The sequence below is a fragment of the Oncorhynchus kisutch genome, unplaced genomic scaffold (genome assembly GCF_002021735.2).
Source record: "Oncorhynchus kisutch isolate 150728-3 unplaced genomic scaffold, Okis_V2 scaffold1233, whole genome shotgun sequence".
Taxonomy (NCBI): domain Eukaryota; kingdom Metazoa; phylum Chordata; class Actinopteri; order Salmoniformes; family Salmonidae; genus Oncorhynchus; species Oncorhynchus kisutch.
The window spans coordinates 1-69474 of NW_022263178.1; the positions used below are offsets into that span (position 1 = coordinate 1).

Genomic DNA, 69474 nt, shown 5'->3' on the forward strand with positions numbered 1-69474 from the left:
AAATGGACAACTAATTCTATGTACTTGTGAAGATCTGAGAGGATATGATTGGTATAAGAAACACGCACTAAACTTCAACCTCCGGAGGGGTCAAGAAAATTCAACTTCGTTGTCGGCAGGATTCGAACCTGCGCAGGAAGATCCTAATGGATTTCTAGTCCATCGCCTTAACCACTCGGCCACGACAACAGTCTTGTCAGCAGTGAATGGGCCACCAGGCATAGCCTACAGAAAGTGATAATTTTACAACTGAAAGACAATGCAGTACTCATTAACTCATTATAATGCAATAAAGTGAATTGTTCCCCTCATTCATTATTAAGTACAGATGTTTTCTAATTTCCTTGATCTTTGGTCAGCTCCAGAAGTTTTCATTTGAGAGTGTTTATTATAAATTGTTATTTCATCATCTTATTATTACTGCTAAGCAGCATGACTTCTGAGAGGCACTAAAAAACTGTCAGAAGTGGGATTTGAACCCACGCCTCCATGGGAGACTGCGACCTGAACGCAGCGCCTTAGGACCGCTTCGGCCATCCTGACTACAGCACAGTACCTGGGTATCGGGTTAAAGAGTATGGGGTAAAAGTAGAAATAGGCACAGCAACACAATCACCACAGAGACCAGTAAATTTAAGCACGATACCGACTTGCACTTTCAATTGTCATTTGTTTTTATCAATGAAAAACTCCAGTCATTGATTTAACCTCAATATGGCCTTCAATGGAAAAGAGTAGTAAAATCGTCATTGAATGAACGCTAAACTGGCCTTAGAATATGGCCATTCTGATATAAATGATAAAATTCCTCAGATATGACCGAAAAAGGTGTCTGTAAATATCAGCAATCATCAGGGTAAGAGTGACAACAGGTCCACATGGGGAAATCTTAACAAATGGCTTAATGGGTATTTTCAACGCAATCGTGTTATTATTTATTTTTAGGGTTTAACAAGGCAGCTCAGCTGTGACCTGTGGCTTGACTTTAGATGTGGCCAGTTCGATTACCCTGCAGACTTTAAGAGTGTCTTCAGAATATGGCCATTTTGACATGAATTTAAAAATGCCTCAGATAGGACCAAAAAAGTGTCTGGAGCTATCCGTCAGGGTAAGAGTGACAACAGGTTTCCACATGTCAAAATGGGGGAAATCTTAGAAAATGGCTTAATGGTTATTCATGAGAATCGTGTTGTTGTATTGTTGAGTGTATCATGGGATCTCACCTGAAATCTGTGGCTTGACTACAAACCTGTAACCTATGCTACTGTGGCCTATAGAGCTAGAAGGATGGATAACCAGGTGTGTAAAGGTGTGAGGTGGGATCCTATCCAAAATGGACAACTAATCCCTATGTACTTGTGGAGATCTGAGAGGATATGATTGGTATAAGAAACACGACTAAACTTCAACCTCCGGAGGGGTCAAGAAAATTCAATTTCGTTGTCGGCAGGATTCGAACCTGCGCAGGAAGATCCTAACGGATTTCTAGTCCATCGCCTTAACCACTATGCCACGACAACAGTCTTGTCAGCAGTGAATGGGCCACCAGGCATAGCCTACAGAAAGTGATAATTTTACAACTGAAAGACAATGCAGTAACTCATTAACTCATTATAATTCAATAAAATGAATTGTTCCCCTCATTCATTATTAAGTACAGATGTTTTCTAATTTCCTTGATCTTTGGTCAGCTCCAGAAGGTTTTCATTTGAGAGTGTTTATTATAAATTGTTATTTCATCATCTTATTATTACTGCTAAGCAGCATGACTCCTGAGAGCACTAAACAACTGTCAGAAGTGGGATTTGAACCCACGCCTCCATGGGAGACTGCGACCTGAACGCAGCGCCTTAGACCGCTCGGCCATCCTGACTACAGCACAGTATCTGGGTATCGGGTTAAGAGTATGGGGTAAAAGTAGAAATAGGCACAGCAACGCAATCACCACAGAGACCAGTAAATTTATGCACGATACCGACTTGCACTTTCAATAGTCATTTGTTTTTATCAATGAAAAACTCCAGTCATTGATTTAACCTCAATATGGCCTTCAATGGAAAAGAGTAGTAAATCGTCATTGAATGAACGCTAAACTGGCCTTAGAATATGGCCATTCTGATATAAATGATAAAATTCCTCAGATAAGACCGAAAAAGTGTCTGTAAATATCAGCAATCATCAGGGTAAGAGTGACAACAGGTCCACATGGGGGAAATCTTAACAAATGGCTTAATGGGTATTTTCAACGCAATCGTGTTATTATTTATTTTTAGGGTTTAACAAGGCAGCTCACCTGTGACCTGTGGCTTGACTTTAGATGTGGCCAGTTCGATTACCCTGCAGACTTTAAGAGTGTCTTCAGAATATGGCCATTTTGACATGAATTTAAAAATGCCTCAGATAGGACCAAAAAAGTGTCTGGAGCTATCCGTCAGGGTAAGAGTGACAACAGGTTTCCACATGTCAAAATGGGGGAAATCTTAGAAAATGGCTTAATGGTTATTCATGAGAATCGTGTTGTTGTATTGTTGAGTGTATCATGGGATCTCACCTGAAATCTGTGGCTTGACTACAAACCTGTAACCTATGCTACTGTGGCCTATAGAGCTAGAAGGATGGATAACCAGGTGTGTAAAGGTGTGATGTGGGATCCTATCCCAAATGGACAACTAATCCCTATGTACTTGTGGAGATCTGAGAGGATATGATTGGTATAAGAAACACGACTAAACTTCAACCTCCGGAGGGGTCAAGAAAATTCAATTTCGTTGTCGGCAGGATTCGAACCTGCGCAGGAAGATCCTAATGGATTTCTAGTCCATCGCCTTAACCACTCGGCCACGACAACAGTCTTGTCAGCAGTGAATGGGCCACCAGGCATAGCCTACAGAAAGTGATAATTTTACAACTGAAAGACAATGCACTAACTCATTAACTCATTATAATGCAATATAACGAATTGTTCCCCTCATTCATTATTAAGTACAGCTGTTTTCTAATTTCCTTGATCTTTGGTCAGCTCCAGAAGGTTTTCATTTGAGAGTGTTTATTATAAATTGTTATTTCATCATCTTATTATTACTGCTAAGCAGCATGACTCCTGAGAGGCGCTAAACAACTGTCAGAAGTGGGATTTGAACCCACACCTCCATGGGAGACTGCGACCTGAACGCAGCGCCTCAGACCGCTCGGCCATCCTGACTACAGCACAGTACCTGGGTATCGGGTTAAAGAGTATGGGGTAAAAGTAGAAATAGGCACAGCAACGCAATCACCACAGAGACCAGTAAATTTATGCACGATACCGACTTGCACTTTCAATAGTCATTTGTTTTTATCAATGAAAAACTCCAGTCATTGATTTAACCTCAATATGGCCTTCAATGGAAAAGAGTAGTAAATCGTCATTGAATGAACGCTAAACTGGCCTCAGAATATGGCCATTCTGATATAAATGATAAAATTCCTCAGATAAGACTGAAAAAGTGTCTGTAAATATCAGCAATCATCAGGGTAAGAGTGACAACAGGTCCACATGGGGGAAATCTTAACAAATGGCTTAATGGGTATTTTCAACGCAATCGTGTTATTATTTATTTTTAGGGTTTAACAAGGCAGCTCACCTGTGACCTGTGGCTTGACTTTAGATGTGGCCAGTTCGATTACCCTGCAGACTTTAAGAGTGTCTTCAGAATATGGCCATTTTGACATGAATTTAAAAATGCCTCAGATAGGACCAAAAAAGTGTCTGGAGCTATCCGTCAGGGTAAGAGTGACAACAGGTTTCCACATGTCAAAATGGGGGAAATCTTAGAAAATGGCTTAATGGTTATTCATGAGAATCGTGTTGTTGTATTGTTGAGTGTATCATGGGATCTCACCTGAAATCTGTGGCTTGACTACAAACCTGTAACCTATGCTACTGTGGCCTATAGAGCTAGAAGGATGGATAACCAGGTGTGTAAAGGTGTGATGTGGGATCCTATCCCAAATGGACAACTAATCCCTATGTACTTGTGGAGATCTGAGAGGATATGATTGGTATAAGAAACACGACTAAACTTCAACCTCCGGAGGGGTCAAGAAAATTCAATTTCGTTGTCGGCAGGATTCGAACCTGCGCAGGAAGATCCTAATGGATTTCTAGTCCATCGCCTTAACCACTCGGCCACGACAACAGTCTTGTCAGCAGTGAATGGGCCACCAGGCATAGCCTACAGAAAGTGATAATTTTACAACTGAAAGACAATCAGTAACTCATTAACTCATTATAATGCAATAAAATGAATTGTTCCCCTCATTCATTATTAAGTACAGATGTTTTCTAATTTCCTTGATCTTTGGTCAGCTCCAGAAGGTTTTCATTTGAGAGTGTTTATTATAAATTGTTATTTCATCATGTTATTATTACTGCTAAGCAGCATGACTCCTGAGAGGAGCTAAACAACTGTCAGAAGTGGGATTTGAACCCACGCCTCCATGGGAGACTGCGACCTGAACGCAGCGCCTCAGACCGCTCGGCCATCCTGACTACAGCACAGTACCTGGGTATCGGGTTAAAGAGTATGGGGTAAAAGTAGAAATAGGCACAGCAACGCAATCACCACAGAGACCAGTAAATTTATGCACGATACCGACTTGCACTTTCAATAGTCATTTGTTTTTATCAATGAAAAACTCCAGTCATTGATTTAACCTCAATATGGCCTTCAATGGAAAAGAGTAGTAAATCGTCATTGAATGAACGCTAAACTGGCCTTAGAATATGGCCATTCTGATATAAATGATAAAATTCCTCAGATAAGACCGAAAAAGTGTCTGTAAATATCAGCAATCATCAGGGTAAGAGTGACAACAGGTCCACATGGGGGAAATCTTAACAAATGGCTTAATGGGTATTTTCAACGCAATCGTGTTATTATTTATTTTTAGGGTTTAACAAGGCAGCTCACCTGTGACCTGTGGCTTGACTTTAGATGTGGCCAGTTCGATTACCCTGCAGACTTTAAGAGTGTCTTCAGAATATGGCCATTTTGACATGAATTTAAAAATGCCTCAGATAGGACCAAAAAAGTGTCTGGAGCTATCCCTCAGGGTAAGAATGACAACAGGTTTCCACATGTCAAAATGGGGGAAATCTTAGAAAATGGCTTAATGGTTATTCATGAGAATCGTGTTGTTTTTTTGTAGAGTGTATCATGGGATCTCACCTGAAATCTGTGGCTTGACTACAAACCTGTAACCTATGCTACTGTGGCCTATAGAGCTAGAAGGATGGATAACCAGGTGTGTAAAGGTGTGAGGTGGGATCCTATCCAAAATGGACAACTAATCCCTATGTACTTGTGGAGATCTGAGAGGATATGATTGGTATAAGAAACACGACTAAACTTCAACCTCCGGAGGGGTCAAGAAAATTCAATTTCGTTGTCGGCAGGATTCGAACCTGCGCAGGAAGATCCTAATGGATTTCTAGTCCATCGCCTTAACCACTCGGCCACGACAACATTCTTGTCAGCAGTGAATGGGCCACCAGGCATAGCCTACAGAAAGTGATAATTTTACAACTGAAAGACAATGCAGTAACTCATTAACTCATAATAATGCAATAAAATGAATTGTTCCCCTCATTCATTATTAAGTACAGATGTTTTCAAATTTCCTTGATCTTTGGTCAGCTCCAGAAGGTTTTCATTTGAGAGTGTTTATTATAAATTGTTATTTCATCATCTTATTATTACTGCTAAGCAGCATGACTCCTGAGAGGAACTAAACAACTGTCAGAAGTGGGATTTGAACCCACGCCTCCATGGGAGACTGCGACCTGAACGCAGCGCCTTAGACCGCTCGGCCATCCTGACTACAGCACAATACCTGGGTATCGGGTTAAAGAGTATGGGGTAAAAGTAGAAATAGGCACAGCAACGCAATCACCACAGAGACCAGTAAATTTATGCACGATACCGACTTGCACTTTCAATAGTCATTTGTTTTTATCAATGAAAAACTCCAGTCATTGATTTAACCTCAATATGGCCTTCAATGGAAAAGAGTAGTAAATCGTCATTGAATGAACGCTAAACTGGCCTTAGAATATGGCCATTCTGATATAAATGATAAAATTCCTCAGATAAGACCGAAAAAGTGTCTGTAAATATCAGCAATCATCAGGGTAAGAGTGACAACAGGTCCACATGGGGGAAATCTTAACAAATGGCTTAATGGGTATTTTCAACGCAATCGTGTTATTATTTATTTTTAGGGTTTAACAAGGCAGCTCACCTGTGACCTGTGGCTTGACTTTAGATGTGGCCAGTTCGATTACCCTGCAGACTTTAAGAGTGTCTTCAGAATATGGCCATTTTGACATGAATTTAAAAATGCCTCAGATAGGACCAAAAAAGTGTCTGGAGCTATCCCTCAGGGTAAGAATGACAACAGGTTTCCACATGTCAAAATGGGGGAAATCTTAGAAAATGGCTTAATGGTTATTCATGAGAATCGTGTTGTTTTTTTGTAGAGTGTATCATGGGATCTCACCTGAAATCTGTGGCTTGACTACAAACCTGTAACCTATGCTACTGTGGCCTATAGAGCTAGAAGGATGGATAACCAGGTGTGTAAAGGTGTGAGGTGGGATCCTATCCAAAATGGACAACTAATCCCTATGTACTTGTGGAGATCTGAGAGGATATGATTGGTATAAGAAACACGACTAAACTTCAACCTCCGGAGGGGTCAAGAAAATTCAATTTCGTTGTCGGCAGGATTCGAACCTGCGCAGGAAGATCCTAATGGATTTCTAGTCCATCGCCTTAACCACTCGGCCACGACAACATTCTTGTCAGCAGTGAATGGGCCACCAGGCATAGCCTACAGAAAGTGATAATTTTACAACTGAAAGACAATGCAGTAACTCATTAACTCATAATAATGCAATAAAATGAATTGTTCCCCTCATTCATTATTAAGTACAGATGTTTTCTAATTTCCTTGATCTTTGGTCAGCTCCAGAAGGTTTTCATTTGAGAGTGTTTATTATAAATTGTTATTTCATCATCTTATTATTACTGCTAAGCAGCATGACTCCTGAGAGGAACTAAACAACTGTCAGAAGTGGGATTTGAACCCACGCCTCCATGGGAGACTGCGACCTGAACGCAGCGCCTTAGACCGCTCGGCCATCCTGACTACAGCACAATACCTGGGTATCGGGTTAAAGAGTATGGGGTAAAAGTAGAAATAGGCACAGCAACGCAATCACCACAGAGACCAGTAAATTTATGCACGATACCGACTTGCACTTTCAATAGTCATTTGTTTTTATCAATGAAAAACTCCAGTCATTGATTTAACCTCAATATGGCCTTCAATGGAAAAGAGTAGTAAATCGTCATTGAATGAACGCTAAACTGGCCTTAGAATATGGCCATTCTGATATAAATGATAAAATTCCTCAGATAAGACCGAAAAAGTGTCTGTAAATATCAGCAATCATCAGGGTAAGAGTGACAACAGGTCCACATGGGGGAAATCTTAACAAATGGCTTAATGGGTATTTTCAACGCAATCGTGTTATTATTTATTTTTAGGGTTTAACAAGGCAGCTCACCTGTGACCTGTGGCTTGACTTTAGATGTGGCCAGTTCGATTACCCTGCAGACTTTAAGAGTGTCTTCAGAATATGGCCATTTTGACATGAATTTAAAAATGTCTCAGATAGGACCAAAAAAGTGTCTGGAGCTATCCCTCAGGGTAAGAGTGACAACAGGTTTCCACATGTCAAAATGGGGGAAATCTTAGAAAATGGCTTAATGGTTATTCATGAGAATCGTGTTGTTTTTTTGTAGAGTGTATCATGGGATCTCACCTGAAATCTGTGGCTTGACTACAAACCTGTAACCTATGCTACTGTGGCCTATAGAGCTAGAAGGATGGATAACCAGGTGTGTAAAGGTGTGAGGTGGGATCCTATCCAAAATGGACAACCAATCCCTATGTACTTGTGGAGATCTGAGAGGATATGATTGGTATAAGAAACACGACTAAACTTCAACCTCCGGAGGGGTCAAGAAAATTCAATTTCGTTGTCGGCAGGATTCGAACCTGCGCAGGAAGATCCTAATGGATTTCTAGTCCATCGCCTTAACCACTCGGCCACGACAACATTCTTGTCAGCAGTGAATGGGCCACCAGGCATAGCCTACAGAAAGTGATAATTTTACAACAGAAAGACAATGCAGTAACTCATTAACTCATAATAATGCAATAAAATGAATTGTTCCCCTCATTCATTATTAAGTACAGATGTTTTCTAATTTCCTTGATCTTTGGTCAGCTCCAGAAGGTTTTCATTTGAGAGTGTTTATTATAAATTGTTATTTCATCATCTTATTATTACTGCTAAGCAGCATGACTCCTGAGATGCACTAAACAACTGTCAGAAGTGGGATTTGAACCCACGCCTCCATGGGAGACTGCTACCTGAACGCAGCGCCTTAGACCGCTCGGCCATCCTGACTACAGCACAGTACCTGGGTATCGGGTTAAAGAGTATGGGGTAAAAATAGAAATAGGCACAGCAACGCAATCACCACAGAGACCGACTTGCACTTTCAATAGTCATTTGTTTTTATCAATGAAAAACTCCAGTCATTGATTTAACCTCAATATGGCCTTCAATGGAAAAGAGTAGTAAATCGTCATTGAATGAACGCTAAACTGGCCTTAGAATATGGCCATTCTGATATAAATGATAAAATTCCTCAGATAAGACCGAAAAAGTGTCTGTAAATATCAGCAATCATCAGGGTAAGAGTGACAACAGGTCCACATGGGGGAAATCTTAACAAATGGCTTAATGGGTATTTTCAACGCAATCGTGTTATTATTTATTTTTAGGGTTTAACAAGGCAGCTCACCTGTGACCTGTGGCTTGACTTTAGATGTGGCCAGTTCGATTACCCTGCAGACTTTAAGAGTGTCTTCAGAATATGGCCATTTTGACATGAATTTAAAAATGCCTCAGATAGGACCAAAAAAGTGTCTGGAGCTATCCCTCAGGGTAAGAATGACAACAGGTTTCCACATGTCAAAATGGGGGAAATCTTAGAAAATGGCTTAATGGTTATTCATGAGAATCGTGTTGTTTTTTTGTAGAGTGTATCATGGGATCTCACCTGAAATCTGTGGCTTGACTACAAACCTGTAACCTATGCTACTGTGGCCTATAGAGCTAGAAGGATGGATAACCAGGTGTGTAAAGGTGTGAGGTGGGATCCTATCCAAAATGGACAACTAATCCCTATGTACTTGTGGAGATCTGAGAGGATATGATTGGTATAAGAAACACGACTAAACTTCAACCTCCGGAGGGGTCAAGAAAATTCAATTTCGTTGTCGGCAGGATTCGAACCTGCGCAGGAAGATCCTAATGGATTTCTAGTCCATCGCCTTAACCACTCGGCCATGACAACATTCTTGTCAGCAGTGAATGGGCCACCAGGCATAGCCTACAGAAAGTGATAATTTTACAACTGAAAGACAATGCAGTAACTCATTAACTCATAATAATGCAATAAAATGAATTGTTCCCCTCATTCATTATTAAGTACAGATGTTTTCTAATTTCCTTGATCTTTGGTCAGCTCCAGAAGGTTTTCATTTGAGAGTGTTTATTATAAATTGTTATTTCATCATCTTATTATTACTGCTAAGCAGCATGACTCCTGAGAGGAACTAAACAACTGTCAGAAGTGGGATTTGAACCCACGCCTCCATGGGAGACTGCGACCTGAACGCAGCGCCTTAGACCGCTCGGCCATCCTGACTACAGCACAGTACCTGGGTATCGGGTTAAAGAGTATGGGGTAAAAGTAGAAATAGGCACAGCAACGCAATCACCACAGAGACCAGTAAATTTATGCACGATACCGACTTGCACTTTCAATAGTCATTTGTTTTTATCAATGAAAAACTCCAGTCATTGATTTAACCTCAATATGGCCTTCAATGGAAAAGAGTAGTAAATCGTCATTGAATGAACGCTAAACTGGCCTTAGAATATGGCCATTCTGATATAAATGATAAAATTCCTCAGATAAGACCGAAAAAGTGTCTGTAAATATCAGCAATCATCAGGGTAAGAGTGACAACAGGTCCACATGGGGGAAATCTTAACAAATGGCTTAATGGGTATTTTCAACGCAATCGTGTTATTATTTATTTTTAGGGTTTAACAAGGCAGCTCACCTGTGACCTGTGGCTTGACTTTAGATGTGGCCAGTTCGATTACCCTGCAGACTTTAAGAGTGTCTTCAGAATATGGCCATTTTGACATGAATTTAAAAATGCCTCAGATAGGACCAAAAAAGTGTCTGGAGCTATCCCTCAGGGTAAGAATGACAACAGGTTTCCACATGTCAAAATGGGGGAAATCTTAGAAAATGGCTTAATGGTTATTCATGAGAATCGTGTTGTTTTTTTGTAGAGTGTATCATGGGATCTCACCTGAAATCTGTGGCTTGACTACAAACCTGTAACCTATGCTACTGTGGCCTATAGAGCTAGAAGGATGGATAACCAGGTGTGTAAAGGTGTGAGGTGGGATCCTATCCAAAATGGACAACTAATCCCTATGTACTTGTGGAGATCTGAGAGGATATGATTGGTATAAGAAACACGACTAAACTTCAACCTCCGGAGGGGTCAAGAAAATTCAATTTCGTTGTCGGCAGGATTCGAACCTGCGCAGGAAGATCCTAATGGATTTCTAGTCCATCGCCTTAACCACTCGGCCACGACAACATTCTTGTCAGCAGTGAATGGGCCACCAGGCATAGCCTACAGAAAGTGATAATTTTACAACTGAAAGACAATGCAGTAACTCATTAACTCATAATAATGCAATAAAATGAATTGTTCCCCTCATTCATTATTAAGTACAGATGTTTTCTAATTTCCTTGATCTTTGGTCAGCTCCAGAAGGTTTTCATTTGAGAGTGTTTATTATAAATTGTTATTTCATCATCTTATTATTACTGCTAAGCAGCATGACTCCTGAGAGGAACTAAACAACTGTCAGAAGTGGGATTTGAACCCACGCCTCCATGGGAGACTGCGACCTGAACGCAGCGCCTTAGACCGCTCGGCCATCCTGACTACAGCACAGTACCTGGGTATCGGGTTAAAGAGTATGGGGTAAAAGTAGAAATAGGCACAGCAACGCAATCACCACAGAGACCAGTAAATTTATGCACGATACCGACTTGCACTTTCAATAGTCATTTGTTTTTATCAATGAAAAACTCCAGTCATTGATTTAACCTCAATATGGCCTTCAATGGAAAAGAGTAGTAAATCGTCATTGAATGAACGCTAAACTGGCCTTAGAATATGGCCATTCTGATATAAATGATAAAATTCCTCAGATAAGACCGAAAAAGTGTCTGTAAATATCAGCAATCATCAGGGTAAGAGTGACAACAGGTCCACATGGGGGAAATCTTAACAAATGGCTTAATGGGTATTTTCAACGCAATCGTGTTATTATTTATTTTTAGGGTTTAACAAGGCAGCTCACCTGTGACCTGTGGCTTGACTTTAGATGTGGCCAGTTCGATTACCCTGCAGACTTTAAGAGTGTCTTCAGAATATGGCCATTTTGACATGAATTTAAAAATGCCTCAGATAGGACCAAAAAAGTGTCTGGAGCTATCCCTCAGGGTAAGAATGACAACAGGTTTCCACATGTCAAAATGGGGGAAATCTTAGAAAATGGCTTAATGGTTATTCATGAGAATCGTGTTGTTTTTTTGTAGAGTGTATCATGGGATCTCACCTGAAATCTGTGGCTTGACTACAAACCTGTAACCTATGCTACTGTGGCCTATAGAGCTAGAAGGATGGATAACCAGGTGTGTAAAGGTGTGAGGTGGGATCCTATCCAAAATGGACAACTAATCCCTATGTACTTGTGGAGATCTGAGAGGATATGATTGGTATAAGAAACACGACTAAACTTCAACCTCCGGAGGGGTCAAGAAAATTCAATTTCGTTGTCGGCAGGATTCGAACCTGCGCAGGAAGATCCTAATGGATTTCTAGTCCATCGCCTTAACCACTCGGCCATGACAACATTCTTGTCAGCAGTGAATGGGCCACCAGGCATAGCCTACAGAAAGTGATAATTTTACAACTGAAAGACAATGCAGTAACTCATTAACTCATAATAATGCAATAAAATGAATTGTTCCCCTCATTCATTATTAAGTACAGATGTTTTCTAATTTCCTTGATCTTTGGTCAGCTCCAGAAGGTTTTCATTTGAGAGTGTTTATTATAAATTGTTATTTCATCATCTTATTATTACTGCTAAGCAGCATGACTCCTGAGAGGAACTAAACAACTGTCAGAAGTGGGATTTGAACCCACGCCTCCATGGGAGACTGCGACCTGAACGCAGCGCCTTAGACCGCTCGGCCATCCTGACTACAGCACAGTACCTGGGTATCGGGTTAAAGAGTATGGGGTAAAAGTAGAAATAGGCACAGCAACGCAATCACCACAGAGACCAGTAAATTTATGCACGATACCGACTTGCACTTTCAATAGTCATTTGTTTTTATCAATGAAAAACTCCAGTCATTGATTTAACCTCAATATGGCCTTCAATGGAAAAGAGTAGTAAATCGTCATTGAATGAACGCTAAACTGGCCTTAGAATATGGCCATTCTGATATAAATGATAAAATTCCTCAGATAAGACCGAAAAAGTGTCTGTAAATATCAGCAATCATCAGGGTAAGAGTGACAACAGGTCCACATGGGGGAAATCTTAACAAATGGCTTAATGGGTATTTTCAACGCAATCGTGTTATTATTTATTTTTAGGGTTTAACAAGGCAGCTCACCTGTGACCTGTGGCTTGACTTTAGATGTGGCCAGTTCGATTACCCTGCAGACTTTAAGAGTGTCTTCAGAATATGGCCATTTTGACATGAATTTAAAAATGCCTCAGATAGGACCAAAAAAGTGTCTGGAGCTATCCCTCAGGGTAAGAGTGACAACAGGTTTCCACATGTCAAAATGGGGGAAATCTTAGAAAATGGCTTAATGGTTATTCATGAGAATCGTGTTGTTTTTTTGTAGAGTGTATCATGGGATCTCACCTGAAATCTGTGGCTTGACTACAAACCTGTAACCTATGCTACTGTGGCCTATAGAGCTAGAAGGATGGATAACCAGGTGTGTAAAGGTGTGAGGTGGGATCCTATCCAAAATGGACAACTAATCCCTATGTACTTGTGGAGATCTGAGAGGATATGATTGGTATAAGAAACACGACTAAACTTCAACCTCCGGAGGGGTCAAGAAAATTCAATTTCGTTGTCGGCAGGATTCGAACCTGCGCAGGAAGATCCTAATGGATTTCTAGTCCATCGCCTTAACCACTCGGCCACGACAACATTCTTGTCAGCAGTGAATGGGCCACCAGGCATAGCCTACAGAAAGTGATAATTTTACAACTGAAAGACAATGCAGTAACTCATTAACTCATTATAATGCAATAAAATGAATTGTTCCCCTCATTCATTATTAAGTACAGATGTTTTCTAATTTCCTTGATCTTTGGTCAGCTCCAAAAGGTTTTTATTTGAGAGTGTTTATTATAAATTGTTATTTCATCATCTTATTATTACTGCTAAGCAGCATGACTCCTGAGATGCACTAAACAACTGTCAGAAGTGGGATTTGAACCCACGCCTCCATGGGAGACTGCGACCTGAACGCAGTGCCTTAGAACGCTCGGCCATCCTGACTACAGCACAGTACCTGGGTATCGGGTTAAAGAGTATGGGGTAAAAATAGAAATAGGCACAGCAACGCAATCACCACAGAGACCGACTTGCACTTTCAATAGTCATTTGTTTTTATCAATGAAAAACTCCAGTCATTGATTTAACCTCAATATGGCCTTCAATGGAAAAGAGTAGTAAATCGTCATTGAATGAACGCTAAACTGGCCTTAGAATATGGCCATTCTGATATAAATGATAAAATTCCTCAGATAAGACCGAAAAAGTGTCTGTAAATATCAGCAATCATCAGGGTAAGAGTGACAACAGGTCCACATGGGGGAAATCTTAACAAATGGCTTAATGGGTATTTTCAACGCAATCGTGTTATTATTTATTTTTAGGGTTTAACAAGGTAGCTCACCTGTGACCTGTGGCTTGACTTTAGATGTGGCCAGTTCGATTACCCTGCAGACTTTAAGAGTGTCTTCAGAATATGGCCATTTTGACATGAATTTAAAAATGCCTCAGATAGGACCAAAAAAGTGTCTGGAGCTGTCCGTCGGGGTAAGAGTGACAACAGGTTTCCACATGTCAAAATGGGGGAAATCTTAGAAAATGGCTTAATGGTTATTCATGAGAATCGTGAGAATCGTGAGTGTATCATGGGATCTCACCTGAAATCTGTGGCTTGACTACAAACCTGTAACCTATGCTACTGTGGCCTATAGAGCTAGAAGGATGGATAACCAGGTGTGTAAAGGTGTGAGGTGAGATCCTATCCCAAATGGACAACTAATCCCTATGTACTTGTGGAGATCTGAGAGGATATGATTGGTATAAGAAACACAACTAAACTTCAACCTGGAGGGGTCAAGAAAATTCAACTTCGTTGTCGGCAGGATTCGAACCTGCACAGGAAGATCCTAATGGATTTCTAGTCCATCGCCTTAACCACTCGGCCATGACAACATTCTTGTCAGCAGTGAATGGGCCACCAGGCATAGCCTACAGAAAGTGATAATTTTACAACTGAAAGACAATGCAGTAACTCATTAACTCATTATAATGCAATAAAATGAATTGTTCCACTCATTCATTATTAAGTACAGATGTTTTCTAATTTCCTTGATCTTTGGTCAGCTCCAGAAGGTTTTCATTTGAGAGTGTTTATTATAAATTGTTATTTCATCATCTTATTATTACTGCTAAGCAGCATGACTCCTGAGATGCACTAAACAACTGTCAGAAGTGGGATTTGAACCCACGCCTCCATGGGAGACTGCGACCTGAACGCAGTGCCTTAGAACGCTCGGCCATCCTGACTACAGCACAGTACCTGGGTATCGGGTTAAAGAGTATGGGGTAAAAATAGAAATAGGCACAGCAACGCAATCACCACAGAGACCGACTTGCACTTTCAATAGTCATTTGTTTTTATCAATGAAAAACTCCAGTCATTGATTTAACCTCAATATGGCCTTCAATGGAAAAGAGTAGTAAATCGTCATTGAATGAACGCTAAACTGGCCTTAGAATATGGCCATTCTGATATAAATGATAAAATTCCTCAGATAAGACCGAAAAAGTGTCTGTAAATATCAGCAATCATCAGGGTAAGAGTGACAACAGGTCCACATGGGGGAAATCTTAACAAATGGCTTAATGGGTATTTTCAACGCAATCGTGTTATTATTTATTTTTAGGGTTTAACAAGGTAGCTCACCTGTGACCTGTGGCTTGACTTTAGATGTGGCCAGTTCGATTACCCTGCAGACTTTAAGAGTGTCTTCAGAATATGGCCATTTTGACATGAATTTAAAAATGCCTCAGATAGGACCAAAAAAGTGTCTGGAGCTGTCCGTCGGGGTAAGAGTGACAACAGGTTTCCACATGTCAAAATGGGGGAAATCTTAGAAAATGGCTTAATGGTTATTCATGAGAATCGTGAGAATCGTGAGTGTATCATGGGATCTCACCTGAAATCTGTGGCTTGACTACAAACCTGTAACCTATGCTACTGTGGCCTATAGAGCTAGAAGGATGGATAACCAGGTGTGTAAAGGTGTGAGGTGAGATCCTATCCCAAATGGACAACTAATCCCTATGTACTTGTGGAGATCTGAGAGGATATGATTGGTATAAGAAACACAACTAAACTTCAACCTGGAGGGGTCAAGAAAATTCAACTTCGTTGTCGGCAGGATTCGAACCTGCACAGGAAGATCCTAATGGATTTCTAGTCCATCGCCTTAACCACTCGGCCACGACAACAGTCTTGTCAGCAGTGAATGGGCCACCAGGCATTTCCTACAGAAAGTGATAATTTTACAACTGAAAGACAATGCAGTAACTCATTAACTCATTATAATGCAATAAAATGAATTGTTCCACTCATTCATTATTAAGTACAGATGTTTTCTAATTTCCTTGATCTTTGGTCAGCTCCAGAAGGTTTTCATTTGAGTGTTTATTATAAATTGTTATTTCATCATCTTATTATTACTGCTAAGCAGCATGACTCCTGAGATGCACTAAACAACTGTCAAAAGTGGGATTTGAACGCACGCCTCCATGGGAGACTGCGACCTGAACGCAGCGCCTTAGACCGCTCGGCCATCCTGACTACAGCACAGTACCTGGGTATCGGGTTAAAGAGTATGGGGTAAAAATAGAAATAGGCACAGCAACGCAATCACCACAGAGACCGACTTGCACTTTCAATAGTCATTTGTTTTTATCAATGAAAAACTCCAGTCATTGATTTAACCTCAATATGGCCTTCAATGGAAAAGAGTAGTAAATCGTCATTGAATGAACGCTAAACTGGCCTTAGAATATGGCCATTCTGATATAAATGATAAAATTCCTCAGATAAGACCGAAAAAGTGTCTGTAAATATCAGCAATCATCAGGGTAAGAGTGACAACAGGTCCACATGGGGGAAATCTTAACAAATTGCTTAATGGGTATTTTCAACGCAATCGTGTTATTATTTATTTTTAGGGTTTAACAAGGCAGCTCACCTGTGACCTGTGGCTTGACTTTAGATGTGGCCAGTTCGATTACCCTGCAGACTTTAAGAGTGTCTTCAGAATATGGCCATTTTGACATGAATTAAAAAATGCCTCAGATAGGACCAAAAAAGTGTCTGGAGCTATCCGTCAGGGTAAGAGTGACAACAGGTTTCCACATGTCAAAATGGGGGAAATCTTAGAAAATGGCTTAATGGTTATTCATGAGAATCGTGTTGTTGTATTGTTGAGTGTATCATGGGATCTCACCTGAAATCTGTGGCTTGACTACAAACCTGTAACCTATGCTACTGTGGCCTATAGAGCTAGAAGGATGGATAACCAGGTGTGTAAAGGTGTGAGGTGGGATCCTATCCCAAATGGACAACTAATCCCTATGTACTTGTGGAGATCTGAGAGGATATGATTGGTATAAGAAACACGACTAAACTTCAACCTGGAGGGGTCAAGAAAATTCAACTTCGTTGTCGGCAGGATTCGAACCTGCGCAGGAAGATCCTAATGGATTTCTAGTCCATCGCCTTAACCACTCGGCCACGACAACAGTCTTGTCAGCAGTGAATGGGCCACCAGGCATAGCCTACAGAAAGTGATAATTTTACAACTGAAAGACAATGCAGTAACTCATTAACATGCAATAAAATGGATTGTTCCCCTCATTCATTATTAAGTACAGATGTTTTCTAATTTCCTTGATCTTCGGTCAGCTCCAGAAGGTTTTCATTTGAGAGTGTTTATTATTAATTGTTATTTCATCATCTTATTATTACTGCTAAGCAGCATGACTCCTGAGAGGCACAAAACAACTGTCAGAAGTGGGATTTGAACCCACGCCTCCATGGGAGACTGCGACCTGAACGCAGCGCCTTAGACCGCTCGGACATCCTGACTACAGCACAGTACCTGGGTATCGGGTTAAAGAGTATGGGGTAAAAGTAGAAATAGGCACAGCAACGCAATCACCACAGAGACCAGTAAATTTATGCACGATACCGACTTGCACTTTCAATAGTCATTTGTTTTTATCAATGAAAAACTCCAGTCATTGATTTAACCTCAATATGGCCTTCAATGGAAAAGAGTAGTAAATCGTCATTGAATGAACGCTAAACTGGCCTTAGAATATGGCCATTCTGATATAAATGATAAAATTCCTCAGATAAGACCGAAAAAGTGTCTGTAAATATCAGCAATCATCAGGGTAAGAGTGACAACAGGTCCACATGGGGGAAATCTTAACAAATGGCTTAATGGGTATTTTCAACGCAATCGTGTTATTATTTATTTTTAGGGTTTAACAAGGCAGCTCACCTGTGACCTGTGGCTTGACTTTAGATGTGGCCAGTTCGATTACCCTGCAGACTTTAAGAGTGTCTTCAGAATATGGCCATTTTGACATGAATTTAAAAATGCCTCAGATAGGACCAAAAAAGTGTCTGGAGCTATCCCTCAGGGTAAGAGTGACAACAGGTTTCCACATGTCAAAATGGGGGAAATCTTAGAAAATGGCTTAATGGTTATTTTTATTTATTTTTTTATTTTACCTTTATTTAACCAGGTAGGCAAGTTGAGAACAAGTTCTCATTTACAATTGCGACCTGGCCAAGATAAAGCAAAGCAGTTCGACAGATAAAACGACACAGAGTTACACATGGAGTAAAAACAAACATACAGTCAATAATGCAGTATAAACAAGTCTATATACAATGTGAGCAAATGAGGTGAGAAGGGAGGTAAAGGCAAAAAAAGGCCATGATGGCAAAGTAAATACAATATAGCAAGTAAAATACTGGAATGGTAGTTTTGCAATGGAAGAATGTGCAAAGTAGAAATAAAAAAATAATGGGGTGCAAAGGAGCAAAATAAATAAATAAATAAAAATTAAATACAGTTGGGAAAGAGGTAGTTGTTTGGGCTAAATTTTAGGTGGGCTATGTACAGGTGCAGTAATCTGTGAGCTGCTCTGACAGTTGGTGCTTAAAGCTAGTGAGGGAGATAAGTGTTTCCAGTTTCAGAGATTTTTGTAGTTCGTTCCAGTCATTGGCAGCAGAGAACTGGAAGGAGAGGCGGCCAAAGAAAGAATTGGTCTTGGGGGTGACTAGAGAGATATACCTGCTGGAGCGTGTGCTACAGGTGGGAGATGCTATGGTGACCAGCGAGCTGAGATAAGGGGGGACTTTACCTAGCAGGGTCTTGTAGATGACATGGAGCCAGTGGGTTTGGCGACGAGTATGAAGCGAGGGCCAGCCAACGAGAGCGTACAGGTCGCAATGGTGGGTAGTATATGGGGCTTTGGTGATAAAACGGATTGCACTGTGATAGACTGCATCCAATTTGTTGAGTAGGGTATTGGAGGCTATTTTGTAAATGACATCGCCAAAGTCGAGGATTGGTAGGATGGTCAGTTTTACAAGGGTATGTTTGGCAGCATGAGTGAAGGATGCTTTGTTGCGAAATAGGAAGCCAATTCTAGATTTAACTTTGGATTGGAGATGTTTGATATGGGTCTGGAAGGAGAGTTTACAGTCTAACCAGACACCTAAGTATTTGTAGTTGTCCACGTATTCTAAGTCAGAGCCGTCCAGAGTAGTGATGTTGGACAGGCGGGTAGGTGCAGGTAGCGATCGGTTGAAGAGCATGCATTTAGTTTTACTTGTATTTAAGAGCAATTGGAGGCCACGGAAGGAGAGTTGTATGGCATTGAAGCTTGCCTGGAGGGTTGTTAACACAGTGTCCAAAGAAGGGCCGGAAGTATACAGAATGGTGTCGTCTGCGTAGAGGTGGATCAGGGACTCACCAGCAGCAAGAGCGACCTCATTGATGTATACAGAGAAGAGAGTCGGTCCAAGAATTGAACCCTGTGGCACCCCCATAGAGACTGCCAGAGGTCCGGACAGCAGACCCTCCGACTTGACACACTGAACTCTATCAGAGAAGTAGTTGGTGAACCAGGCGAGGCAATCATTTGAGAAACCAAGGCTGTCGAGTCTGCCGATGAGGATATGGTGATTGACAGAGTCGAAAGCCTTGGCCAGATCAATGAATACGGCTGCACAGTAATGTTTCTTATCGATGGCGGTTAAGATATCGTTTAGGACCTTGAGCGTGGCTGAGGTGCACCCATGACCAGCTCTGAAACCAGATTGCATAGCAGAGAAGGTATGGTGAGATTCGAAATGGTCGGTAATCTGTTTGTTGACTTGGCTTTCGAAGACCTTAGAAAGGCACGGTAGGATAGATATAGGTCTGTAGCAGTTTGGGTCAAGAGTGTCCCCCCCTTTGAAGAGGGGGATGACCGCAGCTGCTTTCCAATCTTTGGGAATCTCAGACGACACGAAAGAGAGGTTGAACAGGCTAGTAATAGGGGTGGCAACAATTTCGGCAGATAATTTTAGAAAGAAAGGGTCCAGATTGTCTAGCCCGGCTGATTTGTAGGGGTCCAGATTTTGCAGCTCTTTCAGAACATCAGCTGAATGGATTTGGGAGAAGGAGAAATGGGGAAGGCTTGGGCGAGTTGCTGTTGGGGGTGCAGTGCTGTTGTCCGGGGTAGGAGTAGCCAGGTGGAAAGCATGGCCAGCCGTAGAAAAATGCTTATTGAAATTCTCAATTATGGTGGATTTATCAGTGGTGACAGTGTTTCCTATCTTCAGTGCAGTGGGCAGCTGGGAGGAGGTGTTCTTATTCTCCATGGACTTTACAGTGTCCCAGAACTTTTTTGAGTTAGTGTTGCAGGAAGCAAATTTCTGCTTGAAAAAGCTAGCCTTGGCTTTTCTAACTGCCTGTGTATAATGATTTCTAGCTTCCCTGAACAGCTGCATATCACGGGGGCTGTTCGATGCTAATGCAGAACGCCATAGGATGTTTTTGTGTTGGTTAAGGGCAGTCAGGTCTGGGGAGAACCAAGGGCTATATCTGTTCCTGGTTCTAAATTTCTTGAATGGGGCATGTTTATTTAAGATGGTTAGGAAGGCATTTTTTTAAAATATCCAGGCATCCTCTACTGACGGGATGAGATCAATATCCTTCCAGGATACCCCGGCCAGGTCGATTAGAAAGGCCTGCTCGCAGAAGTGTTTCAGGGAGCGTTTTACAGTGATGAGTGGAGGTCGTTTGACCGCTGACCCATTACGGATGCAGGCAATGAGGCAGTGATCGCTGAGATCTTGGTTGAAGACAGCAGAGGTGTATTTAGAGGGGAAGTTGGTTAGGATGATATCTATGAGGGTGCCCGTGTTTAAGGTTTTGGGGAGGTACCTGGTAGGTTCATTGATTATTTGTGTGAGATTGAGGGCATCAAGTTTAGATTGTAGGATGGCTGGGGTGTTAAGCATGTTCCAGTTTAGGTCGCCTAGCAGCACGAACTCTGAAGATAGATGGGGGGCAATCAGTTCACATATGGTGTCCAGAGCACAGCTGGGGGCAGAGGGTGGTCTATAGCAGGCGGCAACGGTGAGAGACTTGTTTTTAGAGAGGTGGATTTTTAAAAGTAGAAGTTCAAATTGTTTGGGTACAGACCTGGATAGTAGGACAGAACTCTGCAGGCTATCTTTGCAGTAGATTGCAACACCGCCCCCTTTGGCAGTTCTATCTTGTCTGAAAATGTTGTAGTTTGGAATTAAAACTTCAGAATTTTTGGTGGTCTTCCTAAGCCAGGATTCAGACACAGCTAGAACATCCGGGTTGGCAGAGTGTGCTAAAGCAGTGAATAGAACAAACTTAGGGAGGAGGCTTCTAATGTTAACATGCATGAAACCAAGGCTATTACGGTTACAGAAGTCGTCAAAAGAGAGCGCCTGGGGAATAGGAGTGGAGCTAGGCACTGCAGGGCCTGGATTCACCTCTACATCGCCAGAGGAACATAGGAGGAGTAGAATAAGGGTACGGCTAAAAGCTATGAGAATTGGTCGTCTAGAACGTCTGGAACATAGAGTAAAAGGAGGTTTCTGGGGGCGATAAAATAGCATCAAGGTATAATGTACAGACAAATGTATGGCAGGATGTGAATACAGTGGAGGTAAACCTAGGTATTGAGTGATGAAGAGAGAGATATTGTCTCTAGAAACATCGTTGAAACCAGGAGATGTCATTGCATGTGTGGGTGGTGGAACTAATAGGTTGGATAAGGTATAGTGAGCAGGACTAGAGGCTCTACAGTGAAATAAGCCAATAAACACTAACCAGAACAGAAATGGACAAGACATATTGACATTAAGGATAGGCATGCTTAGTCGAGTGATCAAAAGGGTCCGGTGAGTGGAGAGGTTGGTTGGTGATTTAGACAGCTAGCCAGGGCATCGGTAGCAAGCTAGCATAGGATGGAGGTCTGTTAGCCACCCCTTACGTTCCGTCAGTAGATTAGTGGGGTTCCGTGTGGTAGAGGGGATTAATCCAAATCACACAACAACAACAAAAATAAAAACAATAGATATAGTTATAGAGGCCCAAGAAGAAAATATAATAATAATAATTAAAAAAATAATTAAAAAAAAAATAATAATAAAAAAATTGTCCGATTGTCTATTCAGATAGCAGCCGGTAAGACAGCTAACGGTTAGCAGGCCGCAGATGGGCGTTCAGGTAACGTCGCGACGGAGGAGCCGGCCGAATAACTCCTTCGGGTAGATAACGTCGGCAGTCCAGTTGTGAAGGCCCGGTGGGGCTCCGCGAAGGCAGTAAAACGGGTCCGGATAGGTGACTGCAGCCCAGGTGTGATTGATGGAACTCAGGAGTGATTGACGGAGCTTGCTAGCTCCGATGGTCACACGGATAGCAGCTAGCTAGCTGTGAGATCCGGGTATGAATGTCCAGGGACATGGAGAGAAAAATTGGTCCGGTATGTTCCGTTCCGAGCCGCGCTGCGCCGTACAGAACTGGCGATAGATTTTCGAGCTAAAGGATAGCTGATGACCACAAACCGTGGTTAGCTGAATATTAACGATTTGCCAGTAAAGGAGCTAACTAGCTTCTGAACTAGCTTCTGGATTAGCTTCTGGCTAGTTTCAGGCTAGCTTCTTGGAGTTTCTGGCTAGCTTCTTGGAGGATTACAGATCTGAGGTAAATAATACTTTTTTATAAATATACATTGGTGAGGCGGGTTGCAGGAGAGTGTTTTGAAGATGAGTTGATGGAAAATAAAAATAAAATGTATGTGAAAAAGTTGTAAATATATATATATACAGGACACGACAAGACGAGGACAAAAGACGTCTGAACTGCTATGCCACCTTGGAGACTTGAATGAGGGGGGTATTCATGAGAATCGTGTTGTTTTTTTGTAGAGTGTATCATGGGATCTCACCTGAAATCTGTGGCTTGACTACAAACCTGTAACCTATGCTACTGTGGCCTATAGAGCTAGAAGGATGGATAACCAGGTGTGTAAAGGTGTGAGGTGGGATCCTATCCAAAATGGACAACTAATCCCTATGTACTTGTGGAGATCTGAGAGGATATGATTGGTATAAGAAACACGACTAAACTTCAACCTCCGGAGGGGTCAAGAAAATTCAATTTCGTTGTCGGCAGGATTCGAACCTGCGCAGGAAGATCCTAATGGATTTCTAGTCCATCGCCTTAACCACTCGGCCACGACAACATTCTTGTCAGCAGTGAATGGGCCACCAGGCATAGCCTACAGAAAGTGATAATTTTACAACTGAAAGACAATGCAGTAACTCATTAACTCATTATAATGCAATAAAATGAATTGTTCCACTCATTCATTATTAAGTACAGATGTTTTCTAATTTCCTTGATCTTTGGTCAGCTCCAGAAGGTTTTCATTTGAGAGTGTTTATTATAAATTGTTATTTCATCATCTTTTTATTACTGCTAAGCAGCATGACTCCTGAGATGCACTAAACAACTGTCAAAAGTGGGATTTGAACGCACGCCTCCATGGGAGACTGCGACCTGAACGCAGCGCCTTAGACCGCTCGGCCATCCTGACTACAGCACAGTACCTGGGTATCGGGTTAAAGAGTATGGGGTAAAAATAGAAATAGGCACAGCAACGCAATCACCACAGAGACCGACTTGCACTTTCAATAGTCATTTGTTTTTATCAATGAAAAACTCCAGTCATTGATTTAACCTCAATATGGCCTTCAATGGAAAAGAGTAGTAAATCGTCATTGAATGAACGCTAAACTGGCCTTAGAATATGGCCATTCTGATATAAATGATAAAATTCCTCAGATAAGACCGAAAAAGTGTCTGTAAATATCAGCAATCATCAGGGTAAGAGTGACAACAGGTCCACATGGGGGAAATCTTAACAAATGGCTTAATGGGTATTTTCAACGCAATCGTGTTATTATTTATTTTTAGGGTTTAACAAGGCAGCTCACCTGTGACCTGTGGCTTGACTTTAGATGTGGCCAGTTCGATTACCCTGCAGACTTTAAGAGTGTCTTCAGAATATGGCCATTTTGACATGAATTAAAAAATGCCTCAGATAGGACCAAAAAAGTGTCTGGAGCTATCCGTCAGGGTAAGAGTGACAACAGGTTTCCACATGTCAAAATGGGGGAAATCTTAGAAAATGGCTTAATGGTTATTCATGAGAATCGTGTTGTTGTATTGTTGAGTGTATCATGGGATCTGACCTGAAATCTGTGGCTTGACTACAAACCTGTAACCTATGCTACTGTGGCCTATAGAGCTAGAAGGATGGATAACCAGGTGTGTAAAGGTGTGAGGTGGGATCCTATCCCAAATGGACAACTAATCCCTATGTACTTGTGGAGATCTGAGAGGATATGATTGGTATAAGAAACACGACTAAACTTCAACCTGGAGGGGTCAAGAAAATTCAACTTCGTTGTCGGCAGGATTCGAACCTGCGCAGGAAGATCCTAATGGATTTCTAGTCCATCGCCTTAACCACTCGGCCACGACAACAGTCTTGTCAGCAGTGAATGGGCCACCAGGCATAGCCTACAGAAAGTGATAATTTTACAACTGAAAAACAATGCAGTAACTCATTAACTCATTATAATGCAATAAAAGGAATTGTTCCCCTCATTCATTATTAAGTACAGATGTTTTCTAATTTCCTTGATCTTCGGTCAGCTCCAGAAGGTTTTCATTTGAGAGTGTTTATTATAAATTGTTATTTCATCATCTTATTATTACTGCTAAGCAGCATGACTCCTGAGAGGCACTAAACAACTGTCAGAAGTGGGATTTGAACCCACGCCTCCATGGGAGACTGCGACCTGAACGCAGCGCCTTAGACCGCTCGGACATCCTGACTACAGCACAGTACCTGGGTATCGGGTTAAAGAGTATGGGGTAAAAGTAGAAATAGGCACAGCAACGCAATCACCACAGAGACCAGTAAATTTATGCACGATACCGACTTGCACTTTCAATAGTCATTTGTTTTTATCAATGAAAAACTCCAGTCATTGATTTAACCTCAATATGGCCTTCAATGGAAAAGAGTAGTAAATCGTCATTGAATGAACGCTAAACTGGCCTTAGAATATGGCCATTCTGATATAAATGATAAAATTCCTCAGATAAGACCGAAAAAGTGTCTGTAAATATCAGCAATCATCAGGGTAAGAGTGACAACAGGTCCACATGGGGGAAATCTTAACAAATGGCTTAATGGGTATTTTCAACGCAATCGTGTTATTATTTATTTTTAGGGTTTAACAAGGCAGCTCACCTGGGACCTGTGGCTTGACTTTAGATGTGGCCAGTTCGATTACCCTGCAGACTTTAAGAGTGTCTTCAGAATATGGCCATTTTGACATGAATTTAAAAATGCCTCAGATAGGACCAAAAAAGTGTCTGGAGCTATCCCTCAGGGTAAGAGTGACAACAGGTTTCCACATGTCAAAATGGGGGAAATCTTAGAAAATGGCTTAATGGTTATTCATGAGAATCGTGTTGTTTTTTTGTAGAGTGTATCATGGGATCTCACCTGAAATCTGTGGCTTGACTACAAACCTGTAACCTATGCTACTGTGGCCTATAGAGCTAGAAGGATGGATAACCAGGTGTGTAAAGGTGTGATGTGGGATCCTATCCCAAATGGACAACTAATCCCTATGTACTTGTGGAGATCTGAGAGGATATGATTGGTATAAGAAACACGACTAAACTTCAACCTCCGGAGGGGTCAAGAAAATTCAATTTCGTTGTCGGCAGGATTCGAACCTGCGCAGGAAGATCCTAATGGATTTCTAGTCCATCGCCTTAACCACTCGGCCACGACAACAGTCTTGTCAGCAGTGAATGGGCCACCAGGCATAGCCTACAGAAAGTGATAATTTTACAACTGAAAGACAATGCAGTAACTCATTAACTCATTATAATGCAATAAAATGAATTGTTCCCCTCATTCATTATTAAGTACAGATGTTTTCTAATTTCCTTGATCTTTGGTCAGCTCCAGAAGGTTTTCATTTGAGAGTGTTTATTATAAATTGTTATTTCATCATCTTATTATTACTGCTAAGCAGCATGACTCCTGAGATGCACTAAACAACTGTCAGAAGTGGGATTTGAACCCACGCCTCCATGGGAGACTGCGACCTGAACGCAGCGCCTTAGACCGCTCGGCCATCCTGACTACAGCACAGTACCTGGGTATCGGGTTAAAGAGTATGGGGTAAAAATAGAAATAGGCACAGCAACGCAATCACCACAGAGACCGACTTGCACTTTCAATAGTCATTTGTTTTTATCAATGAAAAACTCCAGTCATTGATTTAACCTCAATATGGCCTTCAATGGAAAAGAGTAGTAAATCGTCATTGAATGAACGCTAAACTGGCCTTAGAATATGGCCATTCTGATATAAATGATAAAATTCCTCAGATAAGACCGAAAAAGTGTCTGTAAATATCAGCAATCATCAGGGTAAGAGTGACAACAGGTCCACATGGGGGAAATCTTAACAAATGGCTTAATGGGTATTTTCAACGCAATCGTGTTATTATTTATTTTTAGGGTTTAACAAGGTAGCTCACCTGTGACCTGTGGCTTGACTTTAGATGTGGCCAGTTCGATTACCCTGCAGACTTTAAGAGTGTCTTCAGAATATGGCCATTTTGACATGAATTTAAAAATGCCTCAGATAGGACCAAAAAAGTGTCTGGAGCTGTCCGTCAGGGTAAGAGTGACAACAGGTTTCCACATGTCAAAATGGGGGAAATCTTAGAAAAAGGCTTAATGGTTATTCATGAGAATCGTGAGAATCGTGAGTGTATCATGGGATCTCACCTGAAATCTGTGGCTTGACTACAAACCTGTAACCTATGCTACTGTGGCCTATAGAGCTAGAAGGATGGATAACCAGGTGTGTAAAGGTGTGAGGTGAGATCCTATCCCAAATGGACAACTAATCCCTATGTACTTGTGGAGATCTGAGAGGATATGATTGGTATAAGAAACACAACTAAACTTCAACCTGGAGGGGTCAAGAAAATTCAACTTCGTTGTCGGCAGGATTCGAACCTGCGCAGGAAGATCCTAATGGATTTCTAGTCCATCGCCTTAACCACTCGGCCACGACAACAGTCTTGTCAGCAGTGAATGGGCCACCAGGCATAGCCTACAGAAAGTGATAATTTTACAACTGAAAGACAATGCAGTAACTCATTAACTCATTATAATGCAATAAAATGAATTGTTCCACTCATTCATTATTAAGTAAAGATGTTTTCTAATTTCCTTGATCTTTGGTCAGCTCCAGAAGGTTTTCATTTGAGAGTGTTTATTATAAATTGTTATTTCATCATCTTATTATTACTGCTAAGCAGCATGACTCCTGAGATGCACTAAACAACTGTCAAAAGTGGGATTTGAACGCACGCCTCCATGGGAGACTGCGACCTGAACGCAGCGCCTTAGACCGCTCGGCCATCCTGACTACAGCACAGTACCTGGGTATCGGGTTAAAGAGTATGGGGTAAAAATAGAAATAGGCACAGCAACGCAATCACCACAGAGACCGACTTGCACTTTCAATAGTCATTTGTTTTTATCAATGAAAAACTCCAGTCATTGATTTAACCTCAATATGGCCTTCAATGGAAAAGAGTAGTAAATCGTCATTGAATGAACGCTAAACTGGCCTTAGAATATGGCCATTCTGATATAAATGATAAAATTCCTCAGATAAGACCGAAAAAGTGTCTGTAAATATCAGCAATCATCAGGGTAAGAGTGACAACAGGTCCACATGGGGGAAATCTTAACAAATGGCTTAATGGGTATTTTCAACGCAATCGTGTTATTATTTATTTTTAGGGTTTAACAAGGTAGCTCACCTGTGACCTGTGGCTTGACTTTAGATGTGGCCAGTTCGATTACCCTGCAGACTTTAAGAGTGTCTTCAGAATATGGCCATTTTGACATGAATTTAAAAATGCCTCAGATAGGACCAAAAAAGTGTCTGGAGCTATCCCTCAGGGTAAGAGTGACAACAGGTTTCCACATGTCAAAATGGGGGAAATCTTAGAAAATGGCTTAATGGTTATTCATGAGAATCGTGAGAATCGTGAGTGTATCATGGGATCTCACCTGAAATCTGTGGCTTGACTACAAACCTGTAACCTATGCTACTGTGGCCTATAGAGCTAGAAGGATGGATAACCAGGTGTGTAAAGGTGTGAGGTGGGATCCTATCCCAAATGGACAACTAATCCCTATGTACTTGTGGAGATCTGAGAGGATATGATTGGTATAAGAAACACGACTAAACTTCAACCTGGAGGGGTCAAGAAAATTCAACTTCGTTGTCGGCAGGATTCGAACCTGCGCAGGAAGATCCTAATGGATTTCTAGTCCATCGCCTTAACCACTCGGCCACGACAACAGTCTTGTCAGCAGTGAATGGGCCACCAGGCATAGCCTACAGAAAGTGATAATTTTACAACTGAAAGACAATGCAGTAACTCATTAACTCATTATAATGCAATGAAATGAATTGTTCCCCTCATTCATTATTAAGTACAGATGTTTTCTAATTTCCTTGATCTTTGGTCAGCTCCAGAAGGTTTTCATTTGAGAGTGTTTATTATAAATTGTTATTTCATCATCTTATTATTACTGCTAAGCAGCATGACTCCTGAGAGGCACTAAACAACTGTCAGAAGTGGGATTTGAACCCACGCCTCCATGGGAGACTGCGACCTGAACGCAGCGCCTTAGACCGCCCGGCCATCCTGACTACAGCACAGTACCTGGGTATCGGGTTAAAGAGTATGGGGTAAAAGTAGAACTAGGCACAGCAACGCAATCACCACAGAGACCAGTAAATTTATGCACGATACCGACTTGCACTTTCAATAGTCATTTGTTTTTATCAATGAAAAACTCCAGTCATTGATTTAACCTCAATATGGCCTTCAATGGAAAAGAGTAGTAAATCGTCATTGAATGAACGCTAAACTGGCCTTAGAATATGGCCATTCTGATATAAATGATAAAATTCCTCAGATAAGACCGAAAAAGTGTCTGTAAATATCAGCAATCATCAGGGTAAGAGTGACAACAGGTCCACATGGGGGAAATCTTAACAAATGGCTTAATGGGTATTTTCAACGCAATCGTGTTATTATTTATTTTTAGGGTTTAACAAGGCAGCTCACCTGTGACCTGTGGCTTGACTTTAGATGTGGCCAGTTCGATTACCCTGCAGACTTTAAGAGTGTCTTCAGAATATGGCCATTTTGACATGAATTTAAAAATGCCTCAGATAGGACCAAAAAAGTGTCTGGAGCTATCCCTCAGGGTAAGAGTGACAACAGGTTTCCACATGTCAAAATGGGGGAAATCTTAGAAAATGGCTTAATGGTTATTCATGAGAATCGTGTTGTTGTATTGTTGAGTGTATCATGGGATCTCACCTGAAATCTGTGGCTTGACTACAAACCTGTAACCTATGCTACTGTGGCCTATAGAGCTAGAAGGATGGATAACCAGGTGTGTAAAGGTGTGAGGTGGGATAGATGGCCTGCAGTCCTATCCCAAATGGACAACTAATCCCTATGTACTTGTGGAGATCTGAGACGATGTGATTGGTATAAGAAACACGACTAAACTTCCACCTTTTACCCAAAACAACTAATGACATGTAAAACCAACTCAGAAATCCCTAACAAATGGATTCTTGATAAAAAAATATCCTAGACTATATCCAGTACAAGTCAGCTACTCAGTAAACATAGTCTATGTGACTCGTAAATGTTTGTTTTTTTACCTCAGCTAGCATCAAGCTAACATATACTCCCACTCAATGTAAATCACGTTCTTCTCTCACTCAGTTCGACACAAAGCCAAAACAAAACCTTTCCTAACGTGATAATATCTTGACAAAGTTGTTAAATAGCATGTTATTACATATTGTGTATATATTTGAACGTTTGAAGTGCTGTTACATACCTGTAATAGTAAAAGAACTGACACAGTTTACCTCTGTAAAGTTCTGGTCCTTATTCTGCAGATGGTGAGCACTTGACCAGAACTTAATGTTTCTCCTGCTACAACAGTGCAACAGCGCCATCTATTGGCCTGATGGACTGCTGACGATAAAGTATGTAGAAAATCCCATTAAGATTCATTAAGACAAATACAGAAACAATTAGGGGGGATAAATAATAAATGGGTGTCTGTTTTTAGTTACTTTGTTTTCAACCCATTACACATGCACAATCATACATGTGCATTTAAAGCATTATTAAGAACCTTGAGTGTGGAACTGCAGGGTGTTTACGCAAAAAACACATGAATTTCACATGTGAACACGGGAAGTGTTCCAAAAACATGTTTTAATGTAATCTTATGTGAAGATAATGTGATAACATGTAAAGCAACATGTGATTACATTAAACGACACATGTGAAAATGTGATCACGTTGTGTTCCAAAACATGTTTTCACATGATTTCACATAAAATGTCAGTTGAAATCATGTGGTTTTTCTGTAAGGGCAGGAATATAAGATGCATTTTGATGTTATGTTTGATGTTACACGATCTTGAAAATGTAATGTTCTTTGAGGTTCTTCCATGTATTTTCCATTTTACTTTCCCTCAGTCCTTTTCACTTTCCTTGTCAAAACAAGCTCTGTCCCCATCAAGACTTATTCAGCTTCTGATGGATTTTAAACCATTCAACAAATAGTTTTATAATGAAGAGTAGACCCAAGTAAACACCCTGGAGTCTTTACACACACATTGAAAGGCAAATATCTCCAATTTGGACTCATCAGACCAAAGGACAGATTTCCACCAGTCTAAGGTCCATTGCTCGTGTTTCTTGGTCCAACCAAGTCTCTTCTTATTATTGGAGTCCGTCCTTTAGTAGTGGTTTCAATGGAGCAATTCGACCATGAAGTCCTGATTCATGCAGTCTCCTCTGAACAGTGCATGTTGAGATGTGTGTGTTTCTTGAACTCTGTGAAGAATGTATTTGGGCTCCAATCTGAGGTGCAGTTCACTCTACTGAACTTATCCTCTGCAGCAAAGGTAACTCTGGGTCTTCCTCATGAGAGCCAGTTTCATCATAGCGGTTCATGGTTTTTGCGACTGCACTAGAAGAATCTTTCAAAGTTCTTGAAATATTCCGTATTGACTCACCTTCATGACTTAAGTAACAATGTTGTTTCTCTTTGCTTATTTGAGCGGTTCATGGCATAAAATGGACGTGGTCTTTTACCAAATAGGGATATCTTCTGAAAACCATCCCTACCTTGTCACAACACAACCTGTTGGTTCAAACGCTCTAAGAAGGAAAGAAATTCCACAAATTAACTTTTAAGAAGGTACACCTGTTAATTGAAAAACATTCCAGGTGACTACCTCATGAAAAGGTTGGAGAGAATGCCAAGAGTGTGCAAAGTGGTCAAGGAAAAGGATGGCTACTTCAAAGATTCTCAAATATAAAATATATTTTGATTTGTTTAACACTTTTTTCTTACTACGTGATTCCAATTGTGTTATTTCATAGTTTTGATGTCTTCACTATTATTCTAAAATGTAAACAATTGTAAAAATAAAGAAAAACCCTTAAATGAGTAGGTGAATCCAGGTTAACGCTATAATCCCTTATGGATGTCACTAGTTAAATCCACTTAAATTAGTATAGATAAAGAGGAGGAGACAGGTAAAAAAAAATATTGTAAGGCTTGAGACAATTGAGACATGGATTGTGTATGTGTGTCATTCAGAGGGTGAATGGGCTAGACCAAATATTGAAGTCCCTTTGAACAGAGTATGGTAGAATTTTGTGTCAAGAACTGCCATGCTGTTGGGTTTTTCACACTCAACACTTTTCCCTGAGTATCAACAATGGTCCACCACCAAGGGGGGGGGAACTCAATAGGAAGATGTTCTTAATGTGTTGTTCTCAGAGCCTGAGGGTCACAACTGGTATGAGGTCAGACGTTACACACACATACTATTGACTAGGAGCATTAAGATCCTTCCATTGACCGATTGTTTGTTATGTCATTGCACTGGTCACTGATTTTGAATGCTTGTTTTGTTGTCGTAGGGCTGGGAGGAGGACCTGCTGCCTGAGGAGAGGGAGGTTCCTCTGCTAAAGTGAGTTCCTCTAAATGTCTGTGTAGTCTGAGCTTGTCAGATGCGGAAGGATAGTGGTCATAATGCTGTTATCCCCCATTGACTCTAATGGTTGACATGCTCCATTCCCTCCCTTTCACAGCCTCTACCTTACCACCAAGAGAGTGGAGGACATCGCCCTGAGGCTCGTCTCCCATCACTGGTGCATGTTTTGATCTCTCTCTATTAGCAGTTTCACTTAAATTCCTCTTCTCTTCTCTCCTCTTTTCTCCTCCTTTGTTTCCTTTAGCACCCTGGTGGGTTCGTGGAGCGTCTGTACGCTCTCCTGTACTCCTTCCTGCCCACTGCTGCCAACATGGAGCCAGAGGCTGACAGATACCTGCTGCTGCTCAATGTAAGAGTCAAGAGGTTACTTCCTGTTTACTTCCTTATCCATGGTTAACCAGGTCCCAATGCCATTTTAGGGGGAGTATTTCTAATTGTCTCTCTCCTCTTGATAAGCTAGTACCTCAGAGCCATTTTCTATGTGTTGTGTGGTGTTCTCTACAGGGCGGGCTGATGGCTCTGCTAGATGACATGTTTGGCCAGCAGCTGGCCTGGTACTTTAACCCAGAGTCTCTGGTCACTGAGCTCTCCAGCCTCCTGGAGTACCACTTGGAGAACCTCATGGCCAGCATGTAGTCCTACTGCAGGGACCATACTCCTTTCTCCTTCTCTCTCTCTTTTGAAGGAATTGAGGACTTGAAGTGCTTTGTTGAACCCTGATTAGTTAACACCCATTAATTTAATGTATTCTCTTGTTTTCTCTCCCCACAGGATTATTGTGACACTTTGCCACCCAACAGGGATCTAGACACCAATGCACTACATTACTTTGCACTGAATTTGACATTTTTAAAATAAAATAAGTTGTAGTTCAAAAACATTTCCTCTTCCTAATATTAGAATATTACATGAACAATGATGCTTTATTATCTGCATATGGAAATAAAAAACTATTTTTAGTTGATTTACAGATACTACAGGCCCTCACTTATATGGTTTTGTACTGTGATATGTGATAATGTACTATTTAAAAACATGTAGGATGACATACACTGAGTGCACAAAACATTAGGAACATCTTCTTAATATTGAGTTGCACAACCTTTTTCCCTCAGAACAGCCTCATTTCGTCTGGGCATGGACTCTACAAGCTGCCCTAAGTGTTCCACAAGGGTGCTGCCCATGTTGTGTCAAGTTGGCTGGACGTCCTTTGGGTGGTGGACCATTCTTGATACACATGGGAAACTGTTGATCATGAAAAAAACAGCAGTGTTGCAGTGCTTGACACACTTAACCCGGTGCGCCTGGCACCTACTAACATACCCCGTTCAAAGGCAGTTAAATCTTTTCTCTTGCCAAATCACCCTCTGAATGACACACACAATCCGTGTCTCAATTCTCTCAAGGTTTTAAAATATTTCTTTAACTCCCCTTCATCCACTGAAGTGGATTCAACAAGTGACATCAATAAGGGGTCATAGCTTTCACTTGGTCAGTCTATGTCATGGAAAGAGCAGGTGTCCTCAATGTTTTGTATTATCAGTGTGTGTAGTAACCTGGTACAGTATGAAGTATACCACTAGAGGGGATAATTGCTTCAGTCTTGAATGTTACTTCTCACTATCCCTACATTAACAGTCTGCCATTGTAGACTCCGGTAACTTGGGTATCTTCGTTTTTTTATATTTGCCATTAATGTCTGAACCATTTACCATCTTTCCCACTGAAACCAGTAAATCAGACTGTTAAACAGCCACCACTAACATTGATTGGCTGCTGCCAACACACTGACTCAACTCCAGCCACTTTAATAATGGGAATTGATGGAAAATATATCACTAGCCACTTTAAACAATGCTACTTAATATAATGTTTACATACCCTACATTACTCATCTCATATGTATATGTATATACTGTACTCTATATCATCTACTGCATCTTTATGTAATACATGTATCACTAGCCACTTTAAACTATGCCACTTTGTTTACATACCCTACATTACTCATCTCATATATATATATATACTGTACTCGATACCATCTACTGCATCTTGCCTATGCCGTTCTGTACCATCACTCATTCATATATCTTTATGTACACATTCTTATCCCTTTACACTTGTGTGTATAAGGTAGTAGTTTTGGAATTGTTAGGTTAGATTACTCGTTGGTTATTACTGCATTGTCGGAACTAGAAGCACAAGCATTTCGCTACACACGCATTAACATCTGCTAACCATGTGTATGTGACAAATACATTTGATTTGATTTGTTAGTGTTCATGTGAGAGGGTGTAGTAGTGCATACTGACCATTAGTTGGATCATAGTGTGGGTGGTGGAGTTTATGCAGGAACACAGAGGGTAGAGGCATTCTCCATCACAGTAGAAGGCAGAGTAACCCGTAGGAGCCAATACCCAGTCATAATGGAGAGAAATACCATAGAAATCAAAAGACAAGATGAATGACTAGAACAGACTCTTTCAATGAGAAATACATGATAAAGAATGCAAAGAACATACTCTACAATGCACATCCTACACAAATGCCTTGCTTCCCTAAAAATACTAACTGTGTGTTACAGCAGATAACGTAGTACAATGTTAGCTCATGATTATTTATTCAGTACAATGAGTAGTTAAGAGAGATAGAATCTCACCTTCCAGCCTTGTTCACTGAATCTCACAGATATCTCACATGTCTCTTACAAGCCTGACGCCCACTGTTGACATGGCTGTGATCTGAAAGGGACCAAAAAATATGTTATGAACCAGAAAAGACTAATGTACACTTTGGATGCATTGGATTTGAAATTAAATGTAAATGCAACTTAAGCAAGGAAGGAATTATTTTTGTATTCTTTTTTTTTATACTTAGTTTTTATTGTAGGAACACAAAGAATGTACAAATAAAGCCAAATAAAAGAACAACAACAAGAAAAGATCTGTCAGTTACAGTGCACTTCATACCTTCATCATCATACCATCATATTAGTTACATTGACATCTTTGAATGTCCTTTTCCAAGTACGAAACCCATTTTTCCCAGTATTCTTGACCTGTCTCCTGTTGAGTTCTTAAGGCAAAGGTCATACGGTGTATTTCTTGTACAATGTCTATCCATTGTGTCACTGTGGGAGGGTCTTTTTGTAGCCATTTCCTAGTGATTTTTTACTGGCTGCCAGTTGGACCTTCAAGAGGTACTTTTCTCTATTGTGTAAGTTATCAGGTATTTCACCCATGTACAAAGAAATCAATGTTTGTTCTATGTCAAATTCCATTATTTTTCCAATGTTAGATCTTATTTCTCCCCAGTAAGTTTCGATTGCGGGGCAAGTCCAAAAGATATGAGAGTGGTCCGCCCTCAATAGACCGCATTCTCTCCAACAAGGGTGTTGTGAGCCAGTCTGTTTTGATTTCAGTTTAGGTGTTATGAAGAAACGTATAACATTCTTCCAACAGAATTCTCTCCATGACCTTGAGTTGGTGGAGCTTTGTTGAGTCTCTAATATATTCAACCATGTTTCATCAGTTATTTCAATGTTAAGTTCCTCCTCCCATTTCTTTTTAAAATAGTTTGTAGAATGTTTCTTTGAGGATTGAATACCCAAGTAGAGATTTGAAATAGTTTTATGCGTTAGTGAATACTTGGATTAATTTTGGAGGTGCTCGAGGGTCAGTCACTTTTATCTCCCTTACGAAATAGTGTCGTACTTGTAGGTATCTGTAAAAATCTTGTTTATCCAAGCCATGTTTTTTACTTAGGTCCTGGAAGTTATCTAGGTTCCCATTCCTTATAATTGTACTGAATGACATGATGCCTTTCTGCGTCCATTGTTTAAACCTGCTGTCCTGAGTTGCAGGGATGAAGCTGGGGTCGTATGCGGGCCAACTCAGCAGTTTGATCTCTCTGTCTAAATGATTTTGCTTAACTACCCTAAACCATGTCTTCAGAGAGAAATTAATCCACTGATTTTGTCTATTGTATATTTCTTTTACCATCTCCTTATTTCCCAGTACTGACTGTATGGGTATCTCTGTCAGCGTAGTCTCGATGTCTTTCCATTTGGATTCGTATTCTGAATTGCACCAACACACCAGGGGTCTCAATTGGGCTGACACATAATAATCTTTTAGGTTTGGTAAGGCCATACCCCCACAGTTTTTGGTAACTGTAATGTTGTATATCTAGTTCTTGGTCTCTTACTGTTCCGTTTATCCCATTCCCTAAACTGTTTAGGTGGGATTTCTATGGGCAGTGATTGGAACAAATACAGTAACCTCGGCAGGATGTTCATTTTGATTGTTTCAATTGTACTACTAAGATCTAAGGGAAGTGAATTCCACCTGTCTAGGTCATCATATATTTTCTTGTTAATGTGATCGTAATTCATACAATAAAGTTTGGGTATATCTTTTGGTAAATTTACTCCCAGATATATAATGGATGAATAGGTCCAGGTGAAGTTATACCTACTCTTCAGATCTTCCTGTGGGGTATAATTATATACTAGGGCTTGGGTCTTGTGTACGTTAAGCACATACCCTGAATATGTTCCAAATGTTGTAAAACATCCATCAATCTAGGTACACTTGAGCCTGGGTCTTTAAGGAATAACAGAACGTCATCAGCATACATGCATATCTTATGTTCACTGCCTCTTATTGTTATTCCCTCTAAGGTTGGGTCCTGTCTTATTGCCTGTGCTAATGGTTCTAGGTACAATGAGAAGAGCGTGGGTGATAGATTACAGCCTTGTCTTGCCCCTCGCTCTAATTTTATCGTTCGTGTCAAATGTCCATTTATCTTTATTCTAGCGGTCGGACATGAATACAGTGTTTTGATGCACTGTATCACTTCTTTGTTGAAACCAAATCTTTCCATAACGTAGAATAGGTAATCCCATCCCACTGAATCAAATGCTTTTTCTGCATCTAGGCTGATTAATATTGCACTTGTCTTATTTATATATATATTTTTTTTATTTTTTTTATTATTATTATTATGTTTTCTTCTTGGGCCTCTATAACTATATCTATTGTTTTTATTTTTGTTGTTGTTGTGTGATTTGGATTAATCCCCTCTACCACACGGAACCCCACTAATCTACTGACGGAACGCAAGAGGTGGCTAACAACAGACCTCCATCCTATGCTAGCTTGCTACCGATGCCCTGGCTAGCTGTCTAAATCACCAACCAACCTCTCCACTCACCGGACCCTTTTGATCACTCGACTAAGCATGCCTCTCCTTAATGTCAATATGTCTTGTCCATTTCTGTTCTGGTTAGTGTTTATTGGCTTATTTCACTGTAGAGCCTCTAGTCCTGCTCACTATACCTTATCCAACCTATTAGTTCCACCACCCACACATGCAATGACATCTCCTGGTTTCAACGATGTTTCTAGAGACAATATCTCTCTCTTCATCACTCAATACCTAGGTTTACCTCCACTGTATTCACATCCTACCATACATTTGTCTGTACATTATACCTTGATGCTATTTTATCGCCCCCAGAAACCTCCTTTTACTCTATGTTCCAGACGTTCTAGACGACCAATTCTCATAGCTTTTAGCCGTACCCTTATTCTACTCCTCCTATGTTCCTCTGGCGATGTAGAGGTGAATCCAGGCCCTGCAGTGCCTAGCTCCACTCCTATTCCCCAGGCGCTCTCTTTTGACGACTTCTGTAACCGTAATAGCCTTGGTTTCATGCATGTTAACATTAGAAGCCTCCTCCCTAAGTTTGTTCTATTCACTGCTTTAGCACACTCTGCCAACCCGGATGTTCTAGCTGTGTCTGAATCCTGGCTTAGGAAGACCACCAAAAACTCAGACATTTTAATTCCAAACTACAACATTTTCAGACAAGATAGAACTGCCAAAGGGGGCGGTGTTGCAATCTACTGCAAAGATAGCCTGCAGAGTTCTGTTCTACTATCCAGGTCTGTACCCAAACAATTTGAACTTCTACTTTTAAAAATCCACCTCTCTAAAAACAAGTCTCTCATCGTTGCCGCCTGCTATAGACCACCCTCTGCCCCCAGCTGTGCTCTGGACACCATATGTGAACTGATTGCCCCCCATCTATCTTCAGAGTTCGTGCTGCTAGGCGACCTAAACTGGAACATGCTTAACACCCCAGCCATCCTACAATCTAAACTTGATGCCCTCAATCTCACACAAATAATCAATGAACCTACCAGGTACCTCCCCAAAACCTTAAACACGGGCACCCTCATAGATATCATCCTAACCAACTTCCCCTCTAAATACACCTCTGCTGTCTTCAACCAAGATCTCAGCGATCACTGCCTCATTGCCTGCATCCGTAATGGGTCAGCGGTCAAACGACCTCCACTCATCACTGTAAAACGCTCCCTGAAACACTTCTGCGAGCAGGCCTTTCTAATCGACCTGGCCGGGGTATCCTGGAAGGATATTGATCTCATCCCGTCAGTAGAGGATGCCTGGATATTTTAAAAAAATGCCTTCCTAACCATCTTAAATAAACATGCCCCATTCAAGAAATTTAGAACCAGGAACAGATATAGCCCTTGGTTCTCCCCAGACCTGACTGCCCTTAACCAACACAAAAACATCCTATGGCGTTCTGCATTAGCATCGAACAGCCCCCGTGATATGCAGCTGTTCAGGGAAGCTAGAAATCATTATACACAGGCAGTTAGAAAAGCCAAGGCTAGCTTTTTCAAGCAGAAATTTGCTTCCTGCAACACTAACTCAAAAAAGTTCTGGGACACTGTAAAGTCCATGGAGAATAAGAACACCTCCTCCCAGCTGCCCACTGCACTGAAGATAGGAAACACTGTCACCACTGATAAATCCACCATAATTGAGAATTTCAATAAGCATTTTTCTACGGCTGGCCATGCTTTACACCTGGCTACTCCTACCCCGGACAACAGCACTGCACCCCCAACAGCAACTCGCCCAAGCCTTCCCCATTTCTCCTTCTCCCAAATCCATTCAGCTGATGTTCTGAAAGAGCTGCAAAATCTGGACCCCTACAAATCAGCCGGGCTAGACAATCTGGACCCTTTCTTTCTAAAAATTATCTGCCGAAATTGTTGCCACCCCTATTACTAGCCTGTTCAACCTCTCTTTCGTGTCGTCTGAGATTCCCAAAGATTGGAAAGCAGCTGCGGTCATCCCCCTCTTCAAAGGGGGGGACACTCTTGACCCAAACTGCTACAGACCTATATCTATCCTACCGTGCCTTTCTAAGGTCTTCGAAAGCCAAGTCAACAAACAGATTACCGACCATTTCGAATCTCACCATACCTTCTCTGCTATGCAATCTGGTTTCAGAGCTGGTCATGGGTGCACCTCAGCCACGCTCAAGGTCCTAAACGATATCTTAACCGCCATCGATAAGAAACATTACTGTGCAGCCGTATTCATTGATCTGGCCAAGGCTTTCGACTCTGTCAATCACCATATCCTCATCGGCAGACTCGACAGCCTTGGTTTCTCAAATGATTGCCTCGCCTGGTTCACCAACTACTTCTCTGATAGAGTTCAGTGTGTCAAATCGGAGGGTCTGCTGTCCGGACCTCTGGCAGTCTCTATGGGGGTGCCACAGGGTTCAATTCTTGGACCGACTCTCTTCTCTGTATACATCAATGAGGTCGCTCTTGCTGCTGGTGAGTCCCTGATCCACCTCTACGCAGACGACACCATTCTGTATACTTCCGGCGCTTCTTTGGACACTGTGTTAACAACCCTCCAGGCAAGCTTCAATGCCATACAACTCTCCTTCCGTGGCCTCCAATTGCTCTTAAATACAAGTAAAACTAAATGCATGCTCTTCAACCGATCGCTACCTGCACCTACCCGCCTGTCCAACATCACTACTCTGGACGGCTCTGACTTAGAATACGTGGACAACTACAAATACTTAGGTGTCTGGTTAGACTGTAAACTCTCCTTCCAGACCCATATCAAACATCTCCAATCCAAAGTTAAATCTAGAATTGGCTTCCTATTTCGCAACAAAGCATCCTTCACTCATGCTGCCAAACATACCCTTGTAAAACTGACCATCCTACCAATCCTCGACTTTGGCGATGTCATTTACAAAATAGCCTCCAATACCCTACTCAACAAATTGGATGCAGTCTATCACAGTGCAATCCGTTTTATCACCAAAGCCCCATATACTACCCACCATTGCGACCTGTACGCTCTCGTTGGCTGGCCCTCGCTTCATACTCGTCGCCAAACCCACTGGCTCCATGTCATCTACAAGACCCTGCTAGGTAAAGTCCCCCCTTATCTCAGCTCGCTGGTCACCATAGCATCTCCCACCTGTAGCACACGCTCCAGCAGGTATATCTCTCTAGTCAACCCCAAAACCAATTCTTTCTTTGGCCGCCTCTCCTTCCAGTTCTCTGCTGCCAATGACTGGAACGAACTACAAAAATCTCTGAAACTGGAAACACTTATCTCCCTCACTAGCTTTAAGCACCAACTGTCAGAGCAGCTCACAGATTACTGCACCTGTACATAGCCCACCTATAATTTAGCCCAAACAACTACCTCTTTCCCAACTGTATTTAATTTTAATTTATTTATTTATTTTGCTCCTTTGCACCCCATTATTTTTTATTTCTACTTTGCACATTCTTCCATTGCAAAACTACCATTCCAGTATTTTACTTGCTATATTGTATTTACTTTGCCATCATGGCCTTTTTTGCCTTTACCTCCCTTCTCACCTCATTTGCTCACATTGTATATAGACTTGTTTATACTGCATTATTGACTGTATGTTTGTTTTTACTCCATGTGTAACTCTGTGTCGTTTTATCTGTCGAACTGCTTTGCTTTATCTTGGCCAGGTCGCAATTGTAAATGAGAACTTGTTCTCAACTTGCCTACCTGGTTAAATAAAGGTAAAATAAATAAAATAAATAAAATTCTGAGTAATGTGGTCCATGACATGTAGTGTTCTCCTTATATTGTCCTGTTTCTGCCTATTTTGTATGAAACCAGTTTGATCTCCGTCAATCAATTCTGGGATTATGTTCTCCATTCTTTTGTCTATTATTGATGCATATAGTTTATAATCTGTGTTAAGAATTGCGATAGGTCGATATGAACTGCATTCTTTCTTATCTTTACCCTCTTTTGGGATTACTGATATGATGGCCTCTCTCCATGACGGTGGGAGACCCCCCTCCCTCAGAGTCCAGTTAAAACAGGCCTTAAGTAGAGGTGCTAATTGTTCTCTGAAGATCTTGAACCATTCTGAAGGGAAGCCATCAGTGCCTGGAGACTTGTTGGCTTTTTGCTGAGATATTGCTTTATTAATTTCTTCGGTGGATATTTCTGAAGTTAGTCTATCATTTTGCTCTGTCCCAATTTAGGGGAGATCGAGTGAGTTCAAAAAGTGCTCTATTGTCTGTGCATCTGCCTTCTCTGGTTGCTTGTACAGATTTTTGCAATATGATTCAAATGCATTCTGTATTTCATCTAATTTGCATGTGATCTTTTTTGTTTTGGGGTCTTTTATTTTGAAAATGGTATTCTGTGCTTGTTGTTTCCTGAGTCTCCATGCTAGTAATTTGGTTGCCTTTGAGCCTGCTTCATAATATCGTTGTTTCAGGAACCTAAGCTTTTTCTCTACTTCCTCTCTATAAATCTGGTCAATTTCCTGTTTTACCTTTTGAATCAAAACTTTATATTTCTTGAGGAAAGAGCATTGTTTGTGTGAGCCAAACTTCTTTTATATATATATTTATTTTATGGCAGGGAAATTCGCAATGACTCTTAATGTTAGCTTGATGGCTATTCGTTTTTACCAATTTATGGTACAATGTTATTTGTAAATTGTATAAAAATATATATATAATTTAGGTCAACCACTTGCGTGGTGCAAAGGACTGTTTTTATTTGCAACTAGTAAGATTTTTGATTTTATTGATTTTATTAGGATCTCTTTTAGTCCCCATTTGAACTAATCTTCCAAGAGTCCTTAACATTAAAATACAATTTATAATACAAACACACTTTCACATATAACACACTATTACAAACATAATTACATAATTACAAACATAATACACTAGCATAATGACCCAATAAATACTCAATCTAAAGAAATATTGATTCTTCATCTACTATAGTCCCACAACATTTCTATATACTATATTTAAAATGTTTTTAAATAATGTTTAAACTTATATATTGAAAGGTTTCTAGTTTGATCAGTTAATTTATTCAATTTCTTTATTGCTCTAAATCGAAATATTCTTTTTGTGAGACCCTGATTCATGTGAACGTATACAAGTTTAATATTCTTCATATAGTCACCGTGATAGTAAATGTCCATTTCTGTTTTTTGTATTAATGCTAGGCGAATCCGTAATATTTTTAAGAGACCGGAATGAGGTTTCTAAAGCAGTTTCCTGTATTGAAGACTTTTCCTTAGTTTGGGGTTGGAAAATTAATACCAGTAAGTCAGTCTATTTCCACTCAAGGATTGTGTTTTACAGGAAGTACAGTGGGGAAAAAAAGTTATTAGTCAGCCACCAATTGTGCAAGTTCTCCCACTGAAAAAGATGAGAGAGGCCTGTATTTTTCAACATAGGTACACTTCAACTATGACAGACAAAATTAGGGGGAAAAATCCAGAAAATCACATTGTAGGATTTTTTATGAATTTATTTGCAAATTATGGTGGAAAATAAGTATTTGGTTAATAACAAAAGTTTATCTCAATACTTTGTTGTATACCCTTTGTTGGCAATGACAGAGGTCAAACGTTTTCTGTAAGTCTTCACAAGGTTTGCACACACTGTAGCTGGTATTTTGGCCCATTCCTCCATGCAGATATCCTCTAGAGCAGTGATGTTTTGGGGCTGTTGCTGGGCAACACGGACTTTCAACTCCCTCCAAAGATTTTTTATGGGGTTGAGATCTGGAGACTGGCTAGGCCACTCAAGGACCTTGAAATGCTTCTTACGAAGCCACTCCTTCGTTGCCCGGGCGGTGTGTTTGGGATCATTGTCATGCTGAAAGACCCAGCCACGTTTCATCTTCAATGCCCTTTCTGATGGAAGGAGGTTTTCACTCAAAATGTCACGATACATGGCCCCATTCATTCTTTCCTTTACACGGATCAGTCGCCCTGGTCCCTTTGCAGAAAAACAGCCCGAAAGCATGATGTTTCCACCCCCATGCTTCACAGTAGGTATGGTGTTCTTTGGATGCAACTCAGCATTCTTTGTCCTCCAAACACGACGAGTTGAGTTTTTACCAAAAAGTTCTATTTAGGTTTCATCTGACCATATGCCATTCTCCCAATCTTCTTCTGGATCATCCAAATGCTCTCTAGCAAACTTCAGATGGGCCTGGACATGTACTGGCTTAAGCAGGGGGACACGTCTGGCACTGCAGGATTTGAGTCCCTGGCGGCGTAGTGTGTTACTGATGTTAGGCTTTGTTACTTTGGTCTACAATTTTGTTTCTGGTGTCCTTTGACAGCTCTTTGGTCTTGGCCATAGTGGAGTTTGGAGTGTGACTGTTTGAGGTTGTGGACAGGTGTCTTTTATACTGATAACAAGTTCAAACAGGTGCCATTAATACAGGTAACGAGTGGAGGACAGAGGAGCCTCCTAAAGAAGTTACAGGTCTGTGAGAGCCAGAAATCTTGCTTGTTTGTAGGTGACCAAATACTTATTTTCCACCATAATTTGCTAATAAATTCATTAAAAATCCTACAATGTGATTTTCTGGATTTTTTTTCTCATTTTGTCTGTCATAGTTGAAGTGTACCTATGATGAAATTGACAGGCCTCTCATCTTTTTAAGTGGGAGAACTTGCACAATTGGTGGCTGACTAAATACTTTTTTGCCCCACTGTATATGGTATCCCATCTAAAGATAAGGTTACTTATCTTGAAATTGTTATATGCAAGGATGAAAAACAATTGAACTTTAACTCCATTGAGAAAACAAAGAACAAATTGAACCTCTTGTTGATGAGAGATATTTCGTTATACGGTCGGGTATTATTATCCAAAGCTGAAGGGTTATCCAGGTCGGTTTATGTCACGTTATCACTTGACTTACCCCCTAAAATTGTAAAGGACTTAGATAAGATTATTTATAGTTTTATTTGATGTGATATCCACAAAAATGATGTGGCTATATTGAAGCAACATCTCAAGACATCAGTCAGGAAGTTAAGGCTTGGTCGCAAGTGGGTATTCCAAATGGACAATAACCCCAAGTATACTTCCAAAGTTGTGGCAAAATGACTTAAGGACAACAAAGTCAAGGTATTGGAGTGGCCATCACAAAGCCCTGATCTCAATCCTATAGAAAATTTGTGGGCAGAACTGAAAAGGCGTGTGCGAGCAAGGAGGCCTACAAACCTGACTCAGTTACATCAGCTCTGTCAGGAGGAATGGGCCAAAATTCAGTCAACGCATTGTGGGAAGCTTGTGGAAGTCCACCCGAAACATTTGACCCAAGTTAAACAATTTAAAGGCAATGCTACCAAATACTAATTTAGTGTATGTAAACTTCTGACCCACTGGGAATGTGATGAAAGAAATAAAAGCTGAAATAAATCATTCTCTCTACTATTATTGTGACATTTCACATTCTTAAAATAAAGTGATGATTCTAACTGACCTAAGACAGGGATTTTTTTACGAGGATTAAATGTCAGGAATTGTGAAAAACTGAGTTTAAATGTATTTGGTTAAGGTCTATGTAAACATCAGACTTCAACTGTACATAGAAGTGCACACTATTCTTATTATTTTTTTATGTATCTTAAAAGTAAAAGTAATATAGTCAACTATACAACTTCTACTACTACTACTACTACTACACTTTATATCATCCAATAATATATAATGAAAAACACTCAACATGAAGAATTAATGCAATTATGTTAATTTCAAATATTTATTTTGAAATATAGATTAGGTGCTCTTCTTTTTATAGCAGGAAGTAAAGGGACTGGACAAGGCTTTGCCTATAGCTGAAAACATCCTGGAAATGAGCGAACGCTTCCTTGGTTTCTTCTTGGTGGAGCATACACTCTCTGTTCGGCAGGATTGTTGATCATTGACAATTGCTGGGGGAAAAAATGTAAACATAACATTTTCTTTAACTGACCCTAGTTAGTGTGAAGAATTAGTATTGCATTATTATTATTTAAATTGTAATATTCTACATAATTTCCAAATGTCGGGCGGCAGGTAGCCTAGCAGTCTCAATCCGCCTATTTAACGCAGAAGTGTTACATAGGCCCCCCCAGGGCTTAGACTGTTTAGTGCCAAAAAGAAGGGGATAAAAACATGCAAAAAATATATATACATATAAATAAATATATATATTCGTCAACTTTCTTATATCTCTCAGATTTAGGACAGACACTTTCCATGTAGTGAATATGTTATTCAATGCATTTGTATCGGCTATTAGCAGTAAGGACGATACAAACCCCTCGGCCTAGACAGGGCTTAGACTCTTGTGGGTTAAAAAGCATGATCATTACAAAGGTGCAACTCGTGCTGGAGGCAATAAAAGGCCACGCTAAAATGTGCAGTTTTACAACACCACACAACGCCACAGATGTCTCAGAGACAGAGACTGAGGAAAAAAAGGAGCAAGGAAAAACGCTGGTTGACTTGTTTTGAGGGAGCGTGCAATTGGCATGCTGACTGCAGGAATGTCCACCAGAGCTGTGGCCAGAGAATTGGATGTTTATTTCTTTACCATAAGCCGCCTTCAATGTCGTTTTAGAGAATTTGGCAGTATGTCCAACAGGCCTCACAACCACAGACCACGTATATGGCGTCGTGTTGGCTGTAGGGTTATGGTGTGGGCAGGCATAATCTACGGACAACGAATACAATTGCATTTTATCAATGGCAATTTGAATGTACAGAGATACCGTCACGAGATCCTTAGGCCCATTGTCGTGCCATTCATCCGCCGCCATCACCTCATGTTTCAACATGGTAATGCATGGCCCCATGTCGAAAGGCCTGCATACTCACCAGACATGTCACCCATTTAGCATGTTTGTGATGCTCTGGATTGACGTGTACAACAGCGTGTTCCAGTTCCCACCAATATTCAACAACTTCGCACAGCTATTGAAGAGGAGTGGGACAACATTCCATAGGCCACAATCAACAGCCTGATCAACTCTATGCGAAGGAGAAGTGTCACGCTGCATGAGGGAAATGGTGGTCACACCAGATACTGACTGGTTTTCTGATCCACGCCCCTACCTTTTTTTAAGGTATCTGTGACGAACAGATGCATATCTGTATTCCCAGTCATGTGAAATCCATAGATAAGGGCCTAATGAACGTATTTCAATTGACTGATTTCCATATATGAACTGTAACTCAATAAAATCTTTGAAATTGTTGCATGTTGCGTTTATATTTTTGTTCAGTACACATTTGAGTGTATTGACTTACCTGTTTCACTGACGGCAGGGGTCTGGTTCTGGGAAGGTGTTGGAGTGCAGTGGTTCTTCTTGTTGACCTGCTTTGTACTCTGGGTAACCAACAGTCATTTATACAGTAGGAGAAATTGCACACAAAGGGTATCAGTGTTTACCATCATACTGTACGTAATGAATAAAAATAATCTTAATGTGTATTTTGATGACATATGTACCTTTGGGTTGAGTCCACAGAGAGCGCTGAATCTTCCTCTCTTCCTTTCCTTTCTACAAGTTGTTGGAAGCCCAGAATTACCTACCTCGTCACTGCCAAGTACATTGTGTGATGACAACTGTGTCATGGAGGGAGGTGAAGAGCTAGCCTCATTGCATTTAGCTAGTAGTTCCCTAGTTAATGATTTGACCAGGGCATCGTCAAATGCATAATCCGTTGACTTCATTGCAACCTGGAGCATCTTCTCTGACCCAAATTCTTGAAGAAGCCCCTTGTAGACAGCCTTGAAAATCTTTTTTATTTTCAGATTCTGGGGGTAGGCTTGAGTTGGTTCAAGGCCTGAGGTGCTACAGAACTCAGACAGAATCCTCTTTGTGAGAACTCTTGATGTTTCACCAATGTCAGAGGATTCCAGTAATGTGAAAGGGGTGATCATTGACAGCAATCTAACAATCAGTAAAAGTACCAAAGAGGTGTCGTCATTGCTAGTGGAGTCAAATGATGCATGTGTATCAGAGTCCATGGCTGATGGAGTTGATGGATGCACAGAGACACTAGACATCTCCAGATCTTTGTTGTCCATCTTAGATTCCACCTCTCCTAAAACTTGAATATCCACAGTTCCACCGTTGTGTGTGCTGCTGCCAGACAGAGAGTGTCTAGGCAATGATTTGGAACTAGACTGACGGCAAGTGGTCATGAGAGCCGGTCTGTCAGAGTCAAGTGTTCCAGCATCAGTTGGGGACAACCCATTGATTATGTTCATCAACTCTGATAATTCTTCTGATGAATTGGAGGCCACAGAACAGGTATCCATGACCTGATCGACCATTATATTGGTGAAAAGGCTCTTTGTGTCAAAGTAAACCTGTGAGGAACTAACGGAGATGGCAGAAGAGCTCGGCATAAGCCAACTTGTTTCCTGCAGAGAATCATCAGAGATGATAGTTTGGCAGAAATCGGATCCTTGTGATGGTGGAGGAAGCCAGAAGACAATCTGCTGTAGCAGACGTTTTATTGACTCCGTAGCAAAGGAGTATACAAGGTCAGATGGAAACTCCCTGGATTCTTCAGAAGCATTCAATCCTGTCTTCAGCTTCAAAAGAATAGAGTCAGACACGCTCTTGCCAGCTGGCACAAAAAGAGCCTGGGGGGTGTTGTGACTTTTTATGAGCTCATAAACTTTGTCAGTGAGCTCATGTGAGAAGTTCTGAAGACCGTCCCTGGGGCTGAGTCTCGCAAGTCTTCTTGTAAAAGAAGTGACATCATCTGCAGTGGCTATGTGTTCCGTATCTTCTCTTGGAATGACCTCCATAACAGTGTCAACTATGGCAGAGATGGTTTGCCTTGTGTAATTTGTTGACCCTTGTGAATGAGTTGAGGAGTCACGCATATCAATGACTGAACTCCTAATGATAGGACAATAGATTTCAACAGGCCACTCATTGGGCACTGGAGTGCCTGGAAGAGAATTTGTAAAATCACTCTGGGACCCTCTGGTCATGGCAGAGGTGATGGACAGGGAGGACTTTGAGGAGGATGGCCGGTGTATCTCGTGTCCATCAGTTCTCACCATGTGAACATCCTCCAACATGGAGCCCACGATGGAACGAGTCAAGAGGCCTTTCTCTGAGGTGCTCATCCTCTCTGACATAGACACTCTCCTCTGGATTGTCATCAGAGTCTGACTAATTAAGGCTTTGGAATAATTTACCATGCTGGTCTGGCTGCCTTCATGTTCACTGTAAGTCATTTGTGTAGAAGTAGCTGTTCTGTATATGGATTCGGCATGTTTGGGGTCCTCAACCACATTGTCTAGGAGGACCGGTTGTTGCTGGGCAAAAAAATCCTTAACCTTGATGAACACATTGTTGAACAGGTTTACAGTGCCTGGCCAAATGATATTTCCTTTCACATTGGCCCCGTTCTGAACACTGACAGGAAGGGTTGAAGCTGACAGGGATCTCTCTAATTGGCCAGACACTGAAGCATCAGACATTTTAGTGATCTGGGTGAAGCTATTAAGGTCTTTAGTGATGCTTATGACGATGTTGGATGCTGCAGAATTGGTGTGCAGAGAAGAGGTGAACAAAGGTGGAGTTCCACTCTTCTGAAGGATTTTGACATCTCTATCATCACCATCGTTACTGGACTCTGCACAAATGTCTGCACTTCTACCATCAAGGCTGGTATTTACAATGCCAATTAACCCTGATTGAAGGATCCCACCAGCCATATGTGAGGCTTTCGTTTGAAACTCATCAGTACATAGTTTGTCAAAGGCTGTGGATTTAAGACTTCTAGAGGATGCCTCCTCCTCATCATTGTTGATCTCACCATGCAAATTGTCCTGTGTATTGACAGCATAGTCATCAACAGATAAATATGATTTGGAGGCGGCAAGGATGTCAATCTGAGAAACAACGGCATCCAAAAGCTTGGACAGGTCTTCTGTATCTCCTTTTAGGCTAGAGAGGCATTCCTCCATGGATTCCTCAGAGTGATACACAGTGAGGATCTGACTAATGACCTCCTTGGTACAGGTTTGAAGGTCTGCTTGGATTTGCTTGGAATCCCTATTACATGTCACCTGAGAATCTAAACTTTCCCTAGGAGCCTGTTTGAGAGTCTCATCATGTATTGGTGTAACACCATCGATGACCTTTACAGAGTCTTGGCAGGGAGTGAGAAAATGCCTCAGCATTTCTCGAAATCTATGATATATAATACGAGCAGCATGAAGGGTGCTCACTTTTGAAATTCTGAAATGTTCAGAGTGATGTGCCTGCATGGACTGAACAATAGTCTCCACATCTGTTTCAAAAGTGTCCAGCAATTTAGATGCTTCAGAGTCTCCCAGTAAGCTGTTTGTAAAGGGGTTGACATATCTCAGAGCTTCGCTCACTGCCTTTCTAGCCTTTGTCTGGAAAGACACACTGGAGAGTTTCTTCATATTTGTAACTGGAAGACTCAGGGTAGATTCACTGTTGGTGGTGCTGTCCTGCAGACCAAGTGGAAAAGTGAGATGGGAGAGACATTGTTCACTGTCTAACAACTCAGATGGTGAGGGGGAACACGAACTGGTGAAATCATTCAAGTCAGACATGATGCCATCCACAAATAGAATGGCCTCCAGAGACTCTTCAGAATCACACTCTCCAACAGAAGATGAGAACTTCTCCATTACCTCAGTCTTACACAAGACAAGAACCTGGCTGGCAATCGCTTTTGTGGTGTCAAGGAGGACTTGGTCTTGCAAATACTTTTTGAGAGCCAAGAGAGGTTTTGGGGTCTCACTTTGTCCTTTTTGTTCATTCATAGATGAGGGGGTTATTAAAAGTGGTTTACAAGAAATGGAGTCCGATGTGTCAGCCTCACCATTACTGGAATGACCGATGTCTAGGCACAAAGTTGGAACCATTGTGAAATAATCTTTTGTGCTCTCCACAAATGTACTTGCGAGATACCCTTTTTCTGGACAGGTAAGAATCCTCTTCAGCGTATTTTTCATGTCGTAGTAACAGCCAACAGTGTAAGACCAGATCTTATTCTGATGGTTTTCAAGAAGGATCTGCTCACTCTGTGCAGGAGAGCAGGATGCCCTGATAGACTGGGTAAGATTGTCCATGTCTGAAACAAAGGTACTTACCAACTCAGAGGCCTCAGGGTCAATCATAAGGTCACTGATCTCACCTATCCGAGGAGTTGGACAAGATGATGTAGTGCCAGAACAACATGATGTACAACCCCTGAATCTTTTAACAATCTCCCGGATCGATTCAGTGGCCTTGGTCTGAAACTCCTCAGTGAGTAGTCTACCCATACTTTGTGTTGACAGACGAAGACTAGATTTGGCACCTTTGATATTGAGGTTGCTCTCTCCTTGTTTTAGCATCTCCTCTGGACTTTTACAAGCTTCAAGCATCTTCATATGGTCAGCAACAACACAAAGCAGTTCCCTCTTGTCGGGGTCATTTTCTTCCTTATTGCTGAAGTTCAAAACAGTGCCACTGAGGGCTGTCATGACCTGTCCTGTTAAATGTGTCATATCCACCTCAACACCATCCTCTCTGAGAACAACAATCTGCTCAACACTCTTCCCATTAATATACATCTGAAGTATGTTGGAAACGCCAGACACCATCTCCTCAACAACCTTGGTTCTGGAGACACCACCACTGGCAAAAATAACAGGGGACATTCGCCCAGAGACGGGAGTTTGGATGGCCACAGAGATTATGGAATTGACCTTCTTTGACACTTCTCCAACAATAACCCGGGATAGACTTTGAGTGTCTACCTGGTCCTCTCTTTGGATACAGAGGACATTGTTCAGCGACTCTTTGAAGGAATCCTGGACACCAGTGAGGAGACTGTCCTCAGTAATCCCAAAAAAGTCCCTGAGTGGCTCAGATGATATAGACTCACCATCTCCCTGAGTATTTGGCAACACTGTCTGAGACCTTTGAGAATACAAAGCAAACAATACAGCATTCCATATTCAATAGTAGACACGGTAGTGACATTAATACATCATTCAGTAATCAGTTAAACTGGTCATTAAGAGTAAACTGTTATACAGATAACAAAACATATTTTCACAAAATGGGTTATGAATAGTTAGGTGAAACCGGTTTCTTTAGGAATGACTGAACATACCCATTACGTGAGGAGCTTGATTTGGCCGTGCAACACCTTGAGGATTTGCTGCTGCCTCTCTTGCGAACCTTCAGGTTTGTGCTAGAGGATCTCTCTGATTCTGTCAGAGACTTGCCGGATACTGGAGACACATGGCTGTATATCCGTACAAAACGGAAAATTGCAGGGATGATGACCTCCAGGATGGCCTCAGATACAAACCGCACAATCTCCAGGCACATCTCTGCAAGCAATGCCCTCATCACCTGTAGGACCGAAACAGTGTAGGTAGATTACTCATAGCCGGGCTCTGAAACCAAGCTCCTCGAAGAGATACCAACAATCTCACATATGTTCATGAGAATCATGAAAGTGGCATACATTGGAAAGCATGAAAAGCAGTAGGCTACTAAAAAGCTCTTTGAATGAAACTGTTTGTGATAATGTGGATGATACTGTAGATAGATAAAAGGTTTGTATCTAATATTCTTGAAACATCTATTAATATATCTATGAATCATTTTCAGGGTTAAGGGACTTACAGGGTCCATCCTGCCAATGCTTAACTGCCTCCATTGCCTATAGGAGATAATTAGATGTTTTTAGCACCAAAAAGCAACACACATACAATTTATAAAATCCTCCAGATGACATTGCATTCAAATACTACAATAGAAGTTTGGACATACTCCTCAGTAAGTTTTTCCAGAAACCGGATGATAATCGGGTTGAAAGCATCCGGATCGATTGGCGGGAGGTCAAGAGCCCTGGTCTGACAGGCCCTGGAGACACACTCACTTAGGATCTTCTCATTAGATTGTCCCTGGTGAGATGTCCCCTGAACTGCCATCCCAGAGAATTCCACAGATGTAGAGGGACCTGTGTGCAAAGCAGCATTCACCAAGGTAAAGAAGTCAGAAAACATGTAACCTTCTGAGGCAAATATGTATTAGCCAACTTTGTGAAGTTAAGTAGCCAAGAAAGTATAACATGTGCACTCTGCTATTAGTCCTCTGCTCAATAGATGTCCATACTAAATTACATTTACATGCAAAAGGATTACATTCAGTGAAATTAGAGTTTCATTTATGACCTGCATCAGTGATCTGCTCCACTTTGTTTCTCTTGGTCCTCTTGGCCTAAAAAGACAATACAGTCAATGATATACACGTAGATACTGTATGAAGCCATTCCAATACAGCCCTTTGAGTAGAGCAAGGGTAAGACTGATTGCAGGGCTGTCCCCGACAAAAAAAAAAATTTGTCGACCGAGAGTCATCCTGTTCTAATGTTAAAATGTATTTTTCCATATCAGACACAGCCTATGTGTTTGAATACAATCACCTACATAGGCACTGAGCTTGGCTGATGCTTTAAGCACACTGTTTAATTAAATAATTAAGACACACAAATGACTCAAGAAAGAGCCCGATGGTGACACTGTATTAAAAGAAATGACAGCGAGTGCCTGTGTGACAGGTGCACGTTGTCTCGCTCTCCTCCCTACTGCAGCGAAAAGGCACCACATAACAGCAACTGTTTATTGTGCTGTCCATGCTGAAGACGCAATATCATTTCAGTCATTTAGTTTCTTCCTTACAGTTCTGGAAACGTCTTCTTTACAGTTCTGGAAACTTCTTCTTTACAGTTCTGGAAACTTTAGAGTGTTTTCTATCCTAATCTGACAATTATATGCATATTCTAGTTTCTGGGGCTGAGAAATAGGCCGTTTCAAATGGGTATGTTTTTTTAGCCAAAAACGAAAATACTGCCCCCTACGCGCAAAAGGTTAAGCAAATGTTAAACAATACCAGTCTGTTCTAAAGACTAAAAATTATAAAGCCATTATTACAGCATAGCAAATATTAAAAACAGCCGAATCTGTGAAATTGCTTAATTCAACATTTTGCCGGTGCATGAGGCTTGGTGCTCAGTAGTCTATGCGGTCCCAATAACAACAGTGGAGAAGATTGAGCGAACCATTACCTCATACGTGAAGAAATGGCTGGGTGTCCCACGATGCCTGAGTAACATTGGCCTCTATGGCAAAGGGGTCCTTGAACTACCTCTTACAAGTCTAACGGAGGAGTACAAGTGCTCTAAAGTAAGACTTCAGATGACATTGAAGGACTCCAAAGACCAGACCATTAGCAAGGCTGCACCTCCCCTACAAACTGGACGGAAATGGACATCATCCAAGGCTGTGCAGCAAGCAACATCAGCCCTGAGACACCAAGACATTGTGGGGAATATCCAGCATGGAAGAGGAGGCTTTGGCCTGGCAGCAAGCAAACCAACATTCCATAAGGCAACAACATCTGAACGCAGGAAGCTGGTGGTCGAGGAGGTGCGCAGACAGGAGGAGACTGCAAGAAGTGCAAAGGCTGTCTCTCTTGCTAAACAAGGGCAATGGACGCGGTGGGAAGGCCTGGAGAGGAGAAATATCAACTGGAGTGAGCTTTGGCAAATAGAGGCAAGCAACATCAGCTTCATCATAAGAGCTGTTTATGATGTGCTTCCATCACCAAAAAATCTACATCAATGGTATGGCGAGGACTCGACCTGCCCCCTCTGCCCAGCTCCAGCGACTCTCAGGCATATAATGACAGGTTGCAAAACCAGCCTCTCACAAGGCCGCTACACCTGGAGGCACAATCAGGTCCTCAAGAGCCTGGCTACAGCACTTGAGACCAAGAGGAGTGCAACCAATTCATTACCTCCAAAAACAAGCAATCCCGTCAAAACAACAACATTCATCCGGGAGGGACAGAAAAGGCCCAAGTATCCTCCTACGAAGCCAGAAACTGGAAACCTAGCCATGGCCCGGGACTGGAAGATCCTAGTCGATATTGGCCAGCAACTAATTTTTCCATCTGAGATTGCTTCTACCAACCTTAGGCCAGACATGGTACTCTGGTCCCCTTCACGAAAGGCTGTGTACATCATAGAGCTCACAGTCCCGTGGGAAAACTCTGTTGAAGAGGCCTACGAACGTAAGAAACTGCGTTACACAGAGTTGGCAGCAGACGCAACTCAGCGTGGCTGGAATGCAAAAGTCTGGCCAGTTGAAGTGGGATGCAGAGGATTCGTGGCTTCTTCCACCATCAGGTTGCTGAAAGAACTTGGAATCCATGGACAGGCTCTGCGGCAGACCGTCAGAGCAGTTTCTCAAGCAGCTGAAAGAGGCAGCCAGTGGATCTGGATCAAACGGAAGGACCCTTGCTGGGCTATAACTTCATGACCCCCCCACCCCGACCTGAGAACCCAATTCAGATCCCTCCAACTTGAGGAGGGCATATGAGGTATGCGGTCAGCTGTAGGGCTGGCTCAGGGAAGAGGACGCCCCTGCCTTGCATAGTCCCGTGGGACATCTTAATTGGGCATGGGACACAAGCTAAGGCTTGATCACCCTTTAGCTGGCCACCTTTGATGAGGGTGTTTAGTGATTAAAGGCCGAAACACCCACTGATTCGAAGGCACACTACTGAGGATGTGTCCCAAAATTGACATCTTAACCCAGTCTAAGAAATAAACCTCCCATGCCACTCTGTCAACATCACGGCAAATCTCATGTGAGTGCATTCCATCTATTGGCACAATGGACAGTTTTTAACATCTCGTCCCGTGTTTTATGATTCTTAAACAAATACTCAAACAGGCAACAGAAGCTATATCTGTCTTACTCCTGTATATATGTATACAGTACCAGTCAAAAGTTTGGACACCTACTCATTCAAGGCTTTTCTTTATTTGTACTATTTTCTACATTGTAGAATAGTAGTGAAGACATCACAACTATGAAATAACACATATGGAATCATGTAGGTACCAAAAAGTGTTAAACAAATCAAAATATATTTTATATTTGAGATTCTTCAAAGTAGCCATCCTTTGCCTTGATGGCATTTTTGCACACTCTTGGCATTCTCTCAACCAGCTTCACCTGGAATGCTTTTCCAACAGTCTTGAAGGAGTTCCCACATATGCTGAGAACTTATTGGCTGCTTTTCCTTCACTCTGTGGTCCAATTCATCCCAAAACATCTCAATTGGGTTGAGGTTGGGTGATTGTGGATGTCAGGTCATCTGATGCAGCCCTCCATCACTCTCCTTCTTGGTCAAATAGCCCTTACACAGCCTGGAGATGCAAACCAGATGGGATGGCGTATCACTGCAGAATACTATGGTAGCCATGCTGGTTAAGTGTGCCTTGAATTCTAAATAAATCACAGACAGTGTCACCAACAAAGCGCCCCCACATTATCACACCTCCTCCATGCTTCATGGTCGGAACCACACATGCGGAGATCATCTGTACGCCTACTCTCACAAAGACATTGTTGGAATTTGGACTTATCAGACCAAAGGACAGATTTCCACCAGTCTAATGTCCATTGCTTGTGTTTCTTGGCCCAAGCAAGTCTCTTCTTCTTATTGGTGTCCTTTAGTAGTGCTTTCTTCGCATCAATTTGACCACGAAGGCCTGATTCACGCAGTCTCCTCTGAACAGTTGATGTTGAGATGTGTCTGTGACTTGAACTCTGTGAAGCATTTATTTGGGCTGCAATGTGAGGTGCAGTTAACTCTAAAGAACGTATCCTCTGCAGCCGAGTTAACTCTGTCTTCCTTTCCTGTGGCGGTCCTCATGAGAGCCAGTTTCATCATTGTGCTTGATGGTTTTTGCGACTTGATGGTTCTTGCACTTGATGAAAAGTTCAAAGTTCTTTAAATTTTCCGGATTGACTGAACTTCATGTCTTAAAGTAATGACGGACTGCTGTTTCTCTTTGCTTATTTGAGCTGTTCTTGTCATAATATGGACTTGGTCTTTTACCAAATAGGGCTATCTTATGTATACCAACCCTACCTTGTCACAACACAACTGATTGGCTCAAATGCATTAAGAAGGAAAGAAATTCCTTTACTTAATTTTTAACAAGGCACACATGTTAATTTATGAAATGCATTCCAGGTGACTACCTCATGAAGCTGGTTGAGAGAATGCCAAGCGTGTGCAAAGCTGTCATCAAGGCAAAGGGCTACTTTGAAGAATCTCAAATGTTAAATATATTTTGATTTGTTTAACTTTCGACTGGTAATATATACACTGCTCAAAAAAAGGGAACACTAAAAAAACACATCCTAGATCTGAATGAATGAAATATTCTTATTAAATACTTTTTTCTTTACATAGTTGAATGTGCTGACAACAAAATCACACAAAAATTATCAATGGAAATCAAATGTATCAACCCATGGAGGTCTGGATTTGGAGTCACACTCAAAATTAAAGTGGAAAACCACACTACAGGCTGATCCAACTTTGATGTCATGTCCTTAAAACAAGTCGAAATGAGGCTCAGTAGTGTGTGTGGCCTCCACGTGCCTGTATGACCTACCTACAACGCCTGGGCATGCTCCTGATGAGGTGGCGGATGGTCTCCTGAGGGATCTCCTCCCAGACCTTGACTAAAGCATCCTCCAACTCCTTGGACAGTCTGTGGTGGATGGAGCGAGACATGATGTCCCAGATGTGCTCAATTGGATTCAGGTCTGGGGAACGGGCGGGCCAGTCCATAGCAGCAATGCCTTCCTCTTTCAGGAACTGCTGACACACTCCAGCCACATGAGTTCTAGCATTGTCTAGCATTAAGAGGAACCCAGGGCCAACCGCACCAGCATATGGTCTCACAAGGGGTCTGAGGATCTCATCTCGGTACCTAATGGCAGTCAGGCTACCTCTGGCGAGCACATGGAGGGCTGTGCGGCCCCCCAAAGAAATGCCACCCCACACCATAACTGACCCTCCGCCAAACCGGTCATGCTGGAGGATGTTGCAGGCAGCAGAACGTTCTCCACGGCGTCTCCAGACTGTCACGTCTGTCACATGTGCTCAGTGTGAACCTGCTTTCATCTGTGAAGAGCACAGGGCGCCAGTGGCGAATTTGCCAATCTTGGTGTTCTCTGGCAAATGAAAAACGTCCTGCACGGTGTTGGGCTGTAAGCACAACCCCCACCTGTGGACGTCGGGCCCTCATACCACCCTCATGGAGTCTGTTTCTGACCGTTTGAGCAGACACATGCACATTTGTGGCCTGCTGGTGGTCATTTTGCAGTGCTCTGGCAGTGCTCCTCCTGCTACTCCTTGCACAAAGGCGGAGGTAGCGGTCCTGCTGCTGGGTTGTTGCCCTCCTACGGCCTCCTCCACGTCTCCTGATGTACTGGCCTGTCTCCTGGTAGCGCCTCCATGCTCTGGACACTACGCTGACAGACACAGCAAACCTTCTTGCCACAGCTCACATTGATGTGCCATCCTGGATGAGCTGCACTACCTGAGCCACTTGTGTGGGTTGTAGACTCCGTCTCATGCTACCACTAGAGTGAAAGCTCCGCCAGCATTCAAAAGTGACCAAAACATCAGCCAGGAAGCATAGGAACGGAGAAGTGGTCTGTGGTCCCCACCTGCAGAACCACTCCTTTATTGGGGGTTTCTTGCTAATTGCCTGTTGTCTATTCCATTTGCACAACAGCATGTGAAATTTATTGTCAATCAGTGTTGCTTCCTAAGTGGACAGTTTGATTTCACAGAAGTGTGATTGACTTGGAGTTACATTGTGTTGTTTAAGTGTTCCCTTTATTTGAGCAGTGTATATGGATGATTTACAAAGCCAGGCACATTTAACAATTAGGCTTTTGATTATAGACCTAATTTAGTTGGGTTTTCCTCTCTCCTCAATTTTCTTAGACAATTAGGCTAAGGCCAGGGCTGTTTCCCCGTCTCTGCTACTGCTGCTGCCTCTGCAGCATTGTTCTCAATCCCAATATGCTGGTTAACTTTGTTATTATGCACATAGCAACATAGGAAAGGGCGGCAATTCTACGGAGCACTGAAGATTATGTTTCAGAACCATGGACAGCGACCATATCCAATGCAGGAGAAAGCGCATTTGTTATAAAATAATATTTGATTTATTAGTGTTGCACCATTATTTTTACATGATATAAAGGCTGCTCGACTTAAGAAATCCCAGTCAACCAACAGCCTATCGACCAAACTGTCGACCAAATGGGGTCAGCCCTAGATTTACTATTAGGAGATAAAAGGGTATTGCATGGGCAATTTACCTTCCTCGGAACAACATGCTGTAGGGGCAGGTTATAGATATGAAAGATATCACAAATATCCACATCTCTGCTCAATCTATTCCCTTACCTTGACTTTATTTCTTTTCACGGCATCCTGCTGCATCTGAGGCAGGGGATCCTTCTTCACCTTTTCCTCATCTTCATCATTCTGATTATCAACAAAATCTCTCTCAGCCGCATCACTATCAGTGCTCTGTTCAACTGTGGACCTGTTGGCACTGGTCCTCCTCTTGGTCTAAAAAGACAATACAGTCAATGACATACTGTATGTTGCCGTTGCTATACAGGCCTTTGAGAAGAGCTACAGTAAACAATTGGTGATTGAATATTAAGAGATGGAAGTCTGTTGTAAGGACAATTTACCCTCCAACCTAACAACAACATGTTATATGGCATATTGGACAGGTTTAAAGTGTGGACATGTAAGACCCCAGATTTCCCTTTCTCTCCCTCGGTCTATTCTCTCACCTTAACTTTTCTCCTTGTCACAGCCTTCAGCTCGATCTGAGGCAGGGGATCCTTCACTTCACTATCTTCTGGATAGTTTAAACCCAGGATATCATTCTTCATTTTCTGGACTTGACCTTCCAAACTTTGATGATCATGTGGATCATCTTCATTTAAACTCTGATTGGAAGAAGATTCCATTAGACCATTAGACCATTCTTTAAAACTCATGGATATGGACAATATACCACAGCTAAGAGCTGTTCTTACACGTGACACAACGCACAGTTATTATAAACTGGTTACCAACTTAATTAGAAGAGGACAAATAAATGTTTTACGCTCTGATATACCATAGCTTTCAGCCAATCAGCATTCAGGGCTCCAAACACCCAGTTTATAATTGCCAATATATACAATTTTTTAACAGAACAGGTTTTCGCTATAAATACACATAGATTCTATTGCCTGATTTCAAGATTCGTAATTAATGCTTATGGAGTCAACTATTATTATAATAATTTAGGTAGAATTATGATAAATAGCCTACTACTGTTATCTTTGCAAGGATCATATTTGATGTATAACAAGTCCCATAGGTTATTATAATGCATAAAAAATTTACAATATTAAAAATGATAATATTAGCGGCACATTAACGTTAGCCCACACCGCCACCCAGCTGCCACTACTTGCGGCACCCCTACCGTCATGTCCTGTAAACCCTGTGGTTCCTGACGCAGCGTAAAACAAGACGTTGGAGCGGTTCCTGCACCACTGCATGGGGATCTCTGTTAGCAATTCATAGGCTTACCTTATTATCCTCCATGGTTAAAGTCTATGGCTGGAGCCTATATTCCCATCATGTAAAACTTTACCAAGTGATTACCAAAGAGATAAACTATCGCAATTTATACGGTAACTCAGCCAACGTCATAATGTGAATGCACTTTGACGTAATAAAACAACTTCAGGGATGATCTGTCAATCAATGCAATCAGCGACGCAATACTGGATCCCCATACCACTAAAAAGACCACTCGAAACAATAAATACTGGTGTATTAGCTACGTTTCTGTTTTTTTGTACAATAATGTTATGAGACAACAAATAAATAAGTAAACACCAGCCGTCACCAATGATGAGCAATACATAACATTGTAAATAACAATGCGTTCTTAACTGACTTGCCTCGTTAAATAAGGTTAAATCATTTAATAAAATAAAAATAACAAATCAAATGCAGTAATTTGAGAAGAACGCTTGAGGGCGACTACGAACCAGTTTTGAATAAACGAGGACAGAAACATGCCATGTGTTGTTGGGTCAGAGGCGAAGGGTCATAGTTGAAATGAGAAAAAATGGTGGCGCACGCAGAAATACACGTGGTTCACCCTGGTGGCAACAAAATAAACTTCAGAGAGACAGTTATTACAAATGATTCCAACTACATTGTAGCTGACATCAGCTAAACCTGAATTAACTGTATGACACAAGTATGTCATGGATGCAAACTGTGGCTAGCACGTTAGCTAACGTGTTACTGTTTAGCTACAACACAAGTATTCTAATCTTGAGAGAAACGTAACGTTGACTATTGTTGTCTGTGGTCCTGCAAGAATTATGGGTTCGATTCCCGGGAGCACCCATACGTAAAATGTAGACGTGTTGATACAGACGACTCTTTGCAGAAGCTTCCGTACGTGTCCTTGATCAACCAACTCAAACGAAAATAACGTTTCCACTTAACAGCGACATATTCAGTGTCTCTAGGAACAATACTTTGCGGGACGAAGCAAGCATGATCTTAGCAAAAGGGTAAAAGTTCTTGGGTAAAAGTTATTACTAAATGGCTTATACACAGAACCAGTGCAGTGGTGGGAAAAGTACCCAATTGTCATACATGACTGAGTCATTTTCTATTAAGGTATCTTTACTTTTACTCAAGTTAAAGTCACCCAGTAAAATACTAGAGTAATAGTCTAAAAGTATTTGGTTTTAAATATACTTAAGTATCAAAAATGTAATTGGATAAAATATACTTATAAACCTATAAATAATTTCTAATTCCTTATATTAATAAGCAAACCAGATGGCACCATATGCTTGTTTTTTTTTTCATTTATGGATAGCTAGGGGCTCCAACACTGACATAATTTACAAATTAAGCAGATATAGATTAGAATGTTAGATTAGAACATTGTGCAAGGTTATTGTCCATTGTGCCAATGAAGCTGTTCTTATGCTACACCCTCGGGAGTGTGGTGTCAGGAAAATAACCTCACGCTCAACGTCAACAAAACAAGGGAGATGATCGTGGACTTCAGGAAACAGCAGAGGGAGCAACCCCCCTATCCACATCAATAGGATAGTAGTGGAGAAGTTGAACGTTTTAAGTTCCTCGGCGTACACATCACGGACAGGCTGAAGGCTGAAGAAATTTGGCTTGTCACCAAAAACGGTCACAAACTTTTACAGATTCACAATCGAGAGCATCCTGTCAGGCTGTATCACCGCCTGGTACAGCAACTGCACAACGCATCACCGGGGTAAAACTACCTGCCCTCCAGGACACTTACACCACCCGATGTCACAGGAAGGCAAAAAAGACCATCAAGGACAACATCCACCCGAGCCACTGCCTGTTCACCCTGCTATCATCCAGAAGGCGAGGTCAGTACAGGTGCATCAAAGCTGGGACCGAGAGACTGAAAAACAGCTTCTATCTCAAGGTCATCAGAATTTGTGTTTAAGCAATAAACACGTTTAAAAAAGAAAAACTCCTGGTTGTAAACTGACTGCAGTAGCTATGTTTTTGGTATCGCTCATGTCATACTGTGTGTCATTCCTCAACTCTGGATTTTACATTCATTTTGGACCTCCACAAAACTGACACACTAAATCAACAAACTGTTTTTGTACATATTCAAGTAGCGATTCATAACATACAAATACAATCAGTACATGGCTTTCCATTCATTTCTTAAACTCATTGGAAATGAAATGGAATTCAACTATGCTATATTCCCACTGAATCATGAATAAGCCTCATTCAGATGATTTTATATGGTCCTTTACACACCAGCTCCGTGGGAAAATTGGATCCTGGCCAAAGGCACAAGTTCATTCAAAAGGTGTGAGACATCGAGGATGAGTTTTTGACAATATTAATGTCAACTGCCATATGTTGATGTACATGTCCAACTGGTTTCCTCCTATTTTCAGACTACTGATACCAGACTAGTGTTTTATCATGTGGCCACAGATACTCCCCTATTCTGTCAGTGGTTCCAGATCTACAACAGACAACTGTGTGCGAATAGCATACAGTATTGAGCAACAGAGAAGTAAAATTCCATTGTTATGAGAAAATCATAATTTTTTTAAGTGTCTTGTGCCGTCCCAAACAAAGTACAATAAAATGAAATTGAAATGAAAGTTAAAGGGCATATGCAGTAGGGTTGATAAAGGTCAAAATAAAGTATGACTGGGACTAATGGAAGCGTAGGATGTTTGGTAACATTTGGCATCCTAAACTTGTTTACATGTGACAAAGTAGGCTACAGGACCATATAGTGCTTCTACCCAAGTGGTGGCCCATCATGTCTTTAGGAGCTACAGTCTTTTTCATTTTTTCCAACCAGGCATTAACCAAGACATATAGCTAGAATGTTATGGAGTGATATTAGTGCCAACATAAACTGAATTTCAGATTCAACATCATATCGCTCCATAGACTCTAGTGTGCCTGGTTTGGCCAAAGATTACTACACATTGTGGCCCTCCAGAAAAAATAGTAAACACTCTTGAAGTCTATGACTTCCTCCCTATAGGCTGTCTCATCGTCGTTGGTGATCAGGCCCTACCACAATCGTGTCATTGGCAAACTTAATGATGGTGTTGGAGTCGCCTGCGAAGGTGAACATGGAGTACAGGAAGGGACTAAGCAGGCACCCCTGAGGGGTCCCCGTGCTGAGGGTCAGCATGGAGGATATGATGTTGCCTACCCTCACCACCTGGGACGGCCTGTCAGGAAGTCCAGGATCCAGTTACAAATTGTTGCCTACCCTCACCACCTGGGGGCGGCTCGTTAGGAAATGACAGGATCCAGACGCAACTGGTTTCAAGTGGCCAAGAGAACTCATGTGATCTCCGACTGCTAGCGAGTGGACGAACTGGGAATCAGACAAGGGAATGTTTACATCAATGTATGGATAGAGACTTCAGCTTTCTTCTCATGTGTATATCCTGACAAACGATAAACGTTGCACAAACCCCGCACTTTTAAAATGGCTCTGTTCCTATGGAAATGTGCACATGTTTAGAGAGAGTAATTGGTTACATATTTCATGTCAAACCTAGACTTTCAAATCTCTTATTCCCCAACAACTGACAATTGGGACCTCCCCCCTATCTCGGGCTCTGTAATAGTCACATTGTTTCTGACGCTTATCAGAATCCCACAGTTCTTAGCTTTCTAACAGTACTTAACTGTCGTTCTGCCCCTGAGCAAGGGAGTTAACCCACTGTTCCCCGGGCGCCGATGACGTGAATGTCGATTAAGGCAGATCCCGCACATCTCTGATTCAGAGTGGTTGGGTTAAATGCGTAAGACACATTTTAGTTGAATACATTCAGTTGTACAACTGACTAGGTATTCCCCTTTCCCTAAGCATGTTTCTGTAAGGGCCGAAATGTACTTTATGAGGGCAGTATACAATATTATGCATCGTTTATAAAATGCCACCAGAGGGCGTCAGAGTTGAACAGGTTAAGAACAGCTATGGCTACAGACAAACAGGTATTCGTTGGTATAAGTACTTTAAGGAATGAGCAGCAAGGCAGCATGGCCAATGTGCGAGTGATGTTGACCACATAGTAGCAGGAAACCTTTAACCTAAAAAGAGTATGCAACTTCAATAGGGGAAACATGCAACTTCAATAGGGGAAACTTCAAGCAGTGGAGTGGACACACTGATAGTAGAGGCACATTTTTTCCCTGTATACAAAGTATTGAGCAATTGGTGAAGGAAAAAAAACACCCTATAACAGCTAATAGCTACAATTGTGATGCGTAATGCACTCATACAGCATGAATTGTTGATAAACTTTGTAGTAGAGGGGAATTGCTTATTACAGCCTACAGAAGCAAACAGTCCATAAATACACAGTACCCATCACCTCAGGATAATAGTCATTTTACCTTCCTGGTGGTGCCACAGGAGTTCACAGTGAAGTGGAAGCAGGCGAAGCGATCATCACTGTAGGTGGGACCACAGGCGGGGTCGCTCAGGGTCAGCTGACCGGGGTTCAGACCGGGAGCAGACTCCACCTTCATCGCCAGCGCAGTCATCGTTCCGTTAGAGAAACACTCTTGGAGGTGGGGGAGCAAAAGACAGGTAGCCATCAGACCTGGGTTCTGTATTTGTTACACTTAATTGAGCTTGCCGAGCACAGTAGAACCAATGGAATAGCCCTAAATATGCAAACCATGCCCATCTGGTTCTCCAGATTGAATTGAAGAATACACCTGAAGTCGTAAAATGTCTAACTAGTAATTTGTTATGCTAACTATCTAGCAAGAGGTTGCATAGCAACATCATCAACTTCCGGTTGACAGGTGAAGAGCTAGTACACGCGACTGAAAGCATACTGTTCGTTTACAGGTTGGAACAACCTATTTCGTATGTTTTTGCAGTCCTTTTTTGGAACCCTATAAGCTTAAATGTTGCGGCATCCTGCAGCACATCTTGCGTGGTTCCGCATAATTCTATGGCACGTTATTTAAGTGTCAGCCAAGACGCAATTTACCACAATCTGCCACCATCTACCACAAACGGTGGCTGCATAAGCTCAAAACTTTCGAAAGTAACTGTACATCTGACAACTTTATCAGATGTAACATTTTACTGGTTGTCTCAGATAAAAAAACACTACTACTTTGTTCTCCTGTACCTCTTCTCCCTGCCTGTTTGTTCTTCTAGATTCTCCCCTTCCATCTATGTCCCCATCTGTGGCAAAACCACCCCCGTCTCCTTTTCCGAACATTTTCCACCAAAAAATGTGTACAGTCTTGTAGGTAGACTCATCACTGATCCTTTCACCTTCATCCATCTCAGACGTACTTTCATCTGGGCTACCTGCACAGCCTACCTCAGTACAGATGTGCAGATCCACCAACCAAACGCACCACTACATTCACTTCCGAAACCGAATGTTTTTGATCGAACACAACATTTTTAAAATAATAATAATTCAAGTTCCAGTCAGATTCCGCACTCATCTGGTACATTGTGATTCAAACTGTAGCCCAAATGAGCGTGCTCTGGTATCAATGCTCATCGGGAGAAGTCCTCAACTTCAAAACGTTGTTTTCTACAGCAAAGCTGGCTTACCTTACGTATTCACTACTGCACTTGTTTATTGCAATTGAATGGTAAAAACACATCCAAGAAACACCCACATCAAACCACACCCCCAAGACAATTCTTGTTTGCCTTCAGTCATGGCCGCTAGCATTTCTTAATGAGCATTGATGAAAAACAAGAGCTGTGCTCGAATACCCACACTAACATACTGTATACTACATACTTAATGAGTATATACTGAATACTATATATTATTAGTTCATTTTAGTATTCTGTAAACGAACAGTATGCTTTCAATTGCGCGTTCTAGCTTTTCACCTGTCTACCGGAAGGTGATGCTGTTGCTATGCAACCTCTTGCTAGCTATCTAGCATAACAAATGACTGGTTAGACATTATACGACTTCGGGTGTGTTCTTAAATTCAATCAGGAGTTCCAGAATGCGCTCATGAATTCAGAGCTTTGTCAGATTGTCTGTTTGTAAATTCAGAGCAGAGTAGGGAGCTAGAGCGAATTTACGAAAGCACCCAAATGTCCATTGAGAACGCACAACGACTATACCATTTAGCTAAGCTCAGAATGACGGGAATAATCACGTCAAACATTGGGTAGTTAGTTAGATAGCCTATAGTTATTATACTGTCAAGTTTGATCTATAAGTAGCCAACTAACGTTAGGTATCTAGCTAACAACATACCGGTACATACTGCTGTACTGATACGCTATGTGGTTCGTAAGACCAGTGTAGCTAACAAATTGTCAGCCAATATAACGTTTAAGTTAACTTATTTAAAAAGTAATTACTTTATTACATTGCTCAACATTTTCTTAATATTTGTCATAATTAGTTAAAGCAATGAATTTGTATCCGCTCTCGTTGTACTTCGACTGCATATTTTCCGCCATTTTCAACAAATCTGGAAACGATGTGAAGCCACGCCCATTTCCTGAAGAATTGCATTATTGGCCCTAAAGTACGGAAACAGTGTCCTCTTCGTGTATTTCTCATATTTTGGCGAATTTAGTACGCCATCCTGGAACATTTGGCATACTAAATATATCCATAGTATTTTTTTATTTCTATTTTATTTCACCTTCATTTAACCAGTTAGGCTAGTTGAGAACAAGCTCTCATTTACAACTGCAACCTGGCCAAGATAAAGCAAAGCAGTTCGACACATACAACAACAGAGTTACAGATGGAATAAACAAACATACAGTCAATAATACAGTAGAAAAAGTCTATATACAGTGTGTGCAAATAAGGAAAGGATAAGGGAGGTAAGGCAATAAATAGGCCATGGTGGCAAAGTAATTACAACATAGCAATTAAACACTGGAATGGTAGATGTGCAGAAGATGAATGTGCAAGTAGAGATACTGGGGTGCAAAGGAGCAAAATAAATAAATAAATACAGCAAGGGGATGAGCTAGTTGGATGGGCTATTTACAGATGGGCTATGTACAGGTGCAGTGATCTGTGAGCTGCTCTGACAGCTGGTGCTTAAAGCTTAGTGAGGGAGATCTGAGTCTCCAGCTTCAGTGATTTTTGCAGTTTGTTCCAGTCATTGGCAGCAGAGAACTGGAAGTAAAGGCGGCCAAAGGAAAAATTGGCTTTGGGGGTGACCAGTGAGATTCTCCTGTTGGAACTTGTGCTATGGGTGGGTGCTGCTATGGTGACCAGTGAGCTGAGATAAGACGGGGCTTTACCTAGCAGAGACTTGTAGATGACCTGGAGCCAGTGGGTTTGGCGACGAGTATGAAGCGAGGGCCAGCCAACGAGAGCATATAGGTTGCAGTGGTGGGTAGTAAATGGGGCTTTTGGATCGGAGATGCTTAATGTAAGTTTGGAAGGAGAGTTTACAGTCTAACCTGACACCTAGGTATTTGTAGTCCACATATTATAAGTCAGAACCGTCCAGAGTAGTGATGCTGAACGGGCGGACAGGTGCAGGCAGCGATCGGTTGAAGAGCATGTATTTAGTTTTACTTGCATTTAAGAGCAGTTGGAGGCCACAGAAGGAGAGTTGTATGGCATTGAAGCTCATCTGAAGGTTAGTTAACACAGTGTCCAAAGAAGGGCCAGAGGTATACAGGTATACTATGATATATTTATACAGGTATACTATGACCAATAAGCATACTAAATACTCAATTCATGTCACAAACAGTACAGTTAGTGCGAGTATTCGAACACAGCTAAGGCCAAATCAGGAAGTGCAGTCACCTTTTAATCCTGAATGACAATTGTCTTGCCTCATAGAGATAGATACATCTTCTTAGGGCTGATCGATGTGACAACAGCCAGTGAAAGTGCAGGGCGCCAAATTCAAAAGAACAGAAATCTCATAATTAAAATTCCTCAGACATACAAGTATTTCACACCATTTTAAAGATACACTTCTTGTTAATCCCACCACAGTGCCTGATTTCAAATATGCTTTACGGCGAAAGAGAGGAGTCACAAAAATCTGAAATAGAGATAAAATGAATCACTAACCTTTGATGATCTTCATCAGATGACACTCATAGGACTTCATGTTACACAATACATGTAGGTTTTGTTCGATAAAGTTATCAAATGTATATCAAATGTATATCAAAAGAATCTCAGTATACGTTGGAGCGTTATGTTCAGTAGTTCCAAAAACATCCGGTGATTTTGCAGAGAGCCACATCAATTTACAGAAATACTCATAATAAATGTTGATGAAAATAAAATTGTTATGCACAGAATTAAAGATATATTTCTGCTTAATGCAACCGCTGTGTCAGATTACAAAAAACCTTTACGGAAAAAGCAAACCATGCAATAATCTGGGTACGGCGCTCAGAGCCCAAACAAGCCAAAAAGATATCCGCCATATTGTGCAGTCAACAGAAGTCAGAAAAAACATTATAAATATTCACTTACCTTTGATGATCTTCATCAGGATGCACTCCCAGGAATCCCAGTTCCACAATAAATGTTTGTTTTGTTCGATAATGTCCATCATTTATGTCCAAATAGCTACTTTTCTTAGCGAGTTTTGTAAACAAATCCAATCTCACGAAGCGTGTTCACTAGGAGCAGACGAAATGTCAAAAAGTTCCGTTACAGTCCGTAGAAACATGTGAAACGATGTATAGAATCAATCTTTAGGATGTTGTTAAAATAAATCTTCAATAATGTTCCAACTGGAGAATTCCTTTGTCTGTAGAATTGCGATGGAACAGAGCTCGCCCTCATGTGAACGAGCATCACGAGCTCATGGCATTCTGCCAGACCTCTGACTCATTCCCCTCTCATTCGCCCTCACTTCACAGTAGAAGCATCAAACAGGTTCTAAAGACTGTTGGCATCTAGTGGAAGCCTGTTGACATCTAGGAAGTGCAACATGACCAATATCCCACTGGGTCTTCAATAGGGAATGGGTTGAAAAACGACCAACCTCAGATTTCCCACTTCCTGGTAGGATTTTTTCTCAGGTTTTTGCCTGCCATATGTGTTCTGTTATACTCACTCTTCAGAGTGTGTTCTATCCACATATACTAATGATATGCATATCTTAGCTTCTGGGACTGAGTAGCAGGCAGTTTACTCTGGGCACCTCTGGACAAGAAGATAATAAGAAGCCATAAGAAGATAAAAGACTCATCTATGTATCTGTGCCAATATAGTGTCTGTGACAGCATGGGCAGCGCCATTGAGGCTATCTTCATATTAAAGTAGTAACATTTCTTCTTCACAATTGTCTGAGCCCTTCTGATGACCCGATTGGACATGACTTCAACAG

General features: G+C 41.4%; 38 non-coding genes across 38 annotated transcripts; all 38 read right to left on the reverse strand.

Moving 5' to 3' along the window:
* Positions 1–107: 107 nt before the first annotated feature.
* trnas-aga (transfer RNA serine (anticodon AGA)) lies at positions 108–189 on the reverse strand. The gene has a single exon. It is a non-coding gene; the product is annotated as a tRNA-Ser (tRNA).
* A 269-nt stretch (positions 190–458) lies between these two features.
* Positions 459–543, reverse strand: trnal-cag (transfer RNA leucine (anticodon CAG)). Its single transcript has one exon. It is a non-coding gene; the product is annotated as a tRNA-Leu (tRNA).
* An 895-nt stretch (positions 544–1438) lies between these two features.
* Positions 1439–1520, reverse strand: trnas-aga (transfer RNA serine (anticodon AGA)). The gene has a single exon. It is a non-coding gene; the product is annotated as a tRNA-Ser (tRNA).
* Positions 1521–1790: 270 nt separating this feature from the next.
* trnal-cag (transfer RNA leucine (anticodon CAG)) lies at positions 1791–1873 on the reverse strand. The gene has a single exon. It is a non-coding gene; the product is annotated as a tRNA-Leu (tRNA).
* Positions 1874–2766: 893 nt separating this feature from the next.
* trnas-aga (transfer RNA serine (anticodon AGA)) lies at positions 2767–2848 on the reverse strand. The gene has a single exon. It is a non-coding gene; the product is annotated as a tRNA-Ser (tRNA).
* A 271-nt stretch (positions 2849–3119) lies between these two features.
* trnal-cag (transfer RNA leucine (anticodon CAG)) lies at positions 3120–3202 on the reverse strand. The gene has a single exon. It is a non-coding gene; the product is annotated as a tRNA-Leu (tRNA).
* An 894-nt stretch (positions 3203–4096) lies between these two features.
* On the reverse strand, positions 4097–4178 carry trnas-aga (transfer RNA serine (anticodon AGA)). The gene has a single exon. It is a non-coding gene; the product is annotated as a tRNA-Ser (tRNA).
* A 270-nt stretch (positions 4179–4448) lies between these two features.
* Positions 4449–4531, reverse strand: trnal-cag (transfer RNA leucine (anticodon CAG)). The gene has a single exon. It is a non-coding gene; the product is annotated as a tRNA-Leu (tRNA).
* Positions 4532–5425: 894 nt separating this feature from the next.
* Positions 5426–5507, reverse strand: trnas-aga (transfer RNA serine (anticodon AGA)). The gene has a single exon. It is a non-coding gene; the product is annotated as a tRNA-Ser (tRNA).
* A 271-nt stretch (positions 5508–5778) lies between these two features.
* Positions 5779–5861, reverse strand: trnal-cag (transfer RNA leucine (anticodon CAG)). The gene has a single exon. It is a non-coding gene; the product is annotated as a tRNA-Leu (tRNA).
* An 894-nt stretch (positions 5862–6755) lies between these two features.
* Positions 6756–6837, reverse strand: trnas-aga (transfer RNA serine (anticodon AGA)). The gene has a single exon. It is a non-coding gene; the product is annotated as a tRNA-Ser (tRNA).
* Positions 6838–7108: 271 nt separating this feature from the next.
* On the reverse strand, positions 7109–7191 carry trnal-cag (transfer RNA leucine (anticodon CAG)). Its single transcript has one exon. It is a non-coding gene; the product is annotated as a tRNA-Leu (tRNA).
* An 894-nt stretch (positions 7192–8085) lies between these two features.
* On the reverse strand, positions 8086–8167 carry trnas-aga (transfer RNA serine (anticodon AGA)). The gene has a single exon. It is a non-coding gene; the product is annotated as a tRNA-Ser (tRNA).
* Positions 8168–8438: 271 nt separating this feature from the next.
* Positions 8439–8521, reverse strand: trnal-cag (transfer RNA leucine (anticodon CAG)). The gene has a single exon. It is a non-coding gene; the product is annotated as a tRNA-Leu (tRNA).
* Positions 8522–9394: 873 nt separating this feature from the next.
* On the reverse strand, positions 9395–9476 carry trnas-aga (transfer RNA serine (anticodon AGA)). The gene has a single exon. It is a non-coding gene; the product is annotated as a tRNA-Ser (tRNA).
* A 271-nt stretch (positions 9477–9747) lies between these two features.
* trnal-cag (transfer RNA leucine (anticodon CAG)) lies at positions 9748–9830 on the reverse strand. The gene has a single exon. It is a non-coding gene; the product is annotated as a tRNA-Leu (tRNA).
* Positions 9831–10724: 894 nt separating this feature from the next.
* Positions 10725–10806, reverse strand: trnas-aga (transfer RNA serine (anticodon AGA)). The gene has a single exon. It is a non-coding gene; the product is annotated as a tRNA-Ser (tRNA).
* Positions 10807–11077: 271 nt separating this feature from the next.
* On the reverse strand, positions 11078–11160 carry trnal-cag (transfer RNA leucine (anticodon CAG)). The gene has a single exon. It is a non-coding gene; the product is annotated as a tRNA-Leu (tRNA).
* Positions 11161–12054: 894 nt separating this feature from the next.
* trnas-aga (transfer RNA serine (anticodon AGA)) lies at positions 12055–12136 on the reverse strand. The gene has a single exon. It is a non-coding gene; the product is annotated as a tRNA-Ser (tRNA).
* A 271-nt stretch (positions 12137–12407) lies between these two features.
* On the reverse strand, positions 12408–12490 carry trnal-cag (transfer RNA leucine (anticodon CAG)). Its single transcript has one exon. It is a non-coding gene; the product is annotated as a tRNA-Leu (tRNA).
* An 894-nt stretch (positions 12491–13384) lies between these two features.
* trnas-aga (transfer RNA serine (anticodon AGA)) lies at positions 13385–13466 on the reverse strand. The gene has a single exon. It is a non-coding gene; the product is annotated as a tRNA-Ser (tRNA).
* A 271-nt stretch (positions 13467–13737) lies between these two features.
* Positions 13738–13820, reverse strand: trnal-cag (transfer RNA leucine (anticodon CAG)). The gene has a single exon. It is a non-coding gene; the product is annotated as a tRNA-Leu (tRNA).
* Positions 13821–14686: 866 nt separating this feature from the next.
* On the reverse strand, positions 14687–14768 carry trnas-aga (transfer RNA serine (anticodon AGA)). Its single transcript has one exon. It is a non-coding gene; the product is annotated as a tRNA-Ser (tRNA).
* Positions 14769–15039: 271 nt separating this feature from the next.
* Positions 15040–15122, reverse strand: trnal-cag (transfer RNA leucine (anticodon CAG)). Its single transcript has one exon. It is a non-coding gene; the product is annotated as a tRNA-Leu (tRNA).
* An 866-nt stretch (positions 15123–15988) lies between these two features.
* trnas-aga (transfer RNA serine (anticodon AGA)) lies at positions 15989–16070 on the reverse strand. Its single transcript has one exon. It is a non-coding gene; the product is annotated as a tRNA-Ser (tRNA).
* A 269-nt stretch (positions 16071–16339) lies between these two features.
* On the reverse strand, positions 16340–16422 carry trnal-cag (transfer RNA leucine (anticodon CAG)). Its single transcript has one exon. It is a non-coding gene; the product is annotated as a tRNA-Leu (tRNA).
* An 871-nt stretch (positions 16423–17293) lies between these two features.
* On the reverse strand, positions 17294–17375 carry trnas-aga (transfer RNA serine (anticodon AGA)). Its single transcript has one exon. It is a non-coding gene; the product is annotated as a tRNA-Ser (tRNA).
* A 263-nt stretch (positions 17376–17638) lies between these two features.
* On the reverse strand, positions 17639–17721 carry trnal-cag (transfer RNA leucine (anticodon CAG)). The gene has a single exon. It is a non-coding gene; the product is annotated as a tRNA-Leu (tRNA).
* A 5623-nt stretch (positions 17722–23344) lies between these two features.
* On the reverse strand, positions 23345–23426 carry trnas-aga (transfer RNA serine (anticodon AGA)). The gene has a single exon. It is a non-coding gene; the product is annotated as a tRNA-Ser (tRNA).
* A 271-nt stretch (positions 23427–23697) lies between these two features.
* Positions 23698–23780, reverse strand: trnal-cag (transfer RNA leucine (anticodon CAG)). Its single transcript has one exon. It is a non-coding gene; the product is annotated as a tRNA-Leu (tRNA).
* An 871-nt stretch (positions 23781–24651) lies between these two features.
* trnas-aga (transfer RNA serine (anticodon AGA)) lies at positions 24652–24733 on the reverse strand. The gene has a single exon. It is a non-coding gene; the product is annotated as a tRNA-Ser (tRNA).
* A 271-nt stretch (positions 24734–25004) lies between these two features.
* trnal-cag (transfer RNA leucine (anticodon CAG)) lies at positions 25005–25087 on the reverse strand. The gene has a single exon. It is a non-coding gene; the product is annotated as a tRNA-Leu (tRNA).
* An 894-nt stretch (positions 25088–25981) lies between these two features.
* On the reverse strand, positions 25982–26063 carry trnas-aga (transfer RNA serine (anticodon AGA)). Its single transcript has one exon. It is a non-coding gene; the product is annotated as a tRNA-Ser (tRNA).
* Positions 26064–26334: 271 nt separating this feature from the next.
* Positions 26335–26417, reverse strand: trnal-cag (transfer RNA leucine (anticodon CAG)). The gene has a single exon. It is a non-coding gene; the product is annotated as a tRNA-Leu (tRNA).
* An 866-nt stretch (positions 26418–27283) lies between these two features.
* trnas-aga (transfer RNA serine (anticodon AGA)) lies at positions 27284–27365 on the reverse strand. Its single transcript has one exon. It is a non-coding gene; the product is annotated as a tRNA-Ser (tRNA).
* Positions 27366–27636: 271 nt separating this feature from the next.
* Positions 27637–27719, reverse strand: trnal-cag (transfer RNA leucine (anticodon CAG)). Its single transcript has one exon. It is a non-coding gene; the product is annotated as a tRNA-Leu (tRNA).
* Positions 27720–28585: 866 nt separating this feature from the next.
* Positions 28586–28667, reverse strand: trnas-aga (transfer RNA serine (anticodon AGA)). Its single transcript has one exon. It is a non-coding gene; the product is annotated as a tRNA-Ser (tRNA).
* Positions 28668–28938: 271 nt separating this feature from the next.
* Positions 28939–29021, reverse strand: trnal-cag (transfer RNA leucine (anticodon CAG)). Its single transcript has one exon. It is a non-coding gene; the product is annotated as a tRNA-Leu (tRNA).
* Between the last annotated feature and the right edge of the window lie 40453 nt (positions 29022–69474).